At 33.7% G+C, this 72,089-nt stretch overlaps 3 protein-coding genes across 3 annotated transcripts; 2 read left to right on the top strand and 1 right to left on the bottom strand.

The window, feature by feature from the left end:
- Nucleotides 1-16,886: 16,886 nt before the first annotated feature.
- LOC136211022 (uncharacterized) lies at nt 16,887-19,867 on the top strand. Its single transcript, XM_066002518.1, has 3 exons — nt 16,887-17,024; nt 17,810-17,964; nt 19,649-19,867. Exons 1-3 carry the CDS (start codon nt 16,955-16,957, stop codon nt 19,664-19,666), a joined length of 243 nt encoding a protein of 80 aa, XP_065858590.1. The 5' UTR covers nt 16,887-16,954; the 3' UTR covers nt 19,667-19,867.
- On the bottom strand, nt 19,804-20,716 carry LOC136211020 (NAD(P)H-quinone oxidoreductase subunit S, chloroplastic). The gene has a single exon (XM_066002517.1). It carries the CDS (start codon nt 20,659-20,661, stop codon nt 19,939-19,941), a length of 723 nt encoding a protein of 240 aa, XP_065858589.1. The 5' UTR covers nt 20,662-20,716; the 3' UTR covers nt 19,804-19,938.
- A 7,551-nt stretch (nt 20,717-28,267) lies between these two features.
- On the top strand, nt 28,268-46,301 carry LOC136211019 (nucleoside diphosphate kinase III, chloroplastic/mitochondrial). Its single transcript, XM_066002516.1, has 16 exons — nt 28,268-28,385; nt 28,462-28,599; nt 30,227-30,406; nt 30,508-30,616; nt 30,697-30,779; nt 31,840-31,903; nt 32,027-32,144; nt 32,501-32,655; nt 34,761-34,817; nt 42,096-42,165; nt 42,432-42,569; nt 43,828-43,865; nt 43,973-44,023; nt 44,546-44,713; nt 44,797-44,909; nt 45,894-46,301. The coding sequence occupies exons 3-16, from the start codon at nt 30,282-30,284 to the stop codon at nt 46,015-46,017; spliced, it is 1,413 nt and encodes a 470-aa protein (XP_065858588.1). The 5' UTR covers nt 28,268-28,385; nt 28,462-28,599; nt 30,227-30,281; the 3' UTR covers nt 46,018-46,301.
- Nucleotides 46,302-72,089: the final 25,788 nt, after the last annotated feature.

The raw sequence follows: 72,089 nt of genomic DNA, 5'->3' as shown, positions 1-72,089 counted from the left end.
CATTACTCGCTTCATTTCATCTCCCATCCTTCAATTGTCAACGCATCTGTATGTGGAGAGATTACTGGACCTGTTTCTGCAAAAGGGGCAATTGAGGGATGTTTTATCCAGAACAGATATTTTTGCTTTTTCCACGGGTGGCTGATACACTGGTCCATCTGCTATGACATTAATGACACTTTTGAATTTCTTTTTGGGATCTGTCTTCTGCTTGTCGTCTTGTTATTTGTTATTCTGGACAAAGCTATCTAGTTTGCCAGCTCCCAACAAGCTTCAGTGTGGTGGCCAACTTGTAGTACGCTTTGGCGTTTCTTCCAACGGTTACATGCTCCCCTCCTTTGGGTTCGGGATATGTAATGTCCTGCTTATATTGATTCTTTTCTTTTATATTGTGGCAAGTTGGAAGCTTTAATCATTTTTTCCGCCTCGTACCCCATGATTCGTGTTGTGAATGGCGAATTCCTGTTAACTGGATGGCGTATCTTTCTGCATTGTTCTCTTGTCTATCCAGAGTGGCATGCACTCGCCTTTCAATCTCATCATTCGTGTATTCAATGTTGAATCATGATGGTGAAGCCGGCTCTTGATCTTGATCTCGATCATGTTGAGGTTATGCTTGGAGCTATGGTTTAACGCGGATGGATGTTGTCACAACCGTGGGAGCCATTTTATCTAGCTTCGAATATCTTGTCTCCGCATCCTTCAACATTTTGCTAACATAATAGATGGAGAACTGCTGACCTTCTTCTTCTTGAATAACCACGGTGCACATAGCTTTATCCATGATAGATTGATACAAATGCAGGTCTCCCCTTCAGATTGGTCTGCTCATCAAGGGTGGTTCTGCTAGGAATTGTTTTATACCTTGATATGCTTGTTGACAATCTTTCTAGTACGATGATCCGCCCGTTCAACCTCTGGATCTTTCTCACCCATAGTGGGGCTTTCATTTAGGCGCTCTTTTCACCTTTTTCCTCGCATGGCTTTTATTTAGGCGCTCTTTTCACCTTTTTCCTCGCAGGGCTTTTTACTTTATCTGGATTTGCTCTAACTCCTTTTTTGCTAATGACATAGTCAAGGAATTTTTCTGAAGTGGCTCTGAATATACACTTCTCTGGATTGAGCTTTATTTTTCATGCTAGTGTTTGGCACTGGTTGCATTATTAGCAATTCCCTTGTACCTGTGGGTTAGCACTGAAAGAACTCCAGAAGTGGGGCATACCCTGTCCATTATTAAAAGATTGTGGTAAGGCATAAAAGCTATATTCACTTACCTTGGGGATCAGTGGCTTGATCCACGGAACATACTTCATAGAAAAAGACTGTTTGCATTGGCCTTGTTGGCAAATATCATGTATAATGCAATGTCTCTTTATGGAATTTTTAGTTCATCTTGGAATCAACTTAATCATTCCTTCACGTTGGTCCCTGACTCTAGAATGAACTTAGTCAAAGGATAAAACCGAGTAAATATTATATGTCCAACAAATTCATAATAGAATTTTAATCGTGCTTGTTTTAATAATAATATCACGTATAACGGTCATAACCATAAAGATTGCTACTGCACATGAATATCATAATGAATTCTTAATAAATAACCATAATGAGAATGGTTTAAGAATAATGTCCTTTTGTATTTCAATGCGCATTAATATCCAAGATAGCATATTTATTTTAAACGTCATAAAAGTTATGACATTCTATATTGGGTAAGATATCTTACATAGTTGTTATTTACTTGCAATTAATATTATGCATCCATACATTAATGGCATTCAGAGATCATTAAAGCCTCATTTGAATGAGGTGTATTTAAAGAAAGGTAAGTGACGATTTAATAATATAGTTATATATAAAATTACTCTTATATCATTTCATTTGTACGAATAAAATAAAAGAGAAAGGGTAATTTTGGAAGAAAAATACATGTACCATGATTCTCCTCCAATTTGGAGTGTAAGGAAAATTACTCAAAATCCACTCTCACATACCTTCACATACAATCCTCCAATCTTTAAGGAATTCTCATGTATATCCTAAAAATTTTGCATAAATTAATGTTCTGATCCGAAACCGACACTTGCACTATTTTGTAGTTAGCTCAGGACATGAAAGTTTTGTTTATCCTATTTGGTAATTCATCAGCCCATAATGGCCTTAATAGTTAGGGAAAATTACAGGATAATTACAAATAGACTCAATATTTTCAAGTCTCTTGTGTTGGTAACAGAAATTCTAACAATGTCAAATAAACAGTTTTTATATGAATAGACACATCCTTGTAAAAAAATGGAATGAAATAACTGTTTGACAAAACAATATTCAAAAATATGAATTTCTGATATTAAAAGTACTATATAGGAGAAAAGCCATATATAGATGGTGAATTGTACAAGGAAAAACCAAATATGATTTTTTTTTGTAATTTCTTCTAATAGTTATATGCATGTTCATCCAAAAGACCGACCAGATCTAAATCATTTGTAATTACATGAGCCTTTTTATGATATTTTAATATCAAATAACAAAATCACATTGAATGGATGATTTTTTTTTTGTAAATCCCAAGATTAAGGGTCTTATACATGCGTTTGTACTAATTCAATAATAATATCATATTATACTTGTCATGCATAAAAATATGAGGGCATAGTAAGCATGCAAGATTTAATGAAAGATTTGTGTCTATGACTTCATCTTTCACAGTTTATTAGATTTATCATAATAACATGTAATGATATTCATAGCACTTTATAATAGTGAGAGATCTCAATTTTCTTTAATTAAAAATGGAATAAGAAAGGGGAGGAAACTTATCTTTTTCATCATAAAATTCCAGATTTAATGTAGAAAACTCTTTCCCACCAATATATGGAGAACTGTATCTTTGGATAGATTTGTTGTACTGATTGAGCCAAAGTTTGAGATTGTGATTTCTATTCTGTTGACTCCATTGTTTTGTTCTTTGTGAAACTCTATACAATCAAGATTTTGTGATCTTCTGTTTGTTAGAGATCCACGCTCACCGCACCAATTGATAACTTGTGGAAAAATCCTTGATCGGAGCACTTCCCTGTGAGGCGCCGTTGGGATCGGCCGGGGACACTCCGATGCCAAAGTCAGTAATATTTTTGAGAATAAACTGTAAGCACAAAAGTAGAGAATCAGTAAGTGTACCTTTTGATCCTAGGAAGCTGGGGTATTTATATAGGTTTCTGTAACCTTCAGTATTAATGGGGAAGCAGGTGAAGAGTCGTGTCATTACTCATCTTTGATTGCTATCAATTCTCCATTAATCCCAGCATTTATCATTAAAACCCTCAGAGTTGAGGTATTCGAACAGTCAAGCCTTTATTCCCCTTTAATGGCTATTAATTGCCATTTAATTGTATTTATTCCCATTCATGGATGGTAATAGAGGCGCCTTTTGGTATTCTTAGATCCGTCAAGGCGTATGTACGCTTTCCTTGAGAGCTATGGCGGGTCTCCACTACTCGCTCTCATCGGGTGTATCTCGCTATGGCGTATCTCGCCATGGTCCACGTGGTATGGCATAATGCTAGAAACTCCTTCATTTTCTCCATTATTTGCATATCCACCCCTGCATTAATCCTGCAATAATTGTCATTAATTCCATATTAATCATGCATAAATATCTCTTTTAGAAGGAATAATGGTTTGCCATTATTTCTATTAATTTTCCCTTATTCCTTATTCAAGAATAATTTGGGTTGTTATCACGTTCATATAGGGAGACAGACGGTAAACACTCGTATAAGAAGATATGCAATAGCCACTCATAAAGGAAAAAAGAATAAAAAAAAAGCTACAAATGAAGAAGAAACTATCAAATCTATCATAGTATATTAATAAAAAAATATTTAATAAAGAAAAAACAAAACAAATCAAAAAACATGTTTATCTTCCGGCGAAAAGCCGAAAGAAAACTCCAAAATCCAAATGAAGAAGACGAGATTTCTTAGCGGCTAGGTTTTTTATGGCATTTTTAATATGTTACATAACATATATATATTAATTATATAATATATTTGATTACTCGGTTCGAGACTCGTCAGATACTTTTTATGTGGATACTCTTTCACTTAAAATTTACTATTATTGTTCAGAGATCAGTAAATACCTATTTTTCTAAAGTACAAATATGCCCATAAAGATAATTTTGATCGGGGTTTAGCTACAGCCACTCCTTCATACACATGTATTTAGTGAAAATCGATACTGAGATTTTCCACAAATTCAATCTGTATTACTAAATGAGCTACAATCCATAAGCACCTTTGGATCATCTATTTGTGTGCAAACAAAGACGTATACAAAGAGGGGCCCAAGGGGGCCGTACCCCTCCAACTGCTGGAACCACTATAATCAGGAATAGTTTCGACCCCTTGTTTTCATAAAATTTAAAAATTAGGGTGTTAAATTGGCGATTTGATTAAACTTTGATTAGGTATTTGATAATTGGACGTTTGACCTAGAACTTTGATTGAGTATTTGATAAATTGGCATGATCAAAGATGGTTCCGTACCCCTGTCTCCAAGAAATATTAAAGGCGTGATGGTTTAGCACCTCTAAAATGGCCCGAAAAGTGTTAGGTCATTCCTAAGTCCAAATTTTTTTTAAAAAAAATCGGTTGTTAAGCCCCCTAAATCCAATTTTCTAACTTTTTATTTTGACCTATTATAACATCTCAAATCTAAATTTTTAATTTTTTTTACCTGTTAGATCCTCTCTAAATCCAATTTTTTTTTATTGAATACAGTTTTTTTTATATGTTAAAAATCTCAGATAATCTAGTTTAATTTTAATAAGTTTTACATTGATACTTAAAAATTGGTTCTTGATCACTCAAATTATAACACACATATATACGAAATTTTTTTAAGCAAGTTCGATTTATCAAAAAAAAAAAAAAATTACACACGTACGTACAAAATCGCCCCTCCTAACCGACCAATCCTATATTCGCCACTTTGTGCAAATAATTATCAATTGGTACCAATATCTTAATCAAACATCCCCTTTGAGGGGTTGAGTTAAGCTCAAACTTTTCAACATTGAAAAGGAAATGTAGGCAAATAAATTTCACAAAAATTGGTGAAAAATATAAATTTAAAATAAATTTTAGAAAAGTATGGAAAAAATTTCAAGTGAGAAATTTCATATGGATGTAACAGAAACAACAAAATAGAAAAATAGAAACTCCAATTTATTGGAAGAATTATTAGACGGGTAAATTACACCCATGGCCACTCAACTTTACCCATTTTAACATTGTGGCCACTGAACTTCAATTCTTAACGTAATGGCCACTGAACTTTACACTTTTTTAACACCGGTGACCACTTAATTTTAACTAACTCCTCAAAGTGACTGTTAACGACCTCAAAATGATAATATTCAAGAATTAAAATTATTCAGAACGACATTTACCATGAAACCACATTTTTTATTTTCCAAAATCACATTTTTTGGAGCTTTCTCTCTCTAAAAATTCACTCTCTCCTAACAAAACAACACCTAAATGAACTCAAAACGAAATTTTTTAAGAATTAAAGTTCCTCAGAATATCATTACGCTTTGGATTTTTTATTTTTAGGCCGTCAACGGTCGTTTTGAAGAGTTGAGTGGCCATCGGTGTTAAAAAGTGTAAAGTTCAGTTGTCATACTGTTAAGAATTGAAGTTCAGTGACCATAATGTTAAATGGGTAAAGTTCAGTAGACATGGGTGTAATTTACCCATTATTAGACACATAAAGACTTAATCAAAGTGTCTTAATTGTTGTTGTCTCCCAGTAAATGGTGTTTACTTTCTCTCAAAGACCATTTCTACTTAATGACTTTTCAGTTGATAAGTCCATTTTTAGTTTGGTAATTAATTATTTCTTCACTTAATTTTATGGGATAAATAAAACTACATACTATAAAAAAAAATTATTAAATATTTTGACAAATAAATCTTTAAAAATCTGGTTTTTTGGATGAATAATATAAGTTTAAAGTATGTGTAACAAAATTTGATGATTTGAAGTAGGGGTGCATAACCAATTAAGGGTGACTTGAGTGCTTAAGGGTCTCAAGTCGTTTAAGTTGGATCTCGAGTTTGAGTCTTAGCGTACGCATAGAACTTTAATTAGGAGAGAATCCACCTAAAAGGTGTCTGATGAGTCTCGAACCAAGAAATCAAAGAAATTATATAAAAAAATAGGGGTGATTACGGTTCCGTGTAATTTGGGGTTTTGAAAATCTCTATAATTGTATCTAATAAAGTCAACCGTTCAATTCAGTTCGGTTTGGTCCTAAAAAAAGTCAACGGTTCAATTCAATTCTAGGTTTTTATTTATTTAGGTATTCGGTTCGATATAATCTCCAAAATCCACACAGCCCTAATTAAAAGGTTGTTTGGTCTAACTGTTATTGTTTATTCGTCTATTGTTATTAGGGATAATTCTTAAAAAATTATGTGATTTAATCGATTCGCAGATTGGTATTTGTAGTTTTTTTTTTTTTGCAAAAAGATGAATAAAGTTTCTCGCTATTAGCAAAACCAATTTTTTTTTATATTAACACTAAAAATTTGACCGTTGATAATCTCAAAATAAAAAAACTCCAAAAATTATATTTATTTGTATCATATTTACTATGGAATTACGTTTTCAATTTTCCATAATCGCAATTTTCGGTGTTTTCTGTCTCCAAAATTAAATTTCTCTCTCCTAACAAAATAACATCTAAATAACATCAAATTAAAAAGTTGAAAAATTAAAATATCATCAATTCTTGAAATTTTTCTATTTTTTAGGTCATTAATTATCAAATTATCAACATAAAAATCTTTTCATAAAAAAAATGTTATATGAAATATAACGATAAAATTAAATAAGTAAACCATATGCTAAATACAAAATAACGCAAGATTTTCATATGAACTTTATATTAATTTTATTAGAGTAGTCTAATATAAAATAAAACATGCTTGATATTATTCTTTTTACATATCTTTATTGTTAATCAAAATCTCAACAAATATGCAAAAAGACAAATAAAATGGGTCAAGTACAGTATTGGCTATTATTGAAAAATTACAAATTAAAAAAAGGCAGGTGGGGGATAATTAGATCTTCATAATCTAAATAAAAAATCTTTAGGGTAAATTTATAATTAAACCTTGAAATTTCAGAGTTTTAAAGATTGAATCCACAATTATTTATTTTTTCAGATTAAATTCCTGGATTTTTAAGCTTTTAAGATTTAGCCTTCAATCTTTAATTTTAAAACACATTAAATCTCTTAATAACGGTTCTGTTAGTTAATAGTTTGTGAATAGCTGAATGTATATAAAAATTAAACATTAGTATATGTTTATTTTTCAAAACCTTAAAGTTCAAATGTTTAATCATTAGCGTTTTGAATTCGCTTAAAATGTCATGATTAACCCTGTAAATCCATATGGTACAATAATAAAGGATTTGGACAAATTAAAATGTATACCACTTTAAGTAAATTTAGAATAGATCCTGTAAGTAAATTCAAAAGGTTAATACATAAACAAATTCAATTTGCCAATAAGTCAGTTTAAACAAGTTTAGAGGGCTAACGAGATACTTAGTGAATTTAGGGAGTCAATTGGTTTTGTAACTCAAGTTTAGGGACTTTTGATATATTAAGTCTTATATTATTTTAAAAAATAATAAATAAATAAATTTTTTCCTAAATTTTGAATATATACTAATGATTAAAAAACCTAAAGGTAAATTACAACTATGGCCATTGAACTTTACCTCACATTATGGTCATTAAACTTCAAAATGTAACATAAAATTCACTTAATTTTACATTTTCTAACATAAAAAGTACTCAATCTTGACCACTTTAATAGCAATTAACCATTTAAAGTAAAACTGATGGAAATAGCAAGTGAATTTGCTCATTCACCGTTAGATATAAGCTTATTAAATCTAAGCCTTAAAATGTTTTTGAATCTTCACCTTAAGATTCTAATATGCCTAGATCTAACGGTGAATGAGCAAATTCTACTTGAGATGCATGTGATCAAGACTTTTCTAAGTTCTTCAACTTAATTAAGTTTAAGTTTAAAAAACTTAATTTACTATCTAAATTTTAGGTATTTAGAATTACAAGTTCAGTCGGAAAGATTCAACAAGACGTTCAAATCCTCTATCACGAATTCATAAATACAATTATCACTTAAAATGACCAAATTAACCTTTTAAGCTTACTTAAAATACATGCGTCTCAATTTATTGAAATCACGTTATCACGTAGTACAAGAAGGTTTATCATGTAAGTTTAAGTACTTTCAAAGAGCTAACGAAATACCGAAATACCTAAAATTTAGGTAGTAAATTAAGTTTTTTTGGTACTAAATTTAGAAGGCGGCTTATGTAGTCTTTCTACTTTATGTTTCCTAAGTAGATGCAGACAGTCATACCTAAATAAATGACTTCAAACTAGTACAAATTATGGTGAAGAGACATTCATTTAATTTCTTATGAAATTTCCACAACATTTATTACAAATTTATGGAAATCGGGTACTCGTTGAAATTAATAGGGAAATATACATCATCTCTAAATGTCTTAATTATGGAAAATTTAGTTGAGAATATTAAGGCCCTGTTTGGGAATTAGCTGTTAGCTGATTACATTAGTTGTTAGTTGTTAGCTGATTATATTAGCTGATTTGACTAGCTGTTTGTGTAGACCTGTTTGGTAAAAATTAGCTGATTGATAATAGCGGTTTGTGCAAAAAGACGAATAAGGGCATTAATTTTGGCGCAGGAGAAGAGAGAGTCTATCTATTAGGGTTAAAGAAGTCCATTAATTTTAATATTCCAAACGCTAATTGAAAAGGCTCCTTTTAAGAGCTTTTTCTAAATTAGCGTTTTCATCCCAAAACTCTCTCCCAAACCTCTCTCCACCAAACACTCCAATCAACGGTTTTAGTGGTCAAACCTCTAAAGTTGGTCAAAACCGCTCTTTTTATCCCAAAACGCTCTTCACCAAACATGGCCTAAATTTCATTACAAATGCTCCATTCATAAATTAGTTATAGGTCTAATACATAGTCAGCTCTCTGAATTTGTCTATAATAGTAGATTGACTATGTGAACTTTACAAGAATTTTACCAGCTCATTGAACTTGATTATTCTGTATCACTAACTTCCTGAACTTGTCCATAAAATTAGATTAACTCCCTGAACTTTATAAGTGTCTTACCAACTTCCTAAATTTGTTTATTCCGTAACAACTAAATACAAAAACCATAATACTAACTCTCAATCATCATCCATTCGATCTCTCAAACCTGCAACGCTAACTCTTATAATAGGGTGAAAGGTAGGAGAAGAGAAAAAATTACCTTTCGAATAGATGAAGATGTATTTTTAGAATTTAGATTTTTTTGTAGTACAAAATAAGCAAATTTATGGAGTTGGTAAGACACTTATAAAGTTCAATGAGCTAATCTATTTTTATGGACAAGTTCAGGGAGTTGGTGATACAAAATAATCAAGTTCAAGGAGCTGGTGAGACAATTACAAAGTTTTGGGAGCCAATCTACTATTATGGACAAGTTCAGGAAGTTGGTAATGCATTAGACCTTATTTGTATTTATAATTTTAATAATTAAAAAAATGATATGTCTAAAAAACCCGTAAAATTTCATTTTGAACGGTAAAAAATACAACTTCAGATGAATAAAACGAGTCGCATACTTTTAATTGAAATTGATATGTATATCTAACTATTTTATTTAATATATGTAATTATAATTAACACACAATTTAATGTATTAAATTAAAAAATTAGGAAGTTAATTAACATAAGTTGAAAATATCAAAGGTCTCGTGATTTTTTTTTCAAATTAGAATTATGATTTAGTGAATTTTATTTATTTAATGAATAGCTAAAATAAATTTTCAAGATATATATCTTTTTAATTAATTTTCAACTATATAGTTTGAATTCTTGAATTTATAATAAAGTTAATAATTCAGACAATAATGCAACATTATATTAATTTCAATCCAATATTTTTAGGTTATTTCTCATGTTATTATAATTAGAGTTTAGGTGTCCCTAAATGCATCGAAGCATCCTTTTGTACATTTTCAGTACTCATCAATAGGAGTGTGCAAAAATTGACAAAGCTTATTGACCGCGAAGGAAATATCAGGACGAATGCCCGGTTCTTTTGATAATGTTGGTGTGGTCGCCATAGGAGTTTGAGTGGGTTTGGAGTCAATCTTTTTAACCCGATCAAGAATGTCACTGACATATTTCTCCTAACATAGGTGAATACCTTGCTTCATATATTTGAGTTCAATGCTTAAAAAATATTCTGCACGATCTAAGTTCTGAATGAGAAATTCTTGTTTAATATGAGCAATTGTGCCAAGAATGACAGCAAAAGAAGTACCAATTATGTCATCAATATAATAAAGAATGTAGATTTTATGTTGACCTTGCTTTTTAACAAAGAGAGAGTGATCTGCCTGAGACATTGTGAAACCGAGATGCACAAGGAAGTTTTTAAGTTGAGTGAACCATTCTTGAGGAGTCCGTTTTGGACCGTATAAACTCTTCTTAAGTAGGCACACATGATTAGGATTATCAGCATCTACAAAGCCCTGGGGTTGCTCCATAAAAATTGTTCAGAAAGGTTACCATTAGAAATGCATTAGACACATCCAGTTGATTAATGAACCATCCATAAGACGAAGTAAGTGCAAGGACTGTTGGGATTTTTTGAGAAAAATACAGAAGAAATTAATAAGAAAATGGTGCTAACAATTTTATTCAATCTGTCAATGTTATGCACAAATGAAAAATACAGATTTATGCCTTTTTATGGGCTTATAATGCAACAAAGAAAGCAGATTTTTAAAGAACAATAAAATCTCCACTATTTATCCCACTAACAAATTAAAAACCTAGTAAAACTAGACTTAGTTAAAAACAAACTTTGAATCAAAGATTCAAAATCTCAATAAGGACCATGTGAATAGTAGTAGTCTTGACAACATGGCTAAATGTCCTTTTGTAATCAATACCAGACTGTTGAGTAAAGCCTCGCGCCACCAAAACGAGCCTTGTAGCATTCAATAGAACCATCAAATTTTTGTTTGACACGAAACAACCAACGAGACGTAATGATATTGCAATTGGATGGTCGGGAAACTAGAATCCATATATCATTATCTATTGGTGCTTTAATCTTATCGGACATTGCCTCACGACATTCCAATAGAGTTGCTGATAAAGCGGTAAGATTGGGTTTCAATGCTTCATCTTTTACTGTAACTTCTATTGCCGCTCATTCTCTTGTAAGCTTGACGACTATTACTTCATTTTAGGGGTGGCAACGGGGCGGGGCGTGGCGGGGGCGATTTTGCATCCACCATTTCGTCCCCAATATTTTCGGGGGCAGTTTCGGGGAATCCCAAAAAAAAAATATTTGGAGATTTTTTGGCACCCATATCCGCCCGCACGGTTCTCCATGGGTTTCAGAGAATCCCCAATCCCCAAATAAAATTTAAAAAATTCACCAAATTTAACATTCACCACGTGTTACTGGTATAAATATCAGTTTAGAACGGCAATAAAACGAAATTATAAAATATAACTTTAGAGCAACAATAAAATTAAATTAAATTACTGATATAATAAAAAACTTAGCATTCAATATCAGTACTGATATAATAAAAAAAACTCAGCATTTAGTACTGATATATCTAAATATATGTGATATACCAAGAGTAACAATAATCCAAAATTAAAGTACTGGTATAATAAAAAAACTCAGCATTCAGTGATGATATATTTAAATACATATAATATACTAAGAGCAGCAATAAAACTAAATTAAATTATTGTATGTAGATAATAGTATTAGTTAACTTATCACAATACTGATTATTTTTTTAATCACATTTAAATACTAATTATCTTAGACATATATATATATATATATAAAATATTTTATTTTATTGTGCGGGGATTTTACGGCCGGTTTTTTGGGGGCAGTTTGTGGATCCCCGCGGTTCGGGGATAGTAATACTCACTCCCGTCCAATTTTAATGTTCATGGCTAAAATCTCCCCCGCCCCCAATCCCGCGCCCAAAATTTTCGGTTTTTCTCTGACCCTGTCGGTTCGAATCCCCATGGATTTCGGTTTTTTTCCGCCCCATTACCACCCCTACTTCATTTATATTCAAATCATTCTTACAAAAAAAAAAAAAAATAGAGCATGTAAATTATCTCTTTTATTATTGGATCAATAGATGACAAAATTGTGAAACTTGTGAGTGGGATAAGGGGTAGGGCATGTCTTATAAGCGTGACTGAAACGGTATGAATAAGTTGTGTGATATTGATCTATATGATTTGATAGTCAACTCAAAATTATTTACCTTCTTAAATATTTTTTAACCTTGTGATTAAGTGATTTAGAATCAATACAAGTTCAGTCCAAACAAAACCATGTTTAAAAAAAAAAGTGAACATTTTCTTTAGGTGGTTCATAGTTAATGTAGGTTGCATATATTAAGACTCGAATACAAATAGCATGTTTGATTCAGTCGTTAGATGATTTTTTTAACTAATAACTATCAGTCGTTAGTGTTCAAGAAAAAAAAGGCCGCCTGAACCGTCTAGATAAGAACACGTTTCTGAATAAAAATGATTTTATTATTATTATTTTGTAATTGATTGTTGAACATTGTCTGTTGTTATTGAATGTTGTTTATTATTTTTGGATTTGTTCTCTTCTTATTTACATATTTAAGATTTTAAGGATACTGTTTTATAATTTTCGGTGAATTATATTACCTATAAGAATTATTTTTATTTTTATTTATTTTTGTTATTTCAGTGATATTGTTGTGAAATGTTGTTTTTAACATATTTCTAAAAATATATATTATAAAAATATAAATTAATCTATATTAACCTATTTATTATTATTATTTTTAGATTTTCTTCAAAAAAAAATTATTATTTGTAGATAATATAATACATATTTTAATTTTAATTGCAGTTATATAATAACTTATTTATTCACAAATAAAAAATATATAAATCCGATTAGTTCTCAAAGATCATGTCCGTCCAACTAAAATCTAACGCTTTTTACAATATTATTAATAGTTGTTTCTCAATTTTAACTAAATACATAAAATAGGATTTAGATTCACGACCCGACATGAGCGGATACAAATTCCAAAAATATATAATTCAATTTGACCACTTCAAATCAATGATGTAAAAGCAACTCTCTATAAAGTTACCATGTTTGTAGGAAACAAAAAATTGAGAGTTCTTGACGGGTCTAAAACTTGGCATTATTTTGTTCTTCACTTAATAATTTCTTTCAACACGTTTTTACTAAACAACAGATTCTATAATTTGATTACTTCATTTTCTATCTCCAAGTTTTACTATTTAATCACCAATTTTCTTGAAAGTTTTCTCTAATTCAAGTCCTATTTCTTATACCATACTATTTTGAAGAATTTTAGAACGAAGTTATGACTTTTTTTAAGTTTAGACAGTGATGTGAATGAGCCGAGCTTAATGGAACCTTTTAGATGTCTAAAATAAGACAGAAAAAAATGTAAAGAGGAATAGGGGATTAGTGAATATCCACTTTGATATTTAAGTCAGTGGAGAAAGGATACTGAAAGATATTGGGGGCATCAGACCCCTAAGAGAGATTTTGGGTTCTAAATTTAGGTGAACAAATAGGAATCACAACAGGTAGAGTACCCGGGGGTAGTGCCAATCTCAAACGTTTACCTGTTTATTTTTTAATTATCTGTACCCATCTCATTACCCTAACGGGTATACGTTTTGCATCCCATACACATCCCAGTTAATTCACAGGTACCCACGGGTACCCTTACCCGTTAAGAACCAATACATAAAACAAAAAATATTATAAATTTAACAAAGTATAAATTTAATAAATCATCAATCTAAAAGTTGAACAAATTGAACATTATTAATAAGAATAAAGTAACTTAATAGTATCACTTAATGGTTGAAGAAACAAAAGGTTGAAGTTTGAATCACACATCTTACATCTAGAAAACAATAATATTTTTTAATATATAAAAGATTTATGACGATTACTGAGTACCGAATACCTTAAAGGGTATTCACATACCCGTCTCATACCCTTTTATATAGGGTACGGATAGTCCTATTAGAGTCGGATAGTGTCGGATACCCGCGGGTACAATACCTGTTGTCATCTCTATGAACAAAGAGAATGAACTGGGTATTTTTTTTTATATTGTGTACCTTGTATTTATAAAAAAAAATAGATTATATGTTCTAAATGAGAATGAAACCGATGTTGAAATATAATTTTATATTAAAAAAAACCTGAGCTATTAGTGAAACAGACATTGTAATGTTTGGTTGGTATTTTATGCATGAATAGTTCTTCATAAATTAATGTTTTTCCAGATTTTTCTATTTCTTTTCCGTTCTGAACTGTCCTAACTGTTTATAAAATTCAGATTCACATTACCTTCTAAATGTTGATTTTCTCCTTGATTTTGATTTCTTTCTTAATTCAGATTGTTACCGTTATTGCCGTCATTCTCTCTGGTGACTGCTGCAATATAAGACATTTTCGAAGAGAAATGTCGCAGACAATAAACATGAATCAAGTTTGAAGAATGCAAGAACGAAGGAGAATGACTAAGATTTATGGGAAATATATTTGTTCTGATACTATAACAAAATCTCAACCAAAAAGAGAAAGAAGAAGAAAGAGAATTAGATTCAAAGTTGGTTTACAAGATAAAAAGTAAGGCTTTATATATAGTCTTACTGTAGTTTCTGAACTTATCCAAAGTACTCTACATCTTCCATGTATGTGTCTTCTCATTACATGTACGTGTCTCCTTGTAAAAATTTCTAAATATCCAGAGCACTCCAAATCTTCCATGTACGTGTCTTCTCAGCATAAAACTTCTTCACCACGTGTCTACCTACACATACCCAAACCGCACCATACCTCTATTTCTAATTTGCCTAATAATAATGGATTTGGAACCTCTCTTGTTTACCAAAAACATTAAACCACATTTGAGGCTTAGTTAAACAATAACAATTATATTATTAGTTAAGTTTTTCTTTCATTAATTCTAAAACTCAACACATAGACTCAACTATAATAGAAGTATGGAGACAGAATACAATTGTTTCTAGTGAATCAAATTTACCTCCTCCATTTTAGTCCTCTACACATCTAATCTATAAGAATGAGGTTATTCATACATCGAACATATCACAGTTCCTCATAATAATTTTATATTATTATTTAAATAGTATAATATGTATTTTAATTGCATTTAATAATTTGTTTATTAATAAATAAATAAAAATAGAACAAATTAATCTCTGACTGATTTTCGATTAATTTTCAAAAACCATGTCCGTCCGATTAGTGCCTAACATTTTTTACAATCTTGAAAAAGATAAGAATTAAAATTATATTTATTATTCAATGTGGCGCTTAGTTGACATAATTAATTTTCTTATGTATCACAATAATATTTTAGGAAGTTCATGTACAAAAATTAGCCGGATTGACTTTATTGAAATCAAATATGAAGTTTGGTAATTTTATTGAAAGAAATAAACTTCAGTGATATTTGTGATATATATTCCAAACTTTAGGGGATCTCGCTGCAATGTATATCATTAACTAAGTGTCGTGTTGCATATATCTGATTATTATAGTCGATGTGTCACAAATGGGACAATCATGTGGCACATTCTAAGCTTAAAAAATTTATATCATGTAGTGCTTAGTTGAAAGATAATCAACTATCTTATGTGTCACGTCGTTATTCTAAGGAGTTTGTGCATCCAAATTGGCTAAATTGACATTATTGAAATCAAATATGAAGTTCAGTAATTTTATTGAAAGAAATACAGTTCGGTGATGTTTGTGAAATAGAACTCAAACTTTATAATGACCTCAGTGCAATGTATATCATTAATTATATATCAACTAAGTGTCATGTTTGATATATCTGATTATTATGGTTCATGTGTCAGAAATTTAACAATCATGTGATACATTCTAAGCAAAAAAAAAAAAAAAAAAAAAAAAAACTCACATGATTATTCAACGTGATGCTTAGTTGACATATAATCAATTGTCTATTGTGCCATGCTAATTTAGCCGGAATGATAAATATCGAGTTCGGTAATTTTATTGAAAGAAATAAAATTTAGTGGTGTTTATAGAATAAACCCCAAAATTTCAGTGACATCCGTAAAATATACCTCTAAAATTTATGGATTGGATAGAATTGACCAAACTTGATATTTAATTGTTCTGTTCAAACTCTGCAAGACTCATACTATATTCACATTAAACTCAAGGTGATCGGGGCTGGACAAAGCTAAAAACAATTCATCTTCGAATCTAACTCAGTTCATCCAATTAATATATCTATATTTAAAAAAAAATTAAAATTAAAATTAAACTATGATTTTGAACCATAAAATATAACAAGCTAAAGTTAATTAATTGAACCGAACTTAATATATATAATTTTAACTAAACAAAAAAAATTTTAAAAATGATAAGAAATTAAATTTATAATAATAATAATATTTTTATTTTTATTTTTTGGAAAAATTATTGTTATTCATTATCATATAGTAGTGGAATCGAGCTTTTTAAGACAGATATATATTAAGCCCAATCCATAAAAGATGAGCTTGGTGGGCTGGGCTGGGCCGGGGCGGGGCGGGCCGGCGGGCATGAACCAATCTACTCAAACCATCTCTAAAATTAAAAAAGTAATAAGAAAAAAAAAATCTCTAACATTGCGTAAAAACGCGGAAGCTTTGGTGCAAAGAAGAACGTAGAAGACGAAGAAGATGGCCGGAGCTCAGGCGTTGAAGAGAATCCCTCGCATCAAGTTTCCTCAGAGACACCTCAAATCATCTGGTTGGTTCCTCTCCTTTCCTCCATTTTTTTTCTGGATCTTCTCTCGCTTATTCTTCTTCTGTATGTTTTCATGTAATGCTAGCTTGTGTTTGGTCTTTGCTCAATCTCTGATATGAATTTCCTTATTTCCATTTTGTTTCGGTTTTCTTTCTCGATTTGGATTCAACGCTTTAATCTCTGGTTTCCATTTTTCTCATTCGCTGTTCTTAATTTTTAAAATTGGCTGGTAGTTTTTATTCGGACCTTGATATTTTCTGGATAATTGTAGTCTGACTTAGAAGAATACCATAGGTTTCTTAAGTTAGTGTTTTCATTTCATAGTAGTTGCAGAATATTTGTGGATTAGGCTGAGACTTCTTCAATAAATTCTCAAAAGCTTGTTTCTACGGTGTAAAATGCACCACCGCCACCCAAGTTTGGTTTCTGTTCACAAAAGTCTCTGAACTTCATTCAATAAAATCACCTTAACGATTTCAATAAAATTATTCCGGCCAATTTGTCTACAAAAGTACAAAAACTTTGGTGGATATTAGAAATCAGTTGACTATATGCTAACTAGATGCCGATATTCCAAAAACAAGATGATTTTATTCAATGGCCTTTGTGAAACAGATTCCAAACTTCAGTGATTGTTGCTGCAATTTACCTTGTTTCTACGAGTTAGAAAATGTTGATTGAGTGTGTGATAAGAGAAATGGATATCCGATGTTATCTATTTTTGCGTCTGTGCATACTGCACACACACATATACTTTTCAAACAAGCATTAAGGAAAGTAATTTGCAGATTCTAAATCCCAGACTCAGATGGCTAATTCTGCAAGTGGAAATGCTGATCATACTTTCTTCTCAAGTTTGAAACCTCCAGTGACTCTTGGAGGGAAAGCTTCTCTTCAGCCAAAACGAACACCTCTCTCCAATGAAGAGATTGAAGCTATCTTGGTATGTGTAAAAAAATTTCTTCCTTGATTAGTGTTGGAACTGCATTCACTTGTTCCACTTTCTTCATTTTCTGTTATAATATGATTGGCCTTAATGTGAACTTTTGATGTTTGAACTCGATTGAGCTTGTATGTGAGAAAGAAACATATAATTCTATGTTGTAGTTTGATTAGCTTTAAATTATGACCAAACTGTATAGTGGATTACTTGTTGCACTCTCATCATGTTCGGTTATGATACTTTGTTTTTTTCTTCTATAGGGGGAGTCAAATTAAGTGCTGAACGGTTGTGTTGAATATCTTTTTGGGATTGAGATTTTTTTGAACTTTTGGAGCTCATATATATGTTCGTAAAACTTTTTGTTATTTTCCCTCTGGAGCATCTATAAACTTATTGGTGATGAGTGATTCGAGAGAATGAGACCTGATGTTAGAGTTAATGCACTGGTTTCAGATTATTACTTATTTCATTTGTCAACGTAGAAATCCTAAATTAGAATCAGAATTCCTCGTGCTAGCGAAACTGGAACTAGGATAGCCTCAGCTAATTCTGGGGTTCAAAAGTTAGTTTTTGAAGTACAAAGATATTCATTCAAGCCTTCTGATGTCATGTTGCACTGGTTTCAGATTATTACTTGTTTCATTTGTCAACATAGAAATCCTAAGTTAGAATCAGAATTCCTTGTGCTACCGAAACTGGAACTAGGATAGTCTCAGCCAATTCTGTGGTTGAAAAGTTAGTTTTTGAAGTACAAAGATATTCATTCAGGCCTTCTGATGTTATGTTGCACTTATAAACAGTTAGCAATCTGCATTAACTCCAATTTTTTGGCTATTGGAGAATGTTTTGATTTCTAAAGATAGGCACCCTCTATTAAGCTGGGATTAAAGGCATTGACTGTCACGGAAGTTTGGGCAAAGTTTCGTCATGGTCACTAAACTTCATTTTGTGCCAATAAAATAACTCAACTTGCAGTTTGTTTCAGTAAAGTCATTTTGACTGGTATCCATGAAAGTTACACCAGAAAGATAGATGACGAAGATGGTGACTATTGACTGGTTTTCAGATCATTGCCATGTAGGAATCCTAGATTATATAATCTAGATTAATTTTATAATTTTTGGGAAATGTCATGTGTGCGACATGTGTTTACATGCCACTGTTTTTTTATATGCAGCAATGCTTTGGAAGCCAGTCAATAGAAATCCCATCCTCATTATCTTTCTGGTGTAAAATTTAATGAAAATCGGTCAAAGTGACTTTATTGAAACAAATTGCAAAAGTTGAGTTATTTTATAGACACAAAATGAAGTTTAGTAACCGAGATGAAACTTTGCTCGAACTTCAGTGACCGTGAATGATTTTAACCCCTATTAGCCGTTGTACTTTTCTTAATCACTTTGTTTGTGTAGACAATTTCTAGTTAAACCATAAGTGGTTAAGAATTGGTTTACTCTGCTGTTGTTCTTTAGTTATCTACTATCTAGTTAGTATGCAAGTCTTGTTCTGCATATGGTTCTTTTATAGGGGTGGCAATTCAGGCTATCGCTTCAAAATCGTGTCATGTTATTGTATGATACAAATGCAAAGAAAATGATAATCCTGTCATATCAGTCCGTTGTCTCTGTAAATCATGTTATCGTGTTAGAAATTGCTAATTGAATGCTCTGTGTCCATTTTGCAGTTGGGTGGCTGCATCTGATTTTCTCATGGAGCTTCAGTAGAGGAGCTAAAGATTTTCATTCTAATTCTTACTACTTAAAGCATTATAAATTCAGTGAAATTTGTCTAAGCATGATTTATTGAATTAATTTTTCAACATTAAACGACTCGTAAAGATGATTAGAAAAAATTAACTTCCTTTTCGTCATTTTCTAATACATTAATGTTTCATTTTGTCTAACGTCTGGTCTTTACAAACAGAGTTTATTTCTGAAAACATAAATGCAGAACAGCAAAACATGAACAAGAAGATCACTGGGGCTCCTTTTCACTCAGTTGTTCAATAATAACAGACTTTGGATTTTTACCTGGAGGACCCTTTTCCCTCTGTGTAAGCTCTTCTAGCCGGAAAGTGATTAACCGATCCCAGATTCCTCCTTCGAAAAGAACCGCAGCCTTTCCATCAGTGATCCGTTGAACAATGCCACAGTACATATGGTAAGGACTATTGGCGTTACTCACAATGGCAATCATACCAGGCATCAGAAGTGGCAATTCAGGCGGTTTTGGATTCGCTGAGGTTGTTGTATTCCCCATCAGAGTCACTGAATCAGAAGCTGATGGTTTTTTCGGAGGCGGGTTTTCCTCAACGAACTTGATCAACCCTTTCTCTCCACCCGGAAATCCACCTGTTAACCCCATAAGCTCCTTGTCAAATGCATTTTCAGGGACACTTTCAGTACCAGTAGTTGAAGTTTCTTCTACTGTGCCTGAATTTTCATCTTTAGCAGCAGATTCTGATGCTTCAATGTCTCTAGTTAGCTCTTTTTCTATACCTTGCTCTCCATTCAAGAGCCCTCGGCCTCCAAGAATCTCGAAAAGATTGAATTTTGCACATGGTTTTAGCTTAGATTTTGATTCCTTTGGGATCAGAGAGTGTGGCCTGTGATTTTGAGGACGGTTGAAGAGGTTATTTTGTCCAAGAAAGTTGGATCTTAGTAAAGTACCTTGTAGAGGAGTTATTGAAGAAGCCATGGATTGGCTATTGAGAAGCCAGCCTTGTCAAAAAGAAGAAAATGCCTCATCTTCAAATGCTGTCCACAAATTGGATATGAGTTGGATGGTGCTATCTTTTTAGTTATTGGCTACTGAAAATTTACATCGTTGTCACTAGTTTTCTTTGATCCATTAATTGCCCCTAAATTTTATTAACGGGCCCAGTACCTGTGGAGTTTGGATATTCCACTTCTAATGTGCTGAGTTTGGATAGAAGAAAATTATATTTGTCCTCATCTAAGTTCTGTTGACGGGTTCGGGTACTTAAGGAGTCTGGATACTTTCTCGATCCGCTTCTAATGCGCTGAGTTTGGATAGAAGAGAAAATGAAATTAATTCTTCTCTAGGTTTTGTTGATGGGTCTGGGTACCTGTGTAGCCCGGATACCTTCTTGATCTGCTTCTAATGCGTCGAATTTGGATAGATAAAAATGATATTAGTCTTCATTTAGGTTCGTCGGATGCGTCGAGTTTGGATAGATAAAAATGATAATAGTGCCTTCTATGCTTAGGCCCTTCTATTTTTTGGAATGGGTTTGACATTCCTAAAAAAAATAGAATGGATTAATTCTATATATTAATATTAATTATTAATATATATATATTACTATTTATAAAATAAAAAATCCAAATTTAAAGTTCAAATTCTAATTGAGAAGAACTTTTCCTCTCTATTATATTAGGGTTAATACACATATTTGCCCTTGTATTATCACGAAAAAACAGATATGCCCTTATATCAAATAAACCCACAAAAATATCCCTGAATTGTCCACGAACCTGCAATTATACCCTAATCTAACAGACTTACTCATTTGACCTAACACCATTAGTCTGGTCATCAGACTACTAATATACCACCAATTAACACACTACACATCATTGTCTTCTTCCTTCTTTTAAAATTCAAAAAGCTTAAAAAGCCTCCTTCATCAATGGCAGTCATTTCCTTCCTTCTCCCTTCTTCCTGTTCACCAAGAGATTCCTATTCCTATTGAAGTATAATACATGGGATTAAAACAAAGTTTTAATCGAAAAAATACAAGCACTATGTAATATTATTCTCAGATACAAGCAAATATTAATTCTTCTACCAGTTTCTCCAAGTATATTCTTTCCATTACTTTCTTCTCTTCGCTTCATATTTCTCAATTTCATCACCATTTCCATTACTCCTCAGGCGCATCTTCTTTTACATTTCCTCGACTTTCAATATCAACTGTTTCAGGTATGTCTCTAGCTTCAGACTCACAATTGTTTTGCGATTCGACATTGTTTTGTGATTCTAGCTTTTGATTAACAGCATTATTCACTAGAGAATTTGAAGTTAAATTTGATTCAGATGCAGATGTAGATGCCGATTTAGCAACATTACCTTTAATCTCAGGCGGCGTCGCCTCTTCTTCTTCTTCTTCAACGTTTAATTCTTCCTTTGCTCGACTTTCAACATCGACTGCTTAATTGAAAGGCTTTTTTTTACTGGTTTTACCCAAGGGGTTTTGGGCAAGAGTGAATGAGGGATGAAAGTAAGAGAGAAATGTAGGAGATGAAGTGAGGGAAGAAGGGAGAATGAATGGGTGCCATGGATGAAGGCTTGCTAAGCTTTTAAATTTTTCAGAGAAAGAGGAGGAGGTGGTGTTTATGGGGATAACGCCGTTTAGGCCAAATAAGTAAGTCTGTTAGATTATGGTATAATTGCAGGTTCGTGGACAGTTCGGGGATAGTTTTGTGGGTTTATTTGACATAAGGGCATATCTGTTTTTTCGTGATAATACAAGGGCAAATATGTATATTAACCCATTATATTAAGTATAAATTTTAATTTTTATTCTTATTCTTAGACACTCAGGGCTACATTCAACCTCAACGGGGGCTACGCCAGGGTGATCCCCTCTCCCCCTTCCTTTTCATTCTCTGTTCGGAATGCCTTACTCAAGTCCTAAACAATGCTGAAAGAGGGGAAATTTCAGGGAGTTAGACTTGCCAGAGGCTGCCCAACTGTGTCTCATCTACTGTTCGCTGATGATGCACTTTTGTTCTGTCAAGCGAATGAGCTGAATATCCATAACATCAAGATGGCTATTATCGCCTTCTGTGCAGGCAGCGGTCAACAAATTAACATGGAGAAGTCATCAATTTTCTTTAGCAAGAACACACCACAGGCTAAGCGGGAACAACTAGCAGGTTTGTTGGGGATTTGATAGGGGTATTTTACTCCTATCTTTTAGCGTGATTTACGGATTAATTTTAGAAGAAATGGATAAGTTTAATTGCAAAAATAGAGTGTTTTAATAAAATAACGAAATAAAAATAAATTCCGCACTTTCGGTTAATTTTCCTTGTTTTTGATTAATTTAGGAAATAAAACGTCAAGCTAACTCGGCTCTCGAGAATTGTATTTCAGGTACGAACAAGGAGTGAAAATCCACCACAAGACGCGGGGCGTGAAACACCAAGTCAGAAATAATTGCCTTATCCACAGACACCACGTGGGATCTACTCAGCATACGCGAGGCGTATACCACCCTACGCGAGGCGTACGACATATGTCAGAAATGATTAGCCTAATCCTGAAAGTCAGACTGCATGGTCTCCCTGAGTCAACTATCCATACGCGGGACGTACCACCTTACACGCGGGGCGTGTAAGGAAGTTCTTCAATGCAAAAAGTTCAGAGACTCATTTACGCGGGGCGTGCTTCAACTACGTGCGGCATAAAAGACCCAATTCAAGCAATAAAATCTCAGAAACTCAAACACGCGAGGCGCATCCCAGTCTACGCGGGGCGTGTTTGAGACAACAAGATCTGAAATTGGTCCACATGCAGGAGATTTCTGACGGAATGGGCAAACACGCGGGGCGTTCCACACTATACGCGAGGCGTATTATGGGAATTCTGCACAAAATCATGCTCCTCCATGCTTGCACCTTGTGTAATTACAATTTTACCCCTAGCTTGATGTGTATAAATAAGAGTGACTAGCATTCATTTCACAGACCTTTACACACTTGATATATTACTTATAGCATAGGCAAACTCTTGTCATTTTAGATTTTGTTTTAGGCTTTGTGTAGCTAGACTCTTTCATCTTGAGAGCTTGTTCGTTGATTCCGGCATCCCGTCAAAGTTCTGTTCTTCCTCCGTTCACCAAGCTCGAAAGCTCCACCTCCAAGTCCTAAGAGACGGCTTTGAGTCCGGTTAGCTAGTTCCGAGGGTGGATTCTTCCCTTTACACTTGCTAATTAGCTTGTACTCATCCTATGTACTAGGCTTGGTTGTAATTCATATTTACATTCCCCATATTTATAATTTATGATTCATAATCTCTTTTTCTATATATGTGTTGATGTTTGTTACTTGTTTTGATACTCGTAATTGATTATTGTGTAGGAGAATATGATTTCCGACGCCATTCGGGCTATCTTTAGGGATTCATATAGGTGTTGCCTTACCGAAAGTGACGCTCCAGAAACCGTAGGAATTGACAAGCCACGGAACTTACGGGCCCTAATTTCTGGTCCCAACCATTAGACACTCCTTGACTAGGAACCACGTAGTCTAAGTACTTCACGGGTCGATCACACTACACATAGTCGTCATTGTAAGAGCAAAACATTAACCGTATATGCATTAGGAGTCATTATTTATCATACTTATAACTTATCGCCATCCGCATCATTTCCTAGAGTTCCGTTATATAAATTTGCCTCACTCGTAGTTAGGAGTAGTTTGTAGTTGGTCCCCATATCAACCTCAAAGTATTCACCGCTTAAATAACGTATAAAACCGAGTCGTTTAATACTTGTAATTATAAATCCCGTGGATTCGATACCCGATCTTAACCGGATTATTACTTGATACGACAGGGTACACTTGCCCCTAAGTAGTGACGTCTAGTAAAACATAGAACCTTTAGAAAGATCATACCCATACCCATAGCACATTCACATCACGATACATTCGTAAACCGCTATACTAGACGTTTACGCACATCAGGATTCAAAATATGGGGGGTCAAGACAAGTATCTTGGGCTTCCAACGGTTGTTAGCAGGTCCAAATCTCAAACCTTCTCGGACCTTAAGACAAGGGTGAGAAACCGCCTTGCTGGTTGGAAAAGGAAAATTCTTAGTCTCGCGGGCAAGGAAGTTCTGATCAAGGCAGTTGCTACTGCTATCCCTATTTATTCGATGTCGTGCTTCCTCCTACCTGCTAGGCTCTGTAAAGATTTGAATAAGCTGGTTGCTAAGTTTTGGTGGGGTAAAGAGGATAATCAGAGAAAGGTCCATTGGGTGGCATGGGACAAAATGTGCAGGTCTAAGGATGAAGGAGGAATTGGCTTCAGGGATCTACAGGCCTTCAACCGTGCCCTCCTTGCAAAACAATTCTGGAAAATTATCAAACACCCTACGTCCCTTCTTGCTCGGGTTCTCAAAGGTAAGTACTTTCCTTATTCTAACTTCATGGAAGCTCGGGTACTTGAGAACTCTTCATGGGGTTGGAGAAGCATATCTAAGGGTCGGGATGTTCTCAAAATTGGCTTAAGGTGGCAAGTGGGAAACGGGAGATCAATTCGGTGCTTCATAGACCCTTGGCTGCCTGAAGCTCCCTCTTTCCTTCCTAAACCAAAGAATGCTACAATCTCTCAATCCATCAAGGTCCATTACCTCATCAATTATGGTGCAGGGTCTTGGAATGTTGAGGCTGTTAGAAACCTTTGTGCCGAGGAGGATGCAACTCGGATTCTTTCCACCCCTGTTAGTTTTACAAATTGCAGGGACTCACTTGTCTGGCATTTTTCCAACTCAGGGGATTATCTTGTCAAGTCTGGCTACAGGGTGGCTCTATCTCTCAGTCAAGCAACTGATTCATCTTCTATCCAACCCCTACAATTCTCACACTGGCAATTAATCTGGAGACTCAACATTCCAAACAAAATAAAAATCTTCATTTGGCGCCTCATCCTGGACAGATTGCCAACTGGTGAAAATTTGCAAAAAAGGGGTATTTCATTGCTACATACTTGCCCATATTGTACTAATATTGAAGATGTTGTCCACCTTTTCTTCTCATGTGAGAGGGTAAAAACGATATGGTTAGCGTCATCCTTCTCCTTTCGACCGGAATTAGATTGCATCGGTAACATTGCTGACTTTTGGGGGCTGTTGGGTCGTTTATTTGGCCATGATCCCCGTCCTCATGAACTTATTCCCAGATTTTGCTTCCTCCCATGGCAGATTTGGAAGGGTCGAAACGATATTATTTTTAATCAAAATGTTTGGAGCACGACAGAATTTGTTGACAAGGCCGTGGCCCAAACTGGTGAATGGTTCGACTCTATGTTGGCCTGAGCTTCTTCACCTATGCCGTTTTCTGGATCATTTTCACCAGGCACCAGTACCCCTCAAATTCTCTCCTGGTCCAAACCCCCCTTGGGATGGATTAAAATTAATGTGGATGGGGGAACCTAGATAACAAACAGAAGAGGTAGTGCAGGGATTGTTGCTCAGGATCACTTTGGTAAGGTTTTAGCTTGCAGAGCTCGTCTCTTTGAAGGAATTTGCTGTCCTCTTACTGTCGAAGCCCTTGCAATGCGAGCAGCTATCGTTTTTTGTGCGGATTATAATTTTTCCAACATTATACTTGAAAGTGATTCGGCGCAACTCATCAATGTTTTATGCGACACTGATTGCCAAGCTCCAAGTGCTATTCGGACCATCGTGGAAGACATCTGGTGTCTCTCTTCTTCTTTTTGTAATGTCTCTTTCGTGTTTGTCAACAGAAACTGTAATTGGATAGCTCATCGTGTAGCTAAAGAAGCCCTTTTGATCGAGTACGTTTGTTTGAGTGATATATTTTGTATCCAATGGCTTCTGGCCAACTTGGTTCTGTAATCTTTTGGCTACTTTGCCTTCTTTAATATATATATTCTTCTGGTAAAAAAAAAAAATCTTATTCTTAGAATATAAAATTTTGAGGTTTTGAGATTTGAGCCTAAGTATCTGTTTGGTTTCTTTTTTCAGAACTACTTTTGTCTTCTAATTCTAATTCCATACTTAAGATGAGAAGTGTTTTTAGTAAAATTTTGAAACAACTATTGTTTCAAAAAAAATATCTACTACCTACTAATAATAAAAAAACCAGAAACAAGCGAATCAAATGGATCTTAAACTCGTCTAAATTTTTAGGGCTTCCTACATGAATATCATATTTAACTATAAATTTACAACTAAATCAGATTGTCAAACTTAATTATTAACATGTCATTATTTTCTATATATAACAAATAAAGTATGATTTTATTCCCTAATTTAAAAATTATAATTCCAATTCATACATCCTAAACCCTAGACAATATATTCTATACCCCTAATCTATAAACTCTAGTTCTTAAAATAGATTAAAAATAGTGATTTTATTAGGTTGATATAATTCAAAATTATGACTTGATACAGTTGTAAATAATTTTTAAAATATGAATTTCTGTGTAATTTTCCCAAATTTTTAATAGGCTAATCAAACTGGCTCTAAGCCCGTCTGAATTTCTAATAGGCTAGGCTTGGTTCAGACGGAATGTTTTTTAAATTTAGAGAAAATTATACAAAAATTCATCTTTTAAAAACTATTTACAACTATGTCAAGTCATAATTTTGAATTATGTCAAACTATTAAAATCAGTAATTTTAATATATTTTAAAGATTAGAATTTATAAATTAGAAGTCTAGAATATATTTTCTAGGGTTTATGATTTATGAATTGGAGTTTAGAATTTTTAAATTATGATATAAAATTATAATATATAGAGAATAATGACACATTAAAAATTAAGTTTAGTGATATGACTTAGTTGTAATTTTGTACTGAATTATGATATTTATGTATTTGACCCTTAAATCTAACCATGTTAAATATGATCTAATCCGTGAACAAATTTAATTGTCCACATTCATAAGCACTTTTATCCCTAAAACATCCACCAACAATTTTACTACTAAGGTTGACAAGTTGGGTCAATTCTAAACATTATTATAAAACACGGATATTTTGTTCCTTATTTTGCAACAATTGCATATCAGTTTGTTTAAGAAAAAGATTTAATAGAATTAGAGATTAATATTTATAAATTCGATAAAATATTTTAAATTTTTTTTCCAACTCATACAATAGACAATATATGCATGGTCCATTAATCATCATGATGGCTAATTATGCCATGGCCAAGACTCTTATCTTTATTTGCTTTAATATATTAGTTAATTTGTTATAATTATATCATATGCCGAACAGATAATTCATGTTTAATTAATTTATCACGAAAGTTTACCTATATGCCCATATGCCACGACGGCTTACAAAGTCTAGGAGAGAGGATAGAAGTGTCTTTTGCAATAAACAGAAAACGATCAGAAGAAATACTAAACAGTAAACAATACCTACCAGTCACATCGTATAAATACTTCAATGGAGGCGGGTCAACTCACTTTCCGTGAACTCAACCGGAAACCTCCATTTCCGTCTCTTCCTCCCATTATCTCTTCTCTGAAAGGTCTCTTTCGAAGGATAAATACAGTAAGTAAATCCATATCGTCCTTGCTTTTTTACATATTTCTCGTGTGTTTCGTTTTTTTGTTCTGTTTCGGAGAAATCAATCAAGAATTTGGTGTTAATGATCATTTATGGTTTTCTTTGCGTCTTGCAAGATATGTAAGTTTTTGTTTCTCTAATTCGAAGTAATTGATCTGATGATTTGGATTCTGATAATGATGCGCATGGATTTTAGTTTGAAGATAGTTGTGTGCTTGGCGGAGTTTGTGCTTTATGAGAAATCAATCAAGAATTTGGTGTTGATGATCCGAATTTTTTGTTGATTTTGAGCTTAGTTAACCTTTCGCAAACTGTGTTGGGGATGGAGAAGTAGGTGGTTATCTTCTTGGACTTGATTTTCTTTCGCATTGCTTTTGTGTTTCATTTTCTGTCTGTTTGGGAGATCAGATATGCTTTTCTTTGCGTCTTACAAGTTATGTAAGTTTGTTGCTCTCTAATTTGAAGTATTTGATTTGATTTGATTTGATGCTTTGAATTCTGATGATGATGCGCATGGCTAGTTGTGTGCTTGCGGAGTTTGTGCTTTGTGAGAAATCAATTAAGAATTTGGTGTTGGTGATCTGAATTTGGTTGATTTTGAGTTTAATTAAGCTTTCTTAAAACTGTGATTGGAAGGAGAAGCAAGTTATCTTATCGGATTTGATGACTTTTTGAGGGGGGGTCTCAAATGCCATGTTCTTTCCCAACTTTTAAGCTTATCTAAGAGCTTACAAAAATGCGAAGTTCATGATGAGCCACAGCTTTACAATGTGTATGGAATCAATTACTTACAAGAAAATAATTGAATTTCCTTGCTAAGAATTCAATTCAAGTCATTTTCTTTGTTTGGAAAACTTTTTTAATATGAAAGAATTCAATTATAAATTGATTGATTTATTTTAAATATTTCATTATTACCCTTATTTTAACAAACACTTTAAACAATTTTAATAGGCAATCTAATCTGTTCACCCCAAAATTGGATTTTTATGGTCAAAAGCTTTATCTATTTCAAAATTGTCAAAATCCAGAAATTAAGAATCTGAACTAGAAAGCTTACTAAAAATTGGTAGCTATATCGAGTACTATCAGAATAGGCATGTTATATTAGATTTTTATCAAGCAAATTATGTATCTCTGTATTAATCCTATCAGCATTAATGAGCACTGGTTACAACAATTATAGAGTTAGCGAAGCATTGAGTACTTTGCTGAATCAGATTATGGATAGTTTTAGGCAAGGAGGCAGCAGGAGTATTATTGTTAAAGTAAGATTTAGAAGCCCATGCCAATTGAATTTTCCACAAAATCAGGCTACATTTTGCCTGATTTGTCATTCCCACATTATTGTGTAGCCTAAAATATGAGGGAATTAAATTCTTTCATTTCCCCCCCAAATGTTGGAAATTTGAGGAAAAGTAATTCAGTTCAATGGAATTTCATCCAAAATGATGGTTCCAAACACTATGTTTATGATATGATGATATGGAACTTATAACTTATGAGCTTAGGTTTTCGGGTGGGAAAGAATAGCTCTTCACCATACCTTCTATCCACTTTTTGCTATGCCCTCTAGGTGTCTGCGTGATGAGTTTTTTGCAGGTTCAAGAAACACACAATGAATACTGATGTTAAAAAAATTGTGAAAATGGATCATTGAATCCAATTTTAATTCCCATAGAGTTTCTGCTTTGCATAGCCATATAATTACTAGGATTCCTATCTTGCACAAGAATAATCAGACGACATTCCTGGAAGATTTCACACTATCTTAGGAGGAATTTACCAGTCATAGATATATATCTATGTCACTAAGCATTTTCATTGCTCATAAAATCTAATAAATTAGTGAAGCACTAGATGGTTTGTTATTATTGTTATTTTATTCTTTGTTTTTTTTTTTTTTTTTTAAATCTCATATTGGATTGGTTTAAGTAGTGTGCATATTTCTCACTATGTAGATTTATTCACTAGTCAAAGGTGTACACCTTCTTCTCCAACTGAACATACAACTTAATGGATGATAGTCTTGGGAAGATAAAGATTGTCCGAGATCACTTTCAAGTTTCAACCTCAGATAAGGGCACTCCTCCAGGCAGCACTGCATCTAATCCGCAGCCAATAATTGATAATCCAGTAAGGTACTCGTCAATTTTTTCTTGAAAAAAATAATGAGAAGTGAAATAAAATGGTTAAGAAAATTTGAGTTCATATCTGTTATGTTTCTTCTCATTTAGAATAGGTCTCATAGCCATTTCTGGACTGGAAAACTAAAGGGTGCTGCATTCATGTTGAATTTGTTTAGACTACGCACTCTTCCATGGGGTTCTAGTAGTAATGGTGAGGAAAAGGTATATTGAACCGCCTCTTCAGCTTTCTCATAGTTGGACTTTGTGTCCTTTAACCACTAAATTTCTTTTTTCATTTGTAGGTTGAATTGACTGTGGTAGAGTTAGAATGCCTTCGAGCAGAACTTGCTGATTTAGAAGAGAGGGAAGCTCACTTGAAGGCACAGTAAGTGCAAACACGATACCATTCTTTCATATCTTTAAATTGAAAAACCAATCTAGTATTGTTGGTTTTTCGTTTTAACTACTTTTGGACTATGTTGCGAAAACTTTGATTTTAAAGCTTTTCACGTTTCTGCATCTGTTTCAGGAGCCGAAACTCTCGGAAACTTATACGAAATGCTTATGGTCACATTTCCTTAATTCAAAAAACTTGGAAACTTGTTTCCTAGGATGTAATGTGTTTTTAGAGGTGGATCAATGCTAATACATATTGAGCCAGGTCAAAGCCCCATGTGGCACCGAGATCTCCCCGGATCCTCGGCCAGCCAATGCCTACCGAAGGAGCTTATCCCCTTTAAGCATCAATCATCCCATTAATTCATCTGTCGGTAATCCGTCCCGGAGGAACTCTCTATGGTTAAACCTCGATTTATAAAGGACCCGCACTATGGGCTAACTCCGGAGCCCAAAGTGTCCCTAGGGGTTCCACACCCTATGGAGACATCCGCCTCCCTTCCCAAAGGCCGGATGCCCGACTCTTCTAGTCCCTAGTGGACTAAGGTGTATCGCTTAGACCAATACCGACAACTGGTTTAGGGATTGGCAGAGATCTAACGCCAAATGACCATGTCCCTCTGTAGTGTTTCTTACGCCGACTTGGAGCTCACGGCCAGTGGACATTGATATGTCTCATTCACCACTCGCCACCAATCCTCCTCGTAGCCTAGCCAATGCTCATGCCATGCTTGGGATAGCCTTGCCCATGCCTAGGGATGAGTTTGCATACGCACAAACTCTCCCCCAATCCCTAATATTTTAAATTTTCAAAATGGAAAGATCTCTTTTTTTCCCTCTATTATGGGACTTTTATGTAAATATATCCATATATTTTTATTATATACACATTTAATTTCCATTCCTATATTTTGTACAAATATTGTTTTCTGGTTTTCATTTCCGTTTCCGCTTACATGTAATATATCATGTGGAAGTTAAGCTTCCATGTGCTCTTAGAAAAAGTTGTTCTTTTGCATATAAAAAGTTAGCTTCCAATATGTTTACAGGTTGGAAAATGTTGGTGAAATTCTGCGTTCTGCTCGCTTCTCCGGGTACCTTTATATCCGAACGGTATTTAATTCCTCCACCTTTCTGTTTTACTTTCTCCTGTCCATGCTGCAATATCTTGTGCAATTGTCTGTATAACATATATATACTTTGTTTAATTATAATATCCATTTTTCTCCTTTTCAGAGATGGACAGCTTTACCTGGAGAACCTCCGCCACTTGATGATTGTGAAGTTGATGATTGGCTTCCTCGCTTTGTTGTACTTCACGGACCCTGCATCTTCTTTTATTTATCGTGCTCAGGTACTAATTGTGTGTACTGTTTAATGTTGGTGCTCCCTCAGTTAATTGTGGATCGTGCTAGTACTATCGAGTTAGTGCCAAATGAGTCTTCTGTAATCCAACTTAAAAAAAATTCATAACGTGTCAACCCAATTGAGTTAATACTGTTTTTGTATCGTGTTTGCAGATCACATGTAATTTTACTTACCTTCAATAATGGTAATATTTAAGAATATAGGATAATATAATAATAAATATTTGTCAATTTTGTATTAGCATGACAGTGCAAAATTTATACTCAAAATCTATTAAACAAATTTAAAAATTCGAGTTAAAAGTTTGAATTTCGTGTGAACCCTTAAATACCTTTTTTGCAGATTTGAGTCCACAGGATTCCGCTCTACTGTCTGATATTGTTGAAGTCGGTTCCTTGCCAACCTTAACACGAGAAGATGATGAGAGGCAGTATTGTTTTTACATCTCAACTCGACTTGGGCTGCGATACGAATGTTCAAGTAGTTTTAAAATACAGGTACTTGCATTATTCATGTATTTATATATTCCTGTATATATTTCACAGTCAATTTATCTCAATAAAATCACTATAAATCATTATGGTCAGATTTGAGGTAAAGCATATCAAAAAGCTAATGGGTCGAAGTCAATCCAAAGTCTTACATATCATCAACAACAACAACAAACAACAACAAAGCCTTAGTCCCGAAATGATTCGGGGTCGGCTAACATGAACCATCATATAAAACCGTGAAAATCAAGTCGTGTCAGCGACACAGATTTGCTCCCTCCACTCCGTCCTATCCACTACCATATTTTCCTCAATTCCCAATAAACTCATATCACTCTCGATCACCCTCCTCCAAGTTTGCTTAGGTCTTCCCCTACCCCTCACCACTACATCCCTTTGCCACTCTTCGGTTCTCCTAACCGGCGCATCAAGCGCTCTACGTCTCACATGGCCAAACCACCTTAGTCGGTTTTCTCTCATTTTATTCTCAATAGATGTAACCCCTACTTTTGTCCTAATTATTTCATTACGCACCCGGTCCTTTCTCGTGTGACCACACATCCATCTCAACATACGCATCTCCGCCACCGACATCTTATGGATGTGGCAGTGTTTCACTGCCCAACACTCCGTACCATATAACAATGCTGGTCTAATTGCCGTCCGGTAGAATTTTCCCTTCAATCTATTAGGCATGCCGGGATCACAAAGGAAACCCGTAGCACTCTTCCACTTCGACCAACCAGCTTTAATCCTATGGGCAACATCTCCATCTACTTCTCCATCCGTTTGGATAATAGATCCTAAATACCGGAAGCAATCCGAGGCCTGAACAACTCTCCCATCTAGGGTGATTGTCCCTGCCTCCCTACTCCTACGGCCGCTAAACTTACACTCCAAATATTCTGTCTTACTTCGACTCAACTTAAAGCCTCTAGATTCTAGAGTTTGCCTCCATAGTTCCAACTTCATCTCCACTCCTTCTTTCGTCTCATCAACCAACACAATATCATCTGCAAACAGCATGCACCATGGTATACCATCTTGAAGTGAACTTGTTAGTTCATCCATAACGATGGCAAAAAGAAATGGGCTTAGTGCGGAACCTTGATGCACTCCAATCGTAATAGGAAACTCTTCAGTTTTCCCAACACTAGTACGTACACTCGTGCATACTCCCTCATACATGTCCTTTATGATGTCAATATATTTCCGCGAAATGCCTTTCCTTATCAAGGCCCACCAAAGTACTTCCCTTGGTACCTTATCATATGCTTTCTCCAAGTCAATGAAAACCATATGCAAGTCTTTCTTCTTATTTCGATAGTGCTCCATTAATTGTCTCATTAGATGGATGGCTTCCATAGTTGATCTTCCCGGCATAAAGCCAAACTGGTTTTCCGAGATCTTCACCGTCCTCCTTAGCCTTTGTTCAATCACTCGCTCCCAAAGTTTCATAGTGTGACTCATTAATTTGATTCCCTCATCGCCACGTAAAATTCTTTATCAACATCTATGCCACAATTCAACTACGTATCTGCTAACATGACAATAACGTGACATTTATGCGTCGGTGGTCACTAGAGAATCTTTTATCATTTTCATATTGCCACGTGGTAGAAATGTTGTTGAGAAATTTACGTGGTGATGAGCTGACAAGTAAGAATGTAGGATGTTGGGTTGAGTCGTCACGTTAACTATGTATCTGCTACAATTCAACTACGTATCTGCTACAATTCAACTACATATCTGCTACGTGACAATACTGAGAATGAAAAAAAAAAGGCAAATGCACCGACGATCGCTAAAGTATTGCATTTATGCGTCGGTGGTCACTAGAGAATCTTTTATCATTTTCATATTGCCACGTGGTAGAAATGTTGCTGAGAATCTTACCTGGCGATGAGCTGACAAGTGGGAATATAGGATGTTGGGTTGAGTCGTCACGTTCAGCTTTTTCCTCAAATCTGGTCATAGTGACTTTATTGACACCGGAATTAAACTTTAGTGATTATATTGACACGAAATTGACTTTAATAACCACCGGTACGCAATTACGAAACTAGAGTTATGGCATAATATGAACTAACTTTGTCTGCCTATTTCTTCAGGTGGATTCATGGTTAACAGCATTACAAGGTGAGTGCAATTCAGCTTCTGATACAAAAGCTCCCAATGGTGCAAGTGAAATGTAAATTATATTTGTATATGTATTCTTCATTTGTAAACTGTATATATAGGCCTAAAATTTACTTATTAACCATAGATCAGTCAAATATTAATTAGAAAACCTTGTCATTCAACTTATTCTTTTATGTTTTTGTACGTAGAATGACCTAGTAAATCAGTATTACCAATCAATTTGAGTAGGATTTTCAAATTCTGACACGATATCACGAGACATTGATATGGTTAAATGTACCATTTGTCATTAAGCTTCCATAGTTGTTTTAAAATGGTCATTCAACTTCAATTTGTCTTAATAAAATTATTCAATTTTAAATTGTCTTAATTAATCCACTCTGTTGACAATAAGAACAAAATGACACTGGAAATATGATGTGGTTTCAGTATAACACTAGTTAATTTTCACCGCTGATCGAAACGAAACATGGCTACCACCTAGGTAACCGAAATGACACGTGGCTATCACCATGCTGACACATGTCGTTTCGATCAGCGGTGAAAGTTGACTACTACTGATGTGTCAAGGTGATAATGCGAAGGTCATGGCGATCCGTACTTCCGCTTCAAATCACATCAGAGGTTATTTAGAGAAATACAGACAAGACAACAAAATATTGTCTCTCTCTCTCTCCTCCTTATTGTGCTACCCTCTCTCACGCTCTCTCTCTCTCTCTCACAACTACAGTCGCTCTTAGTTCATGAATCATTCGTTTCCTCTCCCGGTTAACCTCAGTGTAGTCGAAGCGTGACGGATAATACGAAGGTCATGGTAATTTGTACTTCCGCTTCAAATCACACTTGAAGTTATCCAGAGAAATACAGACAAGACAACGAAATATTGTCTCTCTCTCTCCTCCCTACTGCGCCACCCCTCTCTCACACACACAACTACAATGGCTCTTAACCTCCCTAATACGAAGGTCATGGCAATATGTACATCGTTCGTTTCCTCTTCGGCTTAACCTCAGTGTAGTTGAAGTGTGACCACTAATACAAAGGTCATGGTGATCGTACAAATACAGATGAGACAACAAAACATTGTCTCTCTCTCGTGCCTACTGTGTCCCCCCTCTCTCTCACACACAACTACAAGGGTTATCCACATTACAAGAGGTAATATGATAACCCTTATAAAATATAGGTTGATATTTATCCTTCAAGTGAGTTTCAAATAAATTAGCTTATCCCTTAATTTGAAAACTTTCATTTGCGTATAGATTTAAAAAATAAAAACCAATTATTTATTTTTCATTGCATCTTTTGTTTGGGAAGAAAAAATACGAAGAAATTTAATCATTTGCTCTAGAAAATAAGCTAATTTGATAAAATTGTAAATGATGTAAGGATAGATCTTTTCAAGTAATTTTATAGATTAAGTTGATATTTAACTTAATTGATCATTTTTAAATATTAGAGATCAATTTCTCTCTTTAAGATTATTTATAGACTTCATTTGCACTATAGTAAAATTCAAAGCCCAAAAGGGATAAATTGTAGGTAAAATTACACAGAAATTCATATTTGAAAAACTATTTACAACTATGTTAAATCATAATTTTGGATTATGTCAAATTAGTAAAATCAGTACTTTTAATATACTTTAAGGATTGGAATTTATAAATTAGAAGTCTAGAATATATTTTCTAGGGTTTATGATTTATGAATTCGAGCCTATCATTTTTAAATTATAGTATAAAATCATAATATATAGATAATAATGACATATTAAGAATTAAGATTGATGATACGACTTAGTTGTAATTTTGAACTTAATTATGATATTCATGTATTTGACCCTAAATTGTATCAATGGTGGCTAATTTTTGGATGTCTATATTAAAAAAAAAAATCATTGAATTTCAATAATTGAATTTATTTTACAAAATTTTCTTTTCTTTAAATAAAATTATTAAATTTTACTTTTATTTTTAATAAAATCATTGAGATCAATTTGTAAAAACAAAAAATTATCAAAATATTGACGTGATATAGAATATAGTTAACTATATATCAACTAAATATCATAAAGGATTTGTTTTAATGATTTAGAATATGTATACATTTTCCACTGTAAACCTCCATCGAGGTCTGTGGTTTGCCCTGACCTTGGGAGTGGGTAGACCTACCCTTACCTAACTTTTTTCTACCAAAAAAAAGAATATGTATACATTAACATGATAGTTATATCAACTGTAATGATCAAATATGTATAGTATGGTGTTAGTTATAATAAGGATCAGGTTCTCACAAGTACCTCCCCACATATCAAACGACATGTGTAGTTTTTTTTCATAAAAATAACATGTGTGGTCTTCTAAGAACCCGAACCTTGTTATAAAACCGCATTCAATTAGTATATAGTCAAATATATTTTTTTTGTATCATGTCTGTAGTTTAATGAGATTTTTGTACATAAAAGACTTACAATTTCAAAGATTGTCAATACATTTTATCCACTACCAAAAGTTAGGGGCTCATCCGCGACATATAGCACAATTGATTTTATTAAAATTAAATATAAAGTTAAGTGAATTTTATCAGAAAAAATGAAATTCAGTAATCTTTGGAAACAAACCTAAAATTTGAGTGATCGTCAATGTATTTTGTCTATATAATAAGTAGTACTAAAATTTAGAGGTGTCATGTAGTACAAATAATACTCGTGTCAAACGAATTATTTTCTAAATTATATTATCGTGTATGAAATTTTTTTTTTTTGGTAGAAAAGGAAAAGAAAAACGAACAACAACAAACTACCCAGGAATTAGCCTAGGGAAGCTAACCCCAATCCTATCTTCTAAGAGAAGAGGAGAGATGAAACTAAGGGAAACAGGAAGGTTAGTAACTAAATCTAAGATATTTATGTCTAAGATATTTAGTGTATTACTAACACAATTAAAAAAATCTGTTAAAATGTTAATAACTAAATCTATCACATATAAGTTAATTACACAAAATTTGGCAACGTGTCTAAAATATTTACTAAAAGTGTATGAAATTAATAGGCTTAATATATTTATATTTCCTTTGTTTGTCTAGAAAAATTAAATATTCATTTATACTTTTAAAAAGTCATATTTACTTTTTAATTTGTTTAAAATGACTTATTGATTTTGTGAAAATAATATATTAGTCCCTAAATTTGTTTAAGTATTGACCTCCTAAAGTTTTTTTTTTTTTGGGAGAAACAGAACTTTTATTCATTGTCAAAATTGGTGGCATCATTACAAATCAATCTCCAAACAATAGTGGGAGCATCCTCAATCAAATAAAGTGGATTCATTAAACCTCTAGCCCATTTTTCAATAGCGTGAGCTACATTATTACGAATTCTAAATGTATGCATAAACGAACAAATATGAAAATTTGAAGCTAGTGTAACTATGTCTATGTAGAGCTCTTGAAGAGCCATGCTGGGAAGGGGATTGGAGTTAATTGTATCAATTACCACTTTCGCATCAGATTCTATAATAATTGCTGAGAAACCACAATCCCGAGCCCAAGTTAGGGATTCAAGGACCGCATGGGCTTCAGCTGTTGTCACTAAAGTGCTTGGACCGATGAGAACACCTGCAAAAGCCATAACTGATCCGTTTGAGTCTCTCGCGATCAACCCGGCCCTGCAATCCCGGTCATTATCCCCCATGGAGGCATCACAATTAATTTTTATAACACCAGGCGGGAGGCGACATCAAGATTTTTTAGGATCCAGAGTTTGCTCGTGTGAGACCCTGTTGTTGGACGAACCATTACCAGCAAGCTCTCTTGTGTGATGCCAATCAATGAGGAATTGTTGAGCTTTCATTACGAGGATCTCGGAAGATATCCAAAAGTGTTCATGCCGCCACACATTGCGTCTATACCAAATCCACCAAGTAAGCACTGCAACAACTTCAAAATCTGACCGTCGAAGCTTTTTGCAGCAGAACTCCAACCAGCAAAATAAATCAGCAGCTCCCACTTTGTCAATGCGGAAGGGTAGTGGTGCTCTGTGCCAAACTTCCTTGGAGTACGGGCACTACAGGAGGCAATGGGACAGATCTTCGAGCCCATAACTACAGCATTTGCAGGACGGTTCATTGGATATTCCACGCCGATAGAGAGAGTCGCCAGTCGGGAGCTTATTTCGGATCACCCGCCAGAGGAAGTGTTTGATTTTTGCTGGTAAACCGAGGTTCCAGAGGTGTTTGAAAATAGGGCGATCCCGGGGCGAGCTTGAGGCCGAGCTAATGTTTGTAAGTTGGATGCTTTCTGCAAGATGATAACAGGTTTTAACAGAGGATGTACCTAAATTCGTGAGGCCCCAATACATTCTGTCCGGGGGTGAGCGGAAGCTGATATTAATTTTTAGAATCTCAGTAACATCATCCTCTTGAAAGAATTGGTGGAGGGTATTTCTATTCCAGCAGCATTAGCTTGATCAATTAGCTCATGAACCAGTACCGGCCTAGGGGCAGCAAGGGAGATAAGCGGATGACGAGCATTGAGTGAGGGAACACAACAATCAGTCCATATATTTATGTTAAGACCATTCCCCACCCTCCAGAAAATACCTTTGCGGAAGATGTCTATTGCATTAAGGACTCCACGCCAAAAATAACTCGGTCCAGAACACTGCGGAGCATCCAGGAAATTGTTTAAAGGGAAATTCTTCGCCTTAAGGATCTTTGCGCACAACAAACTCGAATTATACAAGATTCGCCAACACTATTTCGACATCAGAGCCAAATTGAAAGATCGCATGCTTCGGAATCCTAGGCCACCTTCAAATTTCGACTTGCATACTATGTCCCAAGCTAACCAGTTGTTTAAGATATTTTCAAAATATACGGCCAAGTGATTTTTTAGCAATAAGAGCCAAATTTAACCCCAATGTTTTAGTGGAAGTGCAAATTTAGGCATAATGTATGAAATGATACAAATTTAACGCTGGCGTTTATAAGCAATATCAATTTTAGTCCTATGTTACCGAAAATTTTAAAAAACGGATTTGATTGTTATTTAACTGTAACTTCAGACCTTTCAAATATCAATTATGTCTAGTAGTGTATTACTAACACAATTAAAAAAATCTGTTAAAATGTTAATAACTAAATCTATCACATATAAGTTAATTACACAAAATTTGACAACGTGTCTAAAATATTTACTAAAAATGTACAAGATTGCTCCAATTTATCGATATATTTATTTGGAAAGTCCGATATGACAATTAAATAATAGTCAAATTAGTTTTTTAAATTTTCAATAACATAGAACTAAAATTAATTTTATTTAAAAACGTTAAGATTAAATTTATAATATTTCATATGTTAGAATTAAATCTGTATTTTCCTTAAAATATGAATTACAACAAATTAATAATAATAACTATACCAAAATTGAACATAATTACCTCCTTTTGGCATAATGATATATGCTTAAAAGGTGCTTAATGCACCGTTCAAGTTAGGTATTTAAGTTAAAACAATAAGTTTTCTTAAAAAAAAAAAAAAAAACAATAAGTTAGGTATCTCTTATCTTTTCACTAGATATGTTCGACTTTATTGCCAATTGGGAAGGAATAATAAGTACCATATCAACAGTCCAAAAGCTATGTTTCAGCCTAAACTTTTCATTTATAGACCACTTTAATTTGATTTGTCTTTAACTTGAAATTTTCACATTCACCTTAATAAGCAAGTGAATTTACTTATTCACTGTTAAATATAAGCTTATTTCTACATGCTCATTAAGGTGCATGTGATGAAGACTCCTTCGTTAGTTGGTTGAAGAGCTCAATTTTTTTTTTTTTTGTTTTACTCTAAACAACACATGTAAAATGTTTCCTTATAATTAAAAATAATTTACAATTATTTTAGAAAGAAAACCAGCTAACAATTACTAAAACAACAAACAGTTAATAGCAACAACTAAAAGCCAAATCGACTCTATATTTCATGTGGATGGTTTGCTCTTTTATTAATGAAGAAATTACTCTATACAATTCAAATATCAAGTACGGATATCGAATTACCTTTTGTAACGCAAAATCCATGTTTACTACTCCATCCGTTTCATATTACATGACTTTTTAAAGAGTTATACATAAATTAATGATATTAGGAAAAAGACATTGTTGTCCCTTATTTATTGATTTCAATATTTATTTATTCTATAATAAGTCCATTATGCTAATTAATTTTCGTAAATCCGCGTTTTATAGCAGAAAAAATGATGACCTAACGTGTACTGATTATACAAAATGACATGTAATATGAAACAAAAAAGAATCTCTAAAAAGACATGTAATATGACACGGAGGTAGTATATTATAATATACCTCATCTATGTACTATCTAATGGTGATCGAGACCCTACACCTTGCATGCTTGAGTTATTTAGTATGGGCTTATATTTGCCTGGGAAAAGGACTACCGGTATATTGCAGCTGAAATGAATTTATAGGTTATTTTAAGTTTCAGGACCGGTTGTGTCTCTCCTTTGCATCCATTCGTCAATGTCAGGTGTTGCGTGATAAAAATTGAGTGATTCTTTTTACTTATACTTACCGCGAGGGGAACCGAACGACAGATTGGATTACAAATTTTGCAGGGTTCTTTCCTTTAAGCTATCACAAGTGTAGGGAACCTCCTACAGACATCCAAAATATCTTAGTAGCAGATAGTAATGGTAATTCATTTGTAGTTTTCTCGTATTGGCTTTTCAGCTCATTCGAGTTCTTATATTAAGCATCAGGTCTTCCATGTCACTCGGAGGACCTCCAATTCACATTTGGACATGTATATTGTGACCCCACGTAATAATTAAAATAGTAGAATCTTTTATAATATATGTGGATCCATGTTACACGTATCAAAATATATATGAGAGATCCTCCATTTGATATGATAAACCAGATGCTTCTAATAATTTGTCTGTAACAAAAATAAATAAATTATCCCATGAGAATCTGTTAGGTAGGTAGCATCAAATGACACGTTGAACATAAGTTGGAAGCCGTTAGACCAAGATTTGATGGATCATCATCAAATCGGGTAGGGTTTGACTTGATCATAAACTAACCCGACCCAATAATAATTATCTAATTATTATTATCATTATTATATAATAATACCCACTTACCTTTCAATCCCACTTTCCCACACACTCTTATCAGCTATTGGCCATTACACTTTTCTCTACTTTCACTTCCATTTCTCTCCATCTCTCATTTTCAGAGCTCAGATTTCTTCCTCAACTGAAATATGAGCTCTCAGATTTTCAGATCTACTTCTAGAGCCGCCAGGTCTCTTCTCTCTGCTTCCAAGACCTCTCGTTTCTACTCCGGTAATCCTTTTTTTTCTATATTTCTTGTTTGGATTTGTTACGGTTAAATCTTTATTTGTATAGCTGCGGCATTGGTTTTTCTGTTTTCTGATTGGTCCTTTTTGAGGTTTTCTTTGAATAGTTTTGAGGTTTTTGATTTTAAGATTCGTTTTCTGCATCTTGAATTGATTTGCTTTTTATTTCGATTCAGAGTTTTGATGTCATGTTATGAATTAGTTGATTCTTTTTTTTTGTTATGATAAAGAAACTGATGTTTATCATTGCAGAAGGTCGAGCTGCAGCTGCGGCTGCCGCGGTTTCAGTCACTGGAAAGGCATCTGTTCTATCTTCAGCTTTTGGGAGGACTGGTTCTGCTAATGCTTCTGCTCAATGGTTTTCAGGGATCCTTGCGATTCCTATTGCAGGTATGGGTTAAAAAACAGAAACCTCATCTTTTTCTATTTATTTTTTAATTTCCTGAAGATTTTATTCACTTTTGTTCATCTGCAATATATTCGTTATAGATGGCAATCTGTGTTGCATGGAAACTTTGATTTTATGCTTCACGTTTCCGAAATGTTTCAGAATCTGAAATTCTCAGCAAATTTGTATGAAATGTTCCGGATCATTTTTCTGTGATGTATTTTCAGATGTGGATTGATGTTAATCACATGTTCATTAAATCCATAATATTTTCTATATCATCTTTTTCCAGCTTTAGAAATGAAAAAAATTGCTTTTTTCCCCTCTATCATGTGACTTTTACCTAATTTTTTTAATGTAGACATATAAAAATTAAACATACATTTTTATTATTTTAAACTTTTTATGGATATATCTATGTATGTCTACCAAAAAATTACTCGTTTTTTTCCATGTTTTCGTTTCCTATATTTCTTACAAATACAGTTTTCCGGTTTGTGTTTTAGTTTCCATTTCCATGTGATGATATAAATGGCAATGTGTGAATACGATGTGCATATATGAGAGATTTTCCAATATCTGCTTCAATGCTTAAAAATATTTGAGGATATATTAAAGAGAGCTGTGTCTGTATGTGCATTTTGGAAATAACAGGAAGAGGAGCCTTGCTCATTGCTCAAGTTTTTGGCACTGTAGCTTCTGGGATCTCTTCTATAAGAATGATAATATGGGTGAAGTTTTTATCATGATAATGAACAATTGAACTAAAAGTTTAAGCTGATAGCTAAAAGTCCAATTCATATTAATATATGATGTAATCTTTATATTCCAAAGATTATATATATGAATATAAATGAAACAAAAATGATAATTGTGTCAAACGGATTGTGTAAGACATCGTCGCTATAAATCGTGTCGTGTTAGGAATGTATAATGTTAACCTTAGTTATTGGTTTCATAGAAAGCTATGATGTTCAAAATTAATACTAATCATCTATTTCTCTCCCTTGCGCATAAGACATTCATGCATTCAGATCCATATTCTAAGAAGGTTTCTCTTATCCCTCACTACCATTTATAAATATGAGGGAATAATCTCATCATTACAGCATTAATACAATCATACAAAGCCATATTTATTTCCAAGGTTAATGTATGCAATGTAAGGCATTCTAATAAAGGATAAGCATTCCCATTTGCAAGTCTTTCTTTCTGTTTAATTTGCAGTCCTTAACTACTCTTTATGTTTTCCTTTTGTAGCTTACATGCTCCAAGAACAGGAAGCACGTGCTGCAGAGGTACTCTAATAAGTTTTTTGATACCACATCTCTCAAGAGTCTCTATTGTTCTTTCTTCCTTTCTTTTCTCGTCAATTTATTAACTGCATCTTTAATTCTCTATGCAGTTTGAACGCACTTTCATTGCAATCAAGCCTGATGGGGTGCAAAGAGGACTGGTAGGACAAACAAGCATATTATTTGTAAATTTTGGTCTAACTTCGGCTTAATTACACCAATGGTCCTCCAATCATCAGAAATAGAATAGAATTAATTAACATGAATCTTAAATTCTTAAGAAAGCTAGCACAGTTTAACTTTGATTTCCCTCGTGGTTCTTTTGTGTGTGAACCAGCAAACACATTAGTTGGAGACATGCCATCAAAATAGAAGTTAAAAAAATAAAAAAATTGCCAACTTGTCATCCACTGCTATCTCCGGCTAATGTGTTTGTTGATTTCCGGACAAAGGGACCATAGGTGGAATCAAAGTTAAACGACAGTGGCTTTCTCCTTAAGAATATAAGATTTATGGCATTTCTGTTTCATTTGATCATAGATGTAAATTGTAATTAACTCGTGTAACTTCTGTAAGTTGAAAGTTCTAATCTTTTATATATTAGGCCTTCAAAGCTCACATTTATCATTTCTTCTTTACTTGACTTGGCTTATCTATAGTCTGATGTAACTTTTTTGTTTCAGATTGCAGAAATTGTATCTCGTTTCGAAAGGAAAGGTTTCAAGCTTGTAGGAATTAAAGTAGTTGTTCCTTCAAAAGATTTTGCTAAGAAGCACTATCATGATCTTTCAGAAAGACCATTTTTTAATGGTCTCTGTGACTTCCTCAGTTCAGGTCCAGTAATTGCCATGGTATGAAAAATCTGATTTCTTTGCTTCTCTTCCTGTTTTGGTACTTGCTTTTGAGTTTATGCAAAGTGATCGAATTGATGAAGGTCTGGGAAGGAGAAGGAGTCATTAGATACGGCCGCAAACTCATTGGAGCCACAGATCCTCAGAAATCAGAACCCGGAACTATCAGAGGTGATCTAGCCGTTGTTGTTGGAAGGTATAACTTTGAACTCAGTCGTAGAGCATATAGAGTCTTGGATGTTGTAATTATATCCACAAACATAACCATAAAACTGTAAGCTCATATTTATTGAAATCAAAAGCCGAAGCTGAATTCATAGTTCAATGAATTGAATGGAATCGAAAACGACTTAGGTTGATTGACTTTCTAGAACTAGAAGTAACTAACATGTACCTCTACGTTTGACAAGGGAGAATGTATATTTAGAATGCTTATGTCCTAGGGAACATAAGCCTCTTGGTGCAATTATTAATCTGCCCATATTGCAATATTTACAAATAATTAAACTCATACTCATTATATAAACTTTAGGTCCATAAAGAAAATTAGATCAGTTCTTTAACTTATATATGATAACCCATAATTTACAATATTATATATGTAAAACCCAACGTTATGGATTTTAATCACTTTGAATGATATTATTATTAATTTGTTAGATTGATCTTGTGTGACAATAGTAGAATCAAATACTAATTTGCTTCTTGAAGTGGGAAAATGAGTACCTCAAAAAATTCAATTGCCCTTGAATTTTTAAAAATTACAAACGATCTATATTCTTGTCCTGTTGCATTCAATAACTTTATATTTTTGTTCAAATACATTCAATAAACCCAAAAATTTAAATGTCCCATGAACTTTCAAAAGTTCATAATTATTTGTTCATTTGGTATTTTCTTTTTGACATGTGACAGTATGCGTGTCTTATTTGAATAAATTGTATTGAGAAATATGGGGTTATGGAATGTAAGCAGTTGAAGTTTTGAGGCAAGGACAACAAGAGATGTATTAGGCCTTACAATATCGTAAGGTTCAAGGATTTTTATGTAAAAAAAATGAAGTTTAAGATTCATGCATGATTATGTTTTACATCTACTTGATATGTAAAAATAGCTATGTGAATTGTGAAAAGATGCACACCATTACAATTGTAACCTAAACCCTTGTTTTGCTTTGTAGGAATATCATCCATGGAAGTGATGGACCAGAAACAGCAAAAGACGAGATTAACTTATGGTTCAAACCTGAAGAATTGGTTAGCTACTCAAGCAATGCTGAGAAGTGGATCTATGGAGCCAACTGATACAAGAGTTGTTCAATTTTTTCTTCACGAATTTAGGTCCCACAATGCAAGGTGTGGGAGAATCATAACCTTTAGAATAAGAGAAAAGAAAGAAGAAAGAGAAAAAAATTCTATTGAGAGGTGAGTATCAATATTTCCCTTGGCTATTACACACAATTGGCTAATTTCATTTTTTTTATAGTAATAATGTAGGCCACCTCTCATTCCTCTCATCATCAGTTTTAGTCATATAGTTGTTCTACTCCATTATTTTTGTTGCAATATATCATGATAGTTTAATAATCTTTTCAATTTGCACTCAAGCGCTTAATGATTATCAAAATTTCAAAACAATCTTTCTGTCACCTCTTCCTTAAAATCACATATTACCATGACGCAATTAAGGGTCCGTTTGTTTTAACTGCTGTTTGTTGTTGTCGATTTTGCTATTTGAAAATGCTGCTTTTCAGGTATTCCTGCTTTTATAAAAAGGTACTTTTCAGCTACAAAAGACAAACAAAATGTGTCTAACCAATCACCTAAAACTCTCATTTGAAAATGAAAAAGTAAAAAGGAGGTCCAAAAGCAGTAACTAAACACTCCTAAATCAATAAATGGGGCTGTCAAGAATTGAACCCCTATAACACTTGGTCAAACTAGTTTTGATACCGAATCAATTGAACTAAAAGGTTAAATTAATAGTTAAAGGTTCACTTCATGTTAATATCGTACACTATTAAACACATATGAAAGTTATCTACGGGATTTGGGGCCTGTTTTTCGAATTTATTCTACGATGTTAGACTCGATCAAGTAGGATTCATTCAAATCCTATTGTCTAATCATATAAGCATGCATTTCGATCCATGATTTACATCTATCTATTCTAGCATATTTGATATTTATTCCAGAAACCTCTTAATCCGTAAATAATCGCATTTTACGTGTTTGAGCATTTATACGTCTATTTACGCCAATTGAAAAGTAAATTTGCCGAATTTGGCTTGATTCTTCACTCTCTCTCTAGCTTCTCTCTCTAACTCTCTGTATTTTCTTTTTCTTCTCAAAAGTGGGTTTCCCCTCTAGCTGGCCAATTTTTGGTGTTTTATTCGTATTACCGTCACTACTTTCAATCGCCAAAGTAGTGGGCATAAAACTGGGAAGTTATGGGGTGTTTTTGCACTAACTGACGACGTACCCGATCGGTCACAACATGGCTAGGGCCAGAAATGCCTCTTTCCCGGACAAGGCACCTGCAGTTTTAAAGCTAAAAAAATGTTTTTCCCAATCTCCGATTTCGACGATTCTTATACTGTTGCATTCGTCTCGACGAGACGAACATTTTGTGTTTGAAGGTCCACCACTAAAAATGACTAGGGCATTTTAACTTACTTAGAGACCTTCCACACATATTTTAACACGTGATGCATTCAATACTCATGATCAATTAAAAAAAGACTTTTATTATTCAAATTATTTTTTATAACAGTGCCTTCTATCCTTCCTACTTCTACTGTTCACTTTCTCCATTTTCCAGAATCCGTAGATCGTAAACGTCGTTCTAGTGTCGCTTCCAAGCAATCTTCCACTGTCTCCATTCTCCATTGCATGCTTTCACAATAGACTGAATTGGTATGATATAAATGCAAAAACTGTACCAACTAGACGCAAGGATTAAGGAAGATGGTATTCCATGAGTTAGGTCCATAAGTGAAACCAAAATAGAACAATGCTTGAAGAGAGTTAACTCTCTTAAAACATCGTCATGTCTTTGATTTCACCTCTACCAAGGAATATTAAGACAAAGTACAAAAATAAACATTGTGGTTTGACCGATTTATAAAGACAATTCATGTGGTTTAAAAGTTTACAAATAGAGGTATGTATTTTTGCAGTTTACCAATTCAGTCATTCCTTCAAAAAATTATTGTCGTGCCTATTTACCTTAAAATGGAGCAATTTAGAGCAATTAAAAAGACAGACTTTGCAAGTTATTCAAAATTCAAGGTCTAACTTTGCAAATTTACTGAACCACAAGTATTACTTGGCTAAAAAATTGACTCGCATATTCTTTAACTGTAAAATCCACAAAGTATAGATCCTGTTTGTAATTTTTAAACCATGACGACTGTGTTTGCAAATCAATCACACTACAAAGTTTAATTTTGTACTTTTTCCTTTATACTAAATTGATTCAGCCTATTGGAGAAGCTGCGTACCAATCAAAAGAAAGTTGCATACCAATTCATATGAGATGATTGATGTTAAAAAATAAATATATACATACGACATTATTTGATTGGACGGGTGTATTCAACGTATAATTTCTCCTTTAAGTGAGTCGAAAAACCTGGTCCTTAGTATAAAATCCCTAGGGTTGGTTACATAAGAGTTAAGCATTAGCCAAAATATTACAAGTGTCTCCTCCATAGAAAAAAAAATTCCAACTTTGTCAAATTTATAAATTTATTGGCGTAAAAATAGTAATAACAAATGATAAATTCATATACTTTCCCATTGGATTTAAAATTAGTAACTGCTGACAAAATTAAAATAAAAAGTATGAATTTCTGATATATTTATTAAAAAAACTTTATGTGGTGATAAAATAAAAATAAAGTGACGAGTTAACTGTAAAATTAAATTAAAATTTGATTTTTAATAGTAGTTCAGTTGGTTTATCCTTACAAAAAGAACATAGTAATATTATTAGGTAAAAAGTCTTTTTGAAATAACTCCGATGAGAAGAAAGAAGAAAGAGTAAATGGGTTTAAAATCACGATCAATTCCTTTTTCAAATCCTGCTGCAGCTGCACGAGCCCATTATTAAGTCCATGATCATTCATTTTTTGCTAAGCCCTTGATATTTTCTTTAGAGATATTAAGTCCCTAATAATTTATTTTTTTGTTGCACTAAACCATTGCTTGCGAAATTAGTTATTTGTGAACATTTAATTCAGTTAAAATGCGTTATTCATTTCATCTGTATTTGAAATTGTATTTCTTACGGTTTGAAATATAGTTTTACAGTTTCCTTATAGCTACATTGCACGTATTAAAAACTATTTTCAACTGTTTTAAAACTGTGAAAAGTACAAATGTCAAAGGCATATGAAATAAAAAAACACTATGTTAACTTATAACCGAGTTATATTCAAAATTATTTTTTTTTTATCATTAGTGGTTTAATATGACTAAAAATAAAAGATCAATGACTTAGGCTCTGTTCTTTATCACTGAAAAAAAACTGAACTGAACTGAACTGAACTGAACTGAATTGAATTGAACTGAACTGAACTGAACTGAACTGAATACTGCTGAATACTGAACTGAATTTAACTGAATACTACTGAATACTGAACTTAACTGAATGCTACTGAACTTAACTGAATGCTACCGAACTTAACCGAACTTAACAATAATGATGATATTAGACTTTAAAATAATTTTCATGATAATATTGGACATTAATGAACTTATAATAATAATAATGGTTCTAATAAATTTAATAATATCAATAATAAATAAATATATTATTAAAGATAAAACTAAATTGAATATCAAATAAAAGTCCGGGATGATAAAATCTTGGCTCGATAAAAGCCTATGAAAGTAAATAAAAATAAGTCTAATTTAAATTAAAAATACAAATTACATACAGACACAAATTTATATATAATTTAAAGCTTATGAAATTAAATACAAATCTTCATATGAATACAAACTCCTAACTTTTTATTTTAATTAAGGGTTAAAGTGCAAAAATAACGTTTTGGGTTAGAAGTAATTTTACCTCTAACGTCTAAAATGGTGGAATTTTATCCCTAACATTGATAAATTGGATAAATTTGAGAAATAATTCATAATATGGATGCAATTCCTAATTTTTAAATATGGATGCATACTTTAGTTTTATTTTTTTTATTAAACCATATATACTTTAATAAACTATCATTTCTTACTTTTATCTAATTTATAGGTAATGATAAACTATAAATAATAATAATAATAAATAATGATAAATTATAGATAAATAATAATAATAATAATAATAAATTATATATAAATAATTATAATATAATAAATAATGATAAATTACTGAATGCTGAAACTGAATGTTGAACTGAACTGAACTGAACTGAACTGAATTGAACTGAATTGAACTGAACTGAACTGAACTGAACTGATTGTTACTGAAATTAAGTGATAAAGAACGGGGCCTTAGGCTCTGTTCTTTATCGCTGAAAAAAACTGAACTGAACTGAATTGAACTGAACTGAACTGAATTGAATTGAACTGAACTGAACTGAACTGAATGCTACTGAATTGAACTGAATTTAACTGAATGCTACTGAACTTAACTGAATTATACCGAACTTAACCGAACTTAACAATAATGATGATATTAGACTTTAAAATAATTAATGATAATATTGGACATTAATAAACTTATAATAATAATAATCATGGTTCTAATAAATTTAATAATATCAATAATAAATAAATATATTATTAAAGATAAAACTAAATTGAATATCAAATAAAAGCTCGGGTTGATAAAATCTTGGCTCGATAAAAGCCTATGAAATTAAATAAAAATGAGTCTAATTTAAATTAAAAATACAAATTACATACAAACACAAATTTACATATAATTTAAAGCCTATGAAATTAAATACAAATTTTCATATGAATATAAACTCTTAACTTTTTATTCTAATTAAGGGTTAAAGTGCAAACATAACGTTTTGGGTCAGGAGTAATTTTACTCCTAACGTCTAAAATAGTGCAATTTTATTCCTAACATTGATAAATTCGGTAAATTTTAGAAATAATTCATAATATGGAAGCAATTCCTAATTTTTAAATATGGATGCATACTTTAGTTTTAATTTTTTTATTAAACGATATATACTTTAATAAACTATCATTTCTTTACTTTTATCTAATTTATAGATAATGATAAAGTATTAATAATAATAATAATATATAATAATAATAAATAATGATAAATTATAGATAAATAATAATAATAATAATAATATAATAAATAATGATAAATTACTGAATGCTGAAATTGAATGCTGAAACCGGATGCTGAAACTGAATACTGAAACCGGATGCTGAAACTGAATACTGAACTGAACTGAACTGAACTGAATTGAATCGAACTGAACTGAACTGAACTGAACTGATTGTTACTGAAATTAAGTGATAAAGAACAGGGCCTTAGGCTCTGTTCTTTATTACTGAAAAAAACTGAACTGAATGCTACTGAACTGAACTGAACTGAACTGAACTGAATTTAACTGAATGCTACTGAACTTAACTGAATGATACTGAACTTAACCGAATTTAATCGAACGTAACAATAATGATGATATTAGACTTTAAAATAATTTAATGATAATATTGAACATTAATAAGCTTATAATAATAATAATAATAATAATAATAATAATAATATTTCTACCAAAAAAAATAATATCAATAATAAATAAACATATTATTAAAGATTAAACTAAATTAAATATCAAATAAAATATAGGCTCGATAAAATCCTATGACATTAAATAAAAATGAGTCTAATTTAAATTAAAAATATAAATTACATACAAACACAAATTTATATATAATTTAAAGCCTATTAAATTAAATACAAATTTTTATATGAATACACACTCTTAACTTTTTATTACAATTAAGTATTAAGGTACAAAAATACCTTTAACGTTTTGGGTCCGGGGTTATTTTACTCCTAACGTCTAAATATGAATTTTCATATGAATACAAAATCTTGACTCAATTTATCAATGTTAAGGGTAAAATTGCTATTGGCTTCTAATATTGGGGATAAAATTGCACTATTTGAGATATTAAGGTAGTTGAGCCAGTTAATTTTTTAGAGCATTGTAATGTAAACGTATTAATATAATATTTATTTACTTTTCGTAAAATTTGCAAATAAGTTGCACCAAATAATTATAATTATAATAAATAATGATAATATATATAATGACAAAGCATAAATTATATATAAATATAATTATAATGAAAATAGATAAATTAATATATAATAAATTATAATAATTATAATAAATTGCTGAAATTATAAATAAATAATGATAATAATAATAAATTATATATAAATAATAATAATAATATATAATAATAATATATAATTATTATAATAAATAATGATAAATTATTGAATACTGAAACTGAATACTGAAACTGAATACTGAACTGAACTGGTTACTATTGAACTGAACTGAACTGAACTGAACTGAACTGATTGTTACTGAAATTAAGTAATAAAGAACAGGGCCTTACTGTATCTAAAAAAAAAGGGTTTAACGAATCAAAAAAATTAAAGATGAGGAGCGTGACAATGCTTTTTCCCTCTTTATAAAATAAAAATATATCACATTTAAAGTTAAAATTATAACTTAAATAATAGGGTTAATATACATATTTGCCCTTGTGTTTGCACATTTAAACTGATTTATCTTTATATCAAATAAATACATAAATTTATGCATTTGTTTAATATAGGGGTATATCTGTTTAAATGTGCAAATGCAGGGGTAAATATGTATATTAACCCTAAATAATATATATGTTTATTTTGAAGTACTTCCTTTGAACGGTGAAGTATGACATTTTAATTTTTATTATTAAAGGGGTTAATTACAATAGATATCATGTGGTTTCACGGATTTATAGATGGATACATGTAGTATTTTTCGTTACAAACGTAACCATGTGATTTGTTGTCATGTCTGTGTCTAAATTTCTAGAATTTATAGCTTGATAGTAATATATATTATAATTATTAGGTGTGTGAGTTTTATTTGATGCTATAGGAAAAAAAATTGGAGTTAATTTGATGGTTTTAGGTGTAAATTAAAAGTTTAGGATAAGTTTTAAAAGATTATATAAAGATGGAGGACCAAATTGGATATTTACCAATATGGATATATATATATATTCGAAGAGGCAGGAGATAGGATGGATTTTTTTTTCTTTTTCTATTTTTTCTTATTCATCAATTTTCTCTGAACCGTTTCTTCACTGTTTCTTTGATTTACGGAGATTCGACCGTCCGAATCACTCGAAATTGGAACCATAACATCCTTATATATAGATCTAAGTCCTAGCCTAAGAGTTTTTGAGTTTCGACAATGTTTGGAGGAAAATATCTTAAACAGAGTTTAGAGGCGAATTGAACGGGTTTGTGGTCTTTAATTAGTAGCCAAAGTAAGTAACTATCAATTATATTTTGAGTTTGATATATATATATATATAATCAAAGAATTTTCAGAAAGTGATATTTTAAGGTTATGTAGGAATTTTGTAAATTGGAGTTTTTCACAATTTTGCTTTTTATTGTGAAATTATGGTTCAAATGAAGCTATTGACTATGCTTCTATTTGAATTTCAGATTTTACTTGATTATGTTGATTTAAGGCTTAATTTGGTTGATTTACATATATACATATATGTTTTTGGTTTCAATATATATCTATATTGAACAAAATGAATTTGATGATTTCTTACGAATTGTATTTGGATTGAGAAATCTATTACGGTTATTGTTGTTATTATTTTGGATTGAAGTCCAAATATGATTTTTATGATACAAAAGGCTAATTGAAGCCAAATGATTTATGGTTATGAAATAGTTTGGAATTTGATTGTGAAATGAAATTTGAGCACGTTATGATTTAATAATTTTATATCCATCGAGAGTTATCTGGATCGGTGGTTTTATATTTGAAGACCATGTTCAGTGAGGGACATGGCATGTGTACACAGTCTGAAGACCTATTGGGTATGGCAAAGAAGTGTCGGGTAAGACCATATGGGATAGGCAATGTTAAGAGACGTCTCGATTATATATGTGGTTATGTATTGATACTTAAGGGGAGAAACTCGAGGATGGATACAATGTTTTAAGTTCATTTGGATTACGTTTTCGGTTATGATTGATTTTGATATAAGGTTTTACGTTTGATTGAATACGATTTGGTTTGATAAAACATTTATTTGATTATGAATTGGTTTGATAAAATTATATGAACTTTGGTTTTAAGTATATTTTATAAGGTTTTAATTAAATCTCTTTCTAAAGGTATATATGTAGCTATGTTAAGTAAAGTTAGTTTTTATGGCTGATAGTTTCTTACTGAGATTTTTGTCTCACGTTTTTAAATGTTTTAATGTTTTTAGGTGAGAAAGTACAGGATATAGAGAAGGTTACGGACCGTTTAGGCGGGGTTTGAAAGTTGGTTGTTTATTGTGAGAATTATGGTTAGAACTTTGGTAGTTCAATTGTAATATAATGGCGTTGGATAATTTGGAGACTTTTAAGTATTAATTATGATCTTTCTATTTCACGCCCGACGCCGATTGAGGCCGTCTAGGGTCGGGTGTGACAGTTTGGTATCAGAGCTCTAGACTAAATTCTTCGGACCTAAGGTTGCTAGTAATTGAGGAATATCGATAGTTGGTAATACCGAAGAAATAATCGATAGTAATTGAGGAATATGAATATTTGGTGATAGCTAATACATAATTTGAAATTTTTCGAGGATTTAGTGACTAGCTAATGAGGTGTAAAAATCAGATTTGATGGTTAGCAATATCTAGGTGTATGAAATTTTGGTGATATGGGATATGAGTAAATTATAACTTTGAGCTGGAGATAATAGAGAATTGTCTATATAGATGCTGCGGGAGAATCAGATTCGTATCTGAATCTTATGATGTATTTTTCGACCAGATATAGGTGGAATCTGTCATAGAGCCCTAAATGAAAGTTCTTTATTTTTATCTTATATTTTCAGGGGTTTTTGAATCGCCTTAATCGGACTCCGTATGAAAAAGTTATGCTGGAAACGGCATATGTTGGTCATTTTAGCTTTAAACCAGAATTTGGTTTTTGTTTGATTTTTCTCCTTAGTATGACTTGGAATTGATATTTGAGAGTTTAATAGTGACTGAAAAATATACGTATCTCAGATGTGAAGTAAGATTATGAGACTTTGAAATGATATGATGAGTTTTGAAGATAATATATATGTGATTAAGAAAGCTAAAATGTGGAGATGTCAATTAATTGTTTTGGAGGTTGATTAATTGGAGATTATGATACGAGTTTAATAAGTTATGAAATCTTAATTTGAATAAATGATATTCGAATTCAAAGTACATATCTATTGTTGAATTTTATCGGGTTGAGGTTTAGAATTATTGAGAGTTATATAAATGATGTTTAGAGAAATACCGATGATAGTGATCAATGAGAAGTAAAGTGGGAGAATATATTTGATGTTTGAGGAAATAATTAAGATATGAATTTTGAGGACAAATTTTTCTGATCTTAAGCACAGTTTGAGATAGGAAATTAAGAGATATGATCTAAGAGGATATATAAGTTTATAATTGAAATTTTGTAGTACATATATGGTTAATAGAAGTTATTTTTAGCGAAGTTTGTGTGATTATGGTTTCAGTTTATATAAGGATCAAATTGAGTGTTTATAGGTCAAATAAGAAAATCGAATGTTATTATAGATTTATTGACTTTTATGGGTGTAAAGATATTATTTGGAGTTATTAATGGGATGTAGGATGATGGGTATAAGAATGATCTATATTGATTTTTCTTATTGTAAGGATTTGATTATAGAGGTTTTATGAAAATAAATAAGTCAAAGTGATATTTATAGAGGAAATATGTTATCGATATAAGGTTTATATGTGATTGATGATGATGATTTGGAGTTCATATTTATCATGATTGGAGTGAAAAGTTATAGATATATTATTATTATGATGAAGTAAGATTATATGTTGATGCAAATCATTGATTCAGATTATTTAAAGGTTAAGGAAAATATAATATCGTACGTATTAGTGGTTCAAACGTGATATTTTTTTTTGAAGTCTGTAGAAATTGGAGATAGGTGAAATATATTTGATATATATGCAATTGATGGAATCAATTGTGATTTAAATATATTAAAGTGAGATTTGGTTTAATGATAGGAAGATATGAATAAGATATGAATATTAAGTATATCATATGATATGAAAGTGAATATATGATATTTGAAGTTTTATTGTGGATTATTGGTGACAGAATTGACTAGGTTGAAGTTTAGAGTTACTAAGAGTTATGTATAAATAATTGTTACAGTGATGTGGATACAGATAAATGATGGAGTTAATGGAAGGAAATATTAGAACTTGTGGTCTTATGATGATTATGAGGAATCTTGATGATGTGAAATAATTTTGTGATCTTGCAGATTATTTGAGAGAATATGAATTTCGAGGACGAAATTTCTTAAGGTGGGGAGAATTGTCATGTCCGTATCTAAATTTCTAGAATTTATAGCTTGATAGTAATATATATTATAATTATTAGGTGTGTGAGTTTTATTTGGTGCTATAGGAAAAAAATTGGAGTTAATTTGATGGTTTTAGATGTAAATTAAAAGTTTAGGATAAGTTTTAAAAGATTATATAAAGATAGAGGACCAAATTAGATATTTGCCAATATGAATATATATATTCAAAGAGGCAGGGAGATAGGATCATGATTTTTTTTTTCTATTTTTTTTATTCATCAATTTTCTCTTAACTGTTTCTTCACCGTTTCTTTGATTTACGGAGATTTGATCGTCCGAATCACTCGAAATTGGAACAATAGCATCCTTATATATAGATCTAAGTCCTAGCCGAAGATTTTTTGAGTTTCGACAATGTTTGGAGGGAAATGTCTTAAACAGAGTTTAGAGGCGAATTGAACGGGTTTGTGGTCTTTAATTAGTAGCCAAGGTAAGTAACTATCAATTATATTTTGAGTTTGATGTATATAAATATATATATATATATATATAATCAAAGAATTTTCAGAAAGTGATATTTTAAGGTTATGTAGGAATTTTGTAAATTGGGGTTTTTCACAATTTTGCTTTTTATTGTGAAATTATGGTTCAAATGAAGCTATTGACTATGCTTCTATTTGAATTTCAGATTTTACTTGATTATGTTGATTTAAGGCTTAATTTGGTTGATTTACATATATACATATATGTTTTTGGTTTCAATATATATCTATATTGAACAAAATGAATTTGATGATTTCTTACGAATTGTATTTGGATTGAGAAATCTATTACGGTTATTGTTGTTATTATTTTGGATTGAAGTCCAAATATGATTTTTATGATACAAAAGGCTAATTGAAGCCAAATGATTTATGGTTATGAAATAGTTTGGAATTTGATTGTGAAAGGAAATTTGAGCACGTTATGATTTAATGATTTTATATCCATCGAGAATTATCCGGATCGGTGGTTTTATATTTGAAGACCATGTTCAGTGAGGGACATGACCTGTGTACACAGTCTGAAGACCTATTGGGTATGGCAAAGAAGTGTCGGGTAAGACCATATAGGATAGGCAATGTTAAGAGACGTCTCGATTATATATGTGGTTATGTATTGATACTTAAGGGGAGAAACTCGAGGATGGATACAATGTTTTAAGTTTATTTGGATTACGTTTTCGGTTATGATTGATTTTGATATAAGGTTTTACGTTTGATTGAATACGATTTGGTTTGATAAAACATTTCTTTGATTATGAATTGGTTTGATAAAATTATATGAACTTTGGTTTTGAGTATATTTTATAAGGTTTTAATTAAATCCATTTCTAAAGGTATATATGTAGCTATGTTAAGTAAAGTTAGTTTTTATGGCTGATAGTTTCTTACCGAGATTTTTGTCTCACGTTTTTAAATGTTTTAATGTTTTTAGGTGTGAAAGTACAGGATATAGAGAAGGTTACCGACCGTTTAGGCGGGGTTTGGAAGTTGGCTGTTTATTGTGAGAATTATGGTTAGAACTTTGGTAGTTCAATTGTAATATAATGGCGTTGGATAATTTGGAGACTCTTAAGTATTGATTATGATCTTTCTATTTCACGCCCGATGCCGATTGAGGTCGTCTAGGGTCGGGTGTGACATTTGTAAAAAATTTATTTTTTATTGGCCGATAACGACATCAAAATGAAATTTTTTAACCACATTTTTAATTTTTCAAAATCATTATTTGTGGAGTTTTCTTTATCTAAACATTAACTTTCTCTCTCATAAAAAAACACCTAAATAACATCAAACCTACAACTTTGAAGAATTAAAGTTGTTTAAAATAACATTTAACTCTTGAAAATTTTCATTTTGAGGTCATTATCGGCCAAATTTGGTAAAGTCAATAAAAAAAATGAAAATTTTACAAACCACATGGTTACATTTGTAATTAAATTATACTACAGACATTGCTCTACAAATCCACGAAACTACATGACATCTATTTGTAATTAACTCTTAAAATAATTATTTTAAGATGAGTTTATGTGGATTGGGTATCTAATATATTTAAGGCAAAAAGCATAATTAAGCCCATGAACTGTACATGTTTTAAGGATCAAGCCTCTGATTAATAATTTTTTCACATTGAGCCATTGATTATTGATTTTGTTATGGATTTGGTCTTTATTTAACTTTTCCGTCGAGTTTAGGAGATGAGAAGATCGATTTGATGATTCTAATATTGAAAATCACAAAATGGGAGAGAAGAAAATCGAGTTTGGAAGAATATACTGGAAATTAATTCCTATAATTTCGTTATAGTTTTTAATTATTATCTTTCCTAGTCAAAAAAATTCTTATTTTTATTTATCCATGTCAACAAGCTGAGTCGTCCTAACGATGTATGAAGTCCAAACTCGACGAAAAAGTTATATAAGAGCCTAATCCATAATAAAATTAATAATCAAAGGTTGAATGTAAAAAAATAAATGATCAAGAGTTTAATCGTTAAAGCATACAAAAGTTGAGAAACTTAATTATTTATAAGCATGGTTATCAAAACCAGAACGGTCAAAGAACCGGAAAGAACAAAGGGTCAAGGATTAAAGGTTCAATCGGGGTTTAACTAAGGTTCAACCGGTATTAAAAAAAATTATGTAAAAAATAATATTTTATCCATATTTTAACTTATAAAAATTATATAAATAAAATTAAAATATTGAATTTATATATCCAATCATGAATTAAAAATATAATAAAAATTCAATTTATAAAAAGAATAAAAAATATAAATTACATATTTTTTAAAACTAAATAATTAATATTATTATTAACATAACATATAAGTATAATAAAATAGTTATTATACAATTTTTTAGAGTTTTAAATTTTATTTTATGAAATATTTAAATATTAATAAAATATTATGAGTATTGAAATGATAAAATAATGTTTGTATAATATTTTTTTTTTTTGAACCTGAAAATGGATCTCATATATTAAAAAGATTGGCCTCCTCAACAATAACGTTTGACAGCCAATCAGGCACTACAGTTGATAAAAAATCGCTAGCATTGGAACAGGCCTGCCTAGCTACCAGATGAGCAGCCCTATTCGCTAAACGAGGAATAAAAGATAATTTAAAAGAAGGGTTGGATCGCAAAATAGTTTGACAATCTTGGACGAGCGATCCAAACTCTGAGATATCCTGTTTACATGAATGAATTGCCTCAACAACTAGTTTAGCATCAGATTCAAATTCCACATTCATGTACCTCAAGGAGGCAAGCCAAATGAGGCTCGTACGTAATGCAAGCACCTCAATAACTCGTGGCTCCTTCATAACTGGAATGAAACTGCTGCTGCAGAAAAGGAACTCCCCCGCATCTCCCCTAATGACTGCTCCCATCCCGCTACTTTTGATCTCCTTGAATAAGGCACCATCGATGTTGCATTTAACTGAACCCGGTTTCGGCGGCCTCCAAATCTGACCACCACGGGCGGTGTTACTGATTGAGAATTGCATTGATGTTGTGCCCTGATCTGCATTATGTAGATGATGTTGCTTCAGTTGTCGTGTGTTAGAAACATTACTGGTTTGTTGGTCCGTATGCTGGTATGCTCTTGGTAGTGGCCCTTGTTGATAGGCCCTCCACTCTTGTACCTCGTCCACCGATAACCGCCAGCTAGTATCAACTGGCCACCAAGTCATGTGCCACAGTACCCTATTCCTGTGATCCCAAATAGTCTTTAGTGCACAACAAATCCGGGTTATGATCTCCTGGTTAGGACCACACAGCGCATGTAATAGCCAATCCGGAAAGTTTGAACCAGCAACTTGTGGCACTGGTAATCCAGCAACTTGCCAAATATCACCTGCAAAGCAACAATCAACAAATAAATGGTTATCTATTTCATCCTGTTCGACACACACTGGGCATTCAATAGAGATGGGAACTCTTCTCTGGGCCAGCCGAGCTCGAGTTGGAAGGCATCCCTGTTGAAACACCTTTCCACAAGATTTTGATTTGACAAAATCATCCATGATTAAGAGGCAATTAAATTTAGCCGCTTTGATTTAATTGTACTAACATGTTTGTTAAATATTGAGTGCAAAAATATATAAAGTAAAGACAGGACAAAAGACAGCACAAACGAAGCTGAGTAGAAAGGAACTCAGCATGACAAAATAGAAGCTGAGTGGAGTTAAAATTCAGAAGCAAAACAAAGCTGACTAAAGCTGAAGACTTCTTCAGGAACGGTTAAACAAAACGGAGCTGACCTTGAAGGAACTCAGCATGAACGTTAAACATTCGAAAAGAACAAACGAAGCTGAGTAACAATCAGGACAGCATGAAGGATTCGTTCACAAAAAGACAAAGTCTGCAAATGTTCTGCACCAATAATTGGAACCTCGAAGATACCTAAAAGACTAATTCCGAGAGTCATGGGACGTTGGATTATTGGAAACAGACAACTGGCACAAACAGACAAACCAGACGCTAGAAAACAAACCTGACGCCTAAAGAAAACAGAGAAAGGGAATGGAGGTGCAGTCTGAAGATTTCCAGAAATTGTTCCCCAAAAGAGCCGTTTTGATGTTAATGGTTAGGACAATTCAAAACGATCAAATCCACAGATTTCCCTCTATAAAAGGACAATCGAAAAACATGGAGATACACTGAAGCATCAAAAGAAAAATACAAGAGAGAAAGTCTCAAAAGCACTCAAATACAAAAAGAATCTTACACCGACGTTTCTATTCTATGTGTAAATGCTAGATTGAGTTGTAATCATCTAAAGTGTTCTTTAGTTCAAAAAGGAACAAGTCTGTGATCAATAGAAATATTGAGAGTGAAGCTGAGTGCTTGGTTGTAAGCATTTCAGTAGTAGAGAAATCTAGGTGCTGGGTTGTAGCACTTAGTAGGAGTTGAGTAGACGAATAGAGGAAGGTACTCTTGCCTATTCAACTGCCTTGTAATTGGTTTGTGCTCTACCTTTAAAGAGCTCGGTATTGGATTCAAAAAGCCCGGAGGACTCTGGGGACTGGACGTAGGCAGGGAGGCTGAACCAGGATAAATGATACTGAGTAATCTCTAAACTCTCTCTTATAACTGCATGTGTTGTTTGCTTTATTTACTCAGCATATAAATTGCCTAAGCTGGTCCTGAGTAAGTAAGTGGTGCTGAGTTAGTAGCTGACCTCCAAGAGTGTCAATTCCTAACTCTCAAGGAAACATCTTTGGTCAACATCTGACCAAAGCTGTCCTGTGATATATCTCACCAAGCTGACCAAAGGCCGAGTTAATAAACTCTCAAAATAACATCCTGTCAGCTCAATTAAAACACGAAAAAAAGTTACATTAGTTCCTAACCCCCCCCCTTGGAACTAATTACCAGGGACCAACAAGTGGTATCAGAGCTAAAGCTCACTACTCAAAGATTTAACAATCTTGAGCTGATCCCTAAAAATGGGTGAGAATAGCACTCGTTTCCTTCTTGGAAACCAAACAACGCAGATACTCCCTGAGGGGTTATCGATCACCAGACCTCCCCTATTCTTTGGATCAAACTATACCTTCTGGAAGAATAGGATGAAGAACTTTATACAAGCCACAAACATGAGTGCATGGCTTGCAATTGTTCAAGGTCCACATGTGCCATACAAAACTATTAACAATGAGAAAATTGTTAAAAGTGAGGTTGAGTGGACAGAGGATGACCTCAGAAAACTACAAAATAATGCTTCGGCTATAAATATGCTTCACTGTGCGTTAGATGCTGCAGAATACAATAAGATTTCAGGTTGTGAGTCAGCACGGGAGATTTGGAAGAAGCTTGAAGTAACCTATGAAGGCACAAGAAAAGTTAAGGAGTCTAAAGTCAATCAATATATGAGACTCTACGAGCTGTTTGAGATGAAGGAAAACGAAGACATCTCAGAGATGAACGCAAGATTCACAAACATTATAAATGAGCTAAAAAGGCTTGGAAAGAACTTCTCTGAAGAAGAACAGGTGAAGAAAATTCTGAGAAGTCTGCCTAAGAGCTGGCAAGCAAAGAAAACAGCCGTAGAAGAAGCCCAAGACTTGACTACCTACAAATATGATGAGCTGATCGATTCCCTGCTGACCCATGAAATTTCTATGAAAAACTTTGAAGCCAAAGAGAAAGAAAAATCAGAAGATAAGAAACAAAAATCCCTTGTCATGAAGGCTGACTCAACCGAAGCGGAGTCAACTGATGATGAGGAACTAGCCATGTTCACCAGAAAGATGAAAAAGCTGTTCAGGAGAAATGATAGAATGGCAAAAGATCATTTAGAAGAAATGATAAATACAAAGCTGAGTCAAGTGACAAGTACAAGAAGGACAGCTCGAAATCTGTCACATGTTTTGAGTGTCATCAAACCGGGCACATCAAGTCAAGCTGTCCCAACCTTAAGAAAGAGAAGAAGGGAAGCAAAAAGGCTATGGTAGCCACATGGAGTGACAGTGATGAGTCAACATCATCTGAAGCTGAGCAAAATGAAACAGCCAACATATGTTTTATGGCAGATGATGGAGCTGACCAATCCCAATCTGAGCATGCTGACTTTTCTGATGAAACTGACCAAGAGAATCACAACAATGAGGTAACATCTTTACTTTTGCTTAGAAATGAAATGGTAAATGCCCTGAGTGACTTATATACACTAACTAAGAAGTGTAACAAAAAGATTAAGGCACTCAGCAGGCGCTGTGATGAGATTGAAGAGATCAAGCTGAGTGACCTCCGATATCTTCTCCAGGACAACTCTGACTTGCATACCAACATGCAAATCTTACATAAGTTTGTCACGGAGATTCAATCTGAGTCAAAGAAACTTAGAAAGGATATCACAACATTACAGAGTCAAGGGAAGGGCTCAAACAGAAATAAAGCCCATACTGAGTACGCAAATAATAGTCAGCATAAGCAAGTCACTCAATATGAATGTTGTGGAAAAAGGGGACACACAAAGGATGCGTGTTGGCATAACAAGCGGACTGTCCAATGTGACTTCTGCGGAAGAAGAAAAAGGCATACCACAAAAGTATGTTGGCATGCCCAACACAATAATGCTGACTATACTCAGTTCAACCCGCAAAGGGTATCTTTTTGTGACTTCTGTGGTAAACCAGGCCACACCATAAAATTATGCCGTCACAAGTTAAAATATGACTTTGCACCTGTCTATACTAACAAGAAAGGACCCAAAAGGAATTGGGTACCTAAAAATGAATAGTTTAAACTGCAGGTCAGCTTGACATGCGTGGAGAAGTCAAAACTATGGTATATAGACAGCGCATGCTCAAGGCATATGACAGGTGATGAAACTCAGTTCATCACACTAGAGCTTAAACGAGGTGGAAGTGTAAGCTTTGGAGACAACAAGAAGGGTAAGATAGTCGGCTCAGGTACTATCGGAGGTAACCCAACCATTGAGTCTGTCTCCTTAGTTAAAGGTCTCAAATACAATCTGCTGAGTGTAGCTCAGCTTTGCAAGAGCGGCAGAAGGGTTGTATTTGATGATACTAAGTGTCAAATACTCGAGGGAAATACAAATGAATTAATTTTAACTGCCCCTCGTGTAGAAAATGTATATATGTTAAACTTGGAAAAACAGTTTTCTAAAAATATATGCTTAGTGTCTAAAGAGGACAACTCCTGGCTATGGCATAGAAGACTTGGGCATGTCAGCATGGACCTTCTTGCCAAATTAGCTAGAAAGCAATTAGTTGAGGGATTACCCAAATTAAAGTTTGAAAAAGATCAACTATGTAAAGCCTGTCAGCAGGGTAAACAAACTAAAAAGTCATTTCATAGCAAAAATATCGTCTCAACCAAAAGGCCGTTGGAATTACTACACCTGGATCTTTTCGGACCTATCCAGCCACTCAGCTTGGGAGGTAAGAAATTTTCTTTGTTTATTGTAGATGATTTCTCTCGGTACACTTGGATCATCTTGCTGAGTAGCAAGGATGAAACCTTTGAGATGTTCACCACATTGATCAAAAAGCTTGAAAATGACAAAGACCTAAAAGTAGCTCACATTAGAAGCGACAATGGTGGAGAATTCAAAAACCAACAGTTTGATGAATTCTGTGAAACCTGTGGTATTGACCACAACTTCTCTTCTCCTAGAACACCTCAACAAAATGGGGTTGTTGAAAGGAAAAATAGAACCATTGTCGAAATAGTTAGGACAATGCTGAGTGAAAATAGGCTTCCAAAGTACTTCTGGGGTGAAGCTGTTCACACGGCATGTTATATACTGAATAGGGCTCTAGTCAGACCTATACTCAAGAAAACCCCATATGAACTTTGGAAAGGTCGAAAGCCCAACATTGGATACTTTCGTGCCTTTGGGTGTAAATGTTTCATACTCAATACAAAAGACAATCTTGCTAAATTTGATGCTAAAGCTGATGAGGCGATCTTTTTAGGGTACTCAACAAACAGTAAAGCATATAGAGTATTTAATAAAAGAACCCAGATTGTAGAAGAGTCTGTACATGTTGAGTTCGATGAAGCTAACCCTACAGGTAAGTCAGCTCAGCCTGAAGAAGATGAACCAGGCTCAGCTTCCGCTGATCAACCAGAAGCCACAGTGTCAAACATACAGGAGCTGACCCAAGGTAAGCAAGAAATTGAAATATCATTTGCTGACCAATCTATTCCTGTAGAGATTGTAGAAACACCTCTTCCAAACAACTCAACATTGCCCAAGGAAATAAAGATCCCAAGAGGTTATACAGAACAAGCCATTCTTGATGCCGCCAACAACAAACTAATGACCAGGGATCAACTTAGAAAATACCTCAGCAATGTTGCATTCGTATCAATACATGAACCAAAGAACTTTGCTGATGCTGAGCAAGATGAATATTGGATCAACGCTATGCAAAAAGAGCTTGACCAATTCACCAGAAATGAGGTATGGGGTTTAGTACCTAAACCTAGGAATCAAAAGCCCATAGGAACCAAATGGGTCTTTAGAAATAAACTAGATGAGCATGGAAATGTGATCAGAAACAAAGCTCGGCTTGTAGCCCAAGGCTATAGTCAGCAAGAGGGTATAGACTATGGAGAAACATTTGCTCCTGTTGCTAGATTAGAAGCTATACGTATATTGTGTGCCTATGCTAGTTACATGAATTTTAAACTATACCAAATGGATGTAAAAAGTGCGTTTCTTAATGGTTTTATAAACGAAGAGGTATATGTTAATCAACCTCTTGGATTTGAAGATTCAAAATTTCCAAATCACGTTTATAAACTCAAAAAGGCCCTGTACGGCCTAAAGCAAGCTCCAAGAGCCTGGTATGAGAGGTTGACCAACTTCCTGCTGACCAGGAACTATGTCAGGGGAAAAGCTGACACAACCTTGTTTATTAAGAAAAAGGGTAAACATACCCTACTTGCACAGATATACGTTGATGTTATAATCTTTGGTGCTACTGACGAATCTTTGTGCAAAGAATTTAGCCAATAGATGCAAACTGAGTTCGAAATGTCCATGATGGGTGAACTCAACTTCTTCCTTGGACTTCAAATCAAGCAAGGTAAGAATGGCATATTTATAAGTCAGTCTAAGTACACCAAGGAAATGTTAAAGAAATTCAGCATGGAAGATTGCAAACCAATATCAACCCCCATGGGTACTGATACTGTCCTATGCAAGGATGAAAAGAGTAAGTCAGTTGATAGTAAACTCTATCAAGGTATGATAGGTTCATTACTCTATCTCACTGCTAGTAGACCAGATATTCAATACTCAGTATGCTATTGCACTAGATATAAAGCTGACCCCAGGGAATCTCATCTAACTGCTGTAAAAAGAATTTTTAGATACTTGCAAAGTTCAGTTGATGCAGGACTATGGTATCCAACCTCAAATGACTTCACACTCATTGGATATACTGATACTGACTATGGACGAGATAAGCTAGAACGGAAGAGTACTTCAGGAGGATGTCATTTCCTTGGAAGCTGTCTAGTATCTTGGTTCAGCAAGAAGCAATCTTCCGTAGCTCTGTCTACAACTGAAGCTGAGTACGTGGCTGCTGGAAGCTGTGTTGCACAAGTCCTATGGATAAAGCAACAACTTGAGGATTACGGAGTCAAAACAAATACAATAGAGATCAAATGCGACAATAAGAGCGCCATCGATCTATCTAAGAATCCAATCCAACACAGCAGGATGAAGCATGTTAGCATAAGGCATCACTTCATCAGAGATCATGTACTAAAAGATGAGATCAAGTTGACCTATGTGCCAACAAATGACCAGCTTGCAGATATCTTCACAAAACCTTTGGCACGAGAGCAATTCAACACACTAAGGGAAGCAATTGTTATGACAAATCCACTCTAACTAAATCTGTAATTGAATAATTGTCATATGAATGGAACCTTGAGTAAATGCCACCCTATGCTGAATTGAAATATATATATTGAGTGATGATACTGAGTAGTCATAAAAAGTTGTGTTAACATCCTATGTTGAGTAGAAAAACATATTGAATAATCACTCTATACTGAGTAAATGCACATGCTGAGTGAGTGACGTACGTTGAGAATAGAGAGATAATCTTCACAAAAGCTAGGCACTCAATATCTAGGATGTTTCGAATTCTAAGTAAAACCTAGTAAAAACCCACTCGCATAAAGTGAACCTACACGTGTAACCTCTGACACCTTGGGAAGACGCACATTAATGGTAAAAACCCATGCGCCGAAGATGTCATAATTGACAGAATGTCTGTCGATTGAACGTCCCTAGGAGAAAAATGGCTAAATAATGATTTAGGGCTTTCATGAATTGATATAAAAGATAGAAGAAACCCCACTCGTCATTCCTTACACCTGAAATTCCCGAAATCAAACTTCCTTCTCTCTAAAAATTTCAAAATCGTCAAAAATGTCTCCCAGCAAAAAGAAAACCCCAAAAACTCAAAACACAGAAAAACCCACTGACCACGCGGGTCCTTCGATGGAAAGGGAGAGGACAATGATCAAGGTACACTCAAAGGTCAACAATCTGGAAGTCTTAAAATGCCGATGGTTCTCTCCAAGCTTCGTATCATCTGAGACTCCATTCTGTGAATGGGTCGAAAAGAACCAATGGAAAGGTCTCTTCTCACTCTCAGGAACTGCTTACCCCAGGTTAGTGCGGGAATTCTACTCAAATCTACGCGTTGATGCGGACGACTCTGATTATTTGGAGACCACTGTAAAAGGTCAGAAAATCGTAATAACCCCTGCTTATCTAGCCACACTGCTAGAATTACCAGACGAAGGAATTCAATTTAGAACGACAAAGGAGAAAATACCAAAAGCCACATCCGAGAATCTAAAGGGGTTCTGTAAACCCAAAGATCACAAGGGGGAAATACCCAGCACCTGCATGGGTAAAGAACAAAAGATGGTCCACTTCATGGTGACCAACTTTATCTTCCCCAAACTCAGCTCAGCTTCATCCGCATCAAACTTCGAACAGTGCTTCATATGGCACATGTTGACCTGCACTCCCTTCAATCTTCCTGTCTTTCTAGTTGGTGCATTTCAACGAAGTGGTAAGAAACTCCGCTTGGGATCTCTCATCACAAAGATTCTTGAAGACAAGCAGATTGAGACGAAAGGTGAAACAAGTAGTTTGGGAAGTGAAATTACTGCTGTTCTGCTGAATGGACTGTTGTACAATCAACCCTTGAAGGGATATGAAGGAGCTGGAGATGCTGAAGAAGATGAAGAAGATAAGCAACAAGAAATTGAGCCTGAAGCTGTGCGTATAGAAAAGGTTGATGCTCATGCTGAGTCACCAGAAATAGCTCAGCCTGAGAAAAGAAAGAAGAGGAAGGCTGTAGAAACCTGCTCCAAAGACATTCATGCTGTCCCGAAGAAAGTAAGGCTTTCATCAAGATAGAAAGCTAAAGCTGACAAAGCTGAGGAGCATGCTGAGAAAAGAAAGAGGCAAGAAGAACCTGCAGATGAGAGTGAAGAAACTCTAGAAACCCCTTTAAAGAAGAAGAAAAAGGGTAACTCCTTAAAGATAGTTGAAGCTGTCCCACTAGCCTCTACTCAACCTGAAGGTCATGGAACTGACCAAGAAAAGGAGAATGTGGAAGCAACTGAGCAACATGTTGAGCATCACAAAGTTAATACTGAGCAGGAAGGATGCCCCAATGTTGAAGTATCTCAGGATGATACTGAGCAGAGAAAGAATGAAAGTAATGTTGTTGAAGGCCATGATGAGCAACCTGTAGAAGAGGAAACAGTTGCTACTAAGCTCAGTGAAGGTCTTCGAACTGACCATTCACCGCCAAAAACTGAGACCCGGTGAAGATTAAAAAAGAAAGAGCAAAAGCAAATCGATCTCATGACCGATTTTCCCATTGACGAGCCTGAAACTGACCTCTCTGCAATCCAGTTCCAGTACTTCTCAAATGAAACTAAGTCTCTACCAGAAGATCTAGTGGAAAAGCAAGCCTCTGTTACTCAGGATGAGGAACAAGCCAAAAACCCTGAAAATCCAACTCAAGCTGAGAAGAGTAACTTATCAAATCAAGTTCCACTCCCAACACAAACTGTTGATGACTCCACTCACCCAGATACCCATCAAGGTCCGGGTACCAATCAAGGTACTCAATCTGGCAGAGAACCAACTCCTCCACCACCATCATATTCTGAACCAGCCTCTGAGTCTAATGCTACTAAGTTTGCTTACTTGAATGCAACTGAGTCTGGCCGACGGGTCATTGCTGCTGCTCAATCCTTGTGAGAAGATTTTCATCCCACTCAAGCTGATGGTCATCAATCTACTCAAACTGAGTCCTCTCACCTATCAGGTATTACTCAACTTTTGAATGAACTTCGAGGCCTAAAAGATCTGGTTAACATTATCACTGCAGTCCAGACTCAGGAACCAAACCAAGAGCAAATGGCAAAACTGACTGAATCAGTACTTACAATGGCCACCCATCTGAACACTCTTGAAAGGAAAATTCAACAACTGTCCGAAGCCAATCCAGGGTACGTCACTTCCACTGAGCTTCAAAACTATTTTGTTAAGCTAGCAGCGGAACTGACCCCCTCTAGAGCAACTACCCATACTGAATATGCCTCATCTGCTGAGTTGCAAGATTGCTTCACCAAGCTGTATGCTGAGCTAACCAAATCCAGTCCACCCAGCCATACTGAATTTGTCACCTCTACCGAACTTCAACAATGCTTCACCAAGCTTCATACTGAGCTGACCAGTACACGTGATTTAGTATCCTCCTCTTCCCAGTGTACTATTGACCAATTAAGTGAGGCAGTCAGACTACTGAACATTGATGGAGCCCAGATGGATGTTGATCCCGTCTCCAACACAGAACTCATGAGCTTTTCACAAGCTATCATGAAGGCCATGCGTATTAATAATGTCCAGCGCATGTTTTATGATTCTGCTCTGCTAAAACTCTTCCATCAATCTTATGGTCAGGTCACCAGCTCAATCTCCTGCCTGAGCAAAGCCCATGAATGTCTCCTCAGTATGATCAGCAGCTCCCTCCGAGTTCCTAGGCACGTCCAGGATGATAGCGTTCCCGTCATTGACAGTTTGGATGAAAGCACAAAAAGGCTTCATCGCTACTCTAACTATCTCTCCTCTGCCGCCAGAAATAAGACCTTTCTTTACCAACCCGATGATGGCAAAATGGGGGAGACAAGTAGACAAGGAACTCAGCCTATAGGAAATACCTCTGGAAGCAAGGAGAAAGGCAAAGGAATTGCCCTAGCTGAACCCTCAGCTCAGAAAAAGAAGAAGTAGAACCTGTTTAACCATGTCTAGAAATTATCCTGTCTTTAAATGTTGTTTGGATAGTTTTTTTTGTTTGTTTCTGTTGTTTAAACTTCAATATTACAAGTAGTTGTTTTTCTCTCTGATCTGACTAGTCTAGTTTGAACAGAACAAATCAAAAAGGTCAAATACACCAAACACCAAAAATAAACTGAGCGACAACATCCTTCCAAAACTGAGTCAGTACAAATGTCTTAAGTCTAAATTAGATCTTGGAAGGCTTAGAATAAATTTCAAACAAAATGAATGCAACCCTTACGGGGGAGTCATATCATAAAATATCAATCATGGGGTAACTTATAACTGAGTTCCGTAATTATGTATTTTGCCAACATCAAAATGGGGGAGTTTGTTGAAACACCTTTCCATAAGATTTTGATTTGACAAAATCATCCATGATTAAGAGGCAATTAAATTTAGCCGCTTTGATTTAATTATACTAACATGTTTGTTAAATATTGAGTGCAAAAATATATAAAGTAAAGACAGGACAAAAGACAGCACAAACGAAGCTGAGTAGAAAGGAACTCAGCATGACAGAATAGAAGCTGAGTGGAGTTAAAATTCAGAAGCAAAACAAAGCTGACTAAAGCTGAAGACTTCTTTAGGAACGGTTAAACAAAACGGAGCTGACCTTGAAGGAACTCAGCATGAACGTTGAACATTCGAAAAGAACAAACGAAGCTGAGTAACAATCAGGACAGCATGAAGGATTCGTTCACAAAAAGACAAAGTCTGCAAATGTTCTGCACCAATAATTGGAACCTCAAAGATACCTAAAAGACTAATTTCGAGAGTCATGGGATGTTGGATTATTGGAAACAGACAACTGGCACAAACAGACAAACCAGACGCTAGAAAACAAACCTGACGCCTGAAGAAAACAGAGAAAGGGAATGGAGGTGCAGTCTGAAGATTTCCAGAAATTGTTCCCTAAAAGAGCCGTTTTGATGTTAACGGTTAGGACAATTCAAAACGATCAAATCCACAGATTTCCCTCTATAAAAGGACAATCGAAAAACATGGAGATACACTGAAGCATCAAAAGAAAAATACAAGAGAGAAAGTTTCAAAAGCACTCAAATACAAAAAGAATCTTACACCGACGTTTCTATTCTATGTGTAAATGCTAGATTGAGTTGTAATCATCTAAAGTGTTCTTTTGTTCAAAAAGGAACAAGTCTGTGATCAATAGAAATATTGAGAGTGAAGCTGAGTGCTTGGTTGTAAGCATTTCAGTAGTAGAGAAATCTAGGTGCTGGGTTGTAGCACTTAGTAGGAGTTGAGTAGACGAATAGAGGAAGGTACTCTTGCATATTCAACTGCCTTGTAATTGGTTTGTGCTCTACCTTTAAAGAGCTCAGTATTGGATTCAAAAAGCCCGGAGGACTCTGGGGACTGGACGTAGGCAGAGAGGCTGAACCAGGATAAGTGATACTGAGTAATCTCTAAACTCTCTCTTATAACTGCATGTGTTGTTTGCTTTATTTACTCAGCATATAAATTGCCTAAGCTGATCCTGAGTAAGTAAGTGGTGCTGAGTTAGAAGCTGGCCTCCAAGAGTGTCAATTCCTAACTCTCAAGGAAACATCTTTGGTCAACATCTGACCAAAGCTGTCCTGTGATATATCTCACCAAGCTGACCAAAGGCTGAGTTAATAAACTCTCAAAATAACATCCTGTCAGCTCAATTAAAACACGAAAAAAAGTTACATTAGTTCCTAACCCCCCCCTTGGAACTAATTACCAGGGACCAACAATCCCGGGCAGATACGCCATATAAAGTGTATTAATTTTGGGGGGATTTCCAACTTCCAAAGTCTTCTCCATCCTTCCTGAC

The sequence above is a fragment of the Euphorbia lathyris genome, chromosome 1 (assembly GCF_963576675.1).
Source record: "Euphorbia lathyris chromosome 1, ddEupLath1.1, whole genome shotgun sequence".
NCBI classification, from domain to species: domain Eukaryota; kingdom Viridiplantae; phylum Streptophyta; class Magnoliopsida; order Malpighiales; family Euphorbiaceae; genus Euphorbia; species Euphorbia lathyris.
The sequence above is the reverse complement of the archived record's forward strand: the minus strand, read 5'-3'. Positions and strand labels throughout refer to the sequence as shown.

Bases quoted from the DNA above. Each gene is read 5' to 3' on its own strand.
- LOC136211019 (XM_066002516.1), top strand. From the start codon at position 30,282: ATGGATGATAGTCTTGGGAAGATAAAGATTGTCCGAGATCACTTTCAA. The intron at 32,145-32,500 runs GTACTAATTGTG...CCTTTTTTGCAG, and splicing joins CTTTTATTTATCGTGCTCAG to ATTTGAGTCCACAGGATTCC. The intron at 34,818-42,095 runs GCTCCCAATGGT...ATGAGCTCTCAG, and splicing joins ATTCAGCTTCTGATACAAAA to ATTTTCAGATCTACTTCTAG.
- LOC136211020 (XM_066002517.1), bottom strand. From the start codon at position 20,661: ATGGCTTCTTCAATAACTCCTCTACAAGGTACTTTACTAAGATCCAAC.
- LOC136211022 (XM_066002518.1), top strand. From the start codon at position 16,955: ATGGCCGGAGCTCAGGCGTTGAAGAGAATCCCTCGCATCAAGTTTCCT. The intron at 17,025-17,809 runs GTTGGTTCCTCT...AGTAATTTGCAG, and splicing joins GAGACACCTCAAATCATCTG to ATTCTAAATCCCAGACTCAG.